Source organism: Fundulus heteroclitus, chromosome 2 (genome assembly GCF_011125445.2).
Source record: "Fundulus heteroclitus isolate FHET01 chromosome 2, MU-UCD_Fhet_4.1, whole genome shotgun sequence".
Classification (NCBI taxonomy): domain Eukaryota; kingdom Metazoa; phylum Chordata; class Actinopteri; order Cyprinodontiformes; family Fundulidae; genus Fundulus; species Fundulus heteroclitus.
Window position 1 is genome coordinate 15221807 of NC_046362.1, and position 70464 is coordinate 15292270.

The 70464-nt window shown below is 39.3% G+C and overlaps 6 protein-coding genes across 13 annotated transcripts in view; 3 read left to right on the forward strand and 3 right to left on the reverse strand.

The window, feature by feature from the left end:
* Nucleotides 1-10812, reverse strand: part of LOC105928211 (epidermal growth factor receptor kinase substrate 8-like protein 2) — a 42246-nt gene extending 31434 nt beyond the window's left edge. Inside the window, exon 1 of the mRNA XM_012865362.3 lies at nt 10565-10812. The gene's annotated coding sequence lies outside the window, so the exon portion shown is untranslated. The remainder of the gene's footprint in view (nt 1-10564) is intronic.
* Nucleotides 10813-12484: 1672 nt separating this feature from the next.
* Nucleotides 12485-15806, reverse strand: LOC105927912 (transmembrane protein 80). Of its 2 annotated transcripts, XM_012864904.3 has the most exons (6): nt 15769-15806; nt 15611-15627; nt 15414-15507; nt 15207-15299; nt 14169-14370; nt 12485-12650 (listed from the first exon to the last, which is right to left on the reverse strand). In XM_012864904.3, exons 1-6 carry the CDS (start codon nt 15785-15787, stop codon nt 12638-12640), a joined length of 438 nt encoding a protein of 145 aa, XP_012720358.3. In that variant the 5' UTR covers nt 15788-15806; the 3' UTR covers nt 12485-12637. The 2 variants fall into 2 exon arrangements, with proteins under 2 accessions (XP_012720358.3, XP_036004796.1); XM_036148903.1 differs by lacking the exons at nt 15611-15627; nt 15769-15806 and having other exon boundaries at nt 15414-15603.
* Nucleotides 15807-20782: 4976 nt separating this feature from the next.
* myrf (myelin regulatory factor) lies at nt 20783-51602 on the forward strand. Of its 7 annotated transcripts, none has more exons than XM_036148911.1 (27): nt 20783-20998; nt 34758-34848; nt 34989-35243; nt 36710-36771; nt 37077-37299; nt 37394-37494; nt 37659-37773; nt 39568-39763; nt 40013-40089; nt 40185-40295; nt 40389-40494; nt 41624-41824; nt 43853-43961; nt 44129-44238; nt 44316-44476; nt 44571-44643; nt 46456-46538; nt 46638-46706; nt 46808-46891; nt 47074-47141; nt 47260-47334; nt 47419-47649; nt 47787-47880; nt 47963-48025; nt 49410-49515; nt 49913-49987; nt 50140-51602. In XM_036148911.1, the coding sequence occupies exons 1-27, from the start codon at nt 20953-20955 to the stop codon at nt 50218-50220; spliced, it is 3066 nt and encodes a 1021-aa protein (XP_036004804.1). In that variant the 5' UTR covers nt 20783-20952; the 3' UTR covers nt 50221-51602. The 7 variants fall into 7 exon arrangements, with proteins under 7 accessions (XP_036004804.1, XP_036004815.1, XP_036004822.1 ...); XM_036148922.1 differs by having other exon boundaries at nt 40389-40479; XM_036148929.1 differs by having other exon boundaries at nt 37394-37473.
* Nucleotides 51603-53490: 1888 nt separating this feature from the next.
* Nucleotides 53491-55704, forward strand: LOC105928200 (transmembrane protein 258). The gene is made up of 4 exons (XM_012865351.3): nt 53491-53599; nt 53891-54000; nt 55120-55248; nt 55332-55704. The coding sequence occupies exons 1-3, from the start codon at nt 53597-53599 to the stop codon at nt 55244-55246; spliced, it is 240 nt and encodes a 79-aa protein (XP_012720805.1). The 5' UTR covers nt 53491-53596; the 3' UTR covers nt 55247-55248; nt 55332-55704.
* A 1324-nt stretch (nt 55705-57028) lies between these two features.
* Nucleotides 57029-61798, reverse strand: tmem138 (transmembrane protein 138). Its single transcript, XM_021318031.2, has 5 exons — nt 61642-61798; nt 60774-61169; nt 59271-59442; nt 57803-57878; nt 57029-57724 (listed from the first exon to the last, which is right to left on the reverse strand). The coding sequence occupies exons 2-5, from the start codon at nt 60899-60901 to the stop codon at nt 57612-57614; spliced, it is 489 nt and encodes a 162-aa protein (XP_021173706.2). The 5' UTR covers nt 60902-61169; nt 61642-61798; the 3' UTR covers nt 57029-57611.
* A 1583-nt stretch (nt 61799-63381) lies between these two features.
* LOC105928149 (EF-hand calcium-binding domain-containing protein 4A) overlaps nt 63382-70464 on the forward strand; it is a 7916-nt gene continuing 833 nt past the window's right edge. The window contains exons 1-9 of the mRNA XM_036148967.1: nt 63382-63458; nt 64938-65188; nt 65273-65384; nt 66755-66902; nt 67415-67561; nt 67653-67743; nt 68265-68360; nt 68440-68627; nt 68917-68988. Coding sequence (XP_036004860.1) covers nt 64940-65188; nt 65273-65384; nt 66755-66902; nt 67415-67561; nt 67653-67743; nt 68265-68360; nt 68440-68627; nt 68917-68988 — 1103 coding nt within the window. The 5' untranslated portion in view covers nt 63382-63458; nt 64938-64939. The remainder of the gene's footprint in view (nt 63459-64937; nt 65189-65272; nt 65385-66754; nt 66903-67414; nt 67562-67652; nt 67744-68264; nt 68361-68439; nt 68628-68916; nt 68989-70464) is intronic.

Here is a 70464-nt window from a genome sequence, read left to right on the forward strand (position 1 = left end):
ATGTGTCATTTGAGTGCCTTGCAAACATTTTCACACCCTTGGCTTTTTGCCTATTTTGTTAGATCCCAACCTTTAGTTCGGATGCTTTTGAATCTTATTTTATGTGCTGGATAAATTTTTTTTTTTAAAAAACGAAAATTGATATCAAGCTAAAGCGGAAGTTCAATTGAAGAAACTCATCGCCTGCCTCCATCCAATCAGAGGCCGATCCGCCTCTGATGTGAGCCAATCAGCTACGATCCGCACCTCCATGAAGCCCAATCAGCATCCCGTGCTCATCTTAAAAACAACTTCAAATCCACGTCTCAGCCTGCTAACCAGCAAGTGCAAACAGCATCGTATGATGTCGGATTACGAATCAGATGTCCGATTCAACCCACCCCCAACCCCTTCTCCACCATCATAGCTGAGTTCATCTAGCTTCCAAGACGTTTCTCCATCCTCAACCCATCAGAGTGTTTCTCCCTTCAGTCTTCAGCACTCCCTATCCCCTGTTATTGGTCCGGCAGAAGACCACCATGTTGGGCCTGGTTCTGCCAGAGGTTTCTTCCCAAAGGGGAGTTTTTCCTCTCCACAGTCGCTTCAAGCTTGCTCATCATGGACAGTTCATGCAAACCTGTGTTTATCAAGTTGGACATCTATCTTAAACAGATCACCATATGGACTGAACAAACTTCTTCTATCTCCACTCCACCACCAGTTTCAGACCTGGGGGGGGAACATCCCTGTTCTCATACATCTACTTATGCATATTAAAGTATAATTCAGCATTATTGTTCCTGCTGAGGTCTGAGTGCCAAAGACTTAAATTATTGTGTCAATAAAATCCTTCTAATTGCCATTTCTTTCTCTGTGAGTTTTTTTTCAGATTGAAATATGCGTCTGTATCTATTCCCTTTGCTATGATTCTGATGCAACCAGTTACCTTCAAACGTCACATAAACAGTAGATTGAAGTCCACCTGAGTGCAATCTAAACATGTGTCTGAACTCAAGAGCTGCAAGGATCAAAGGATCCGGTTTAAGTGGGCCGGTTCTTTTGAAAGTACACCTCTTTTCTGTAAATATAGTTATATATTCTATATATTTATTTGTTCTATATAGTTTGCAGTTTGTGCAGCTCTTTGTATCAGCTGTGGTTGTTTTAAAGAGCTTTATATTTAAAGTTGGTATGGTACGTATGGTGCGTATTCAACGTTGTCAACAAGTCCTGTAAATTGATCAAAATACAGGTTATGAGGCAACAACACTTGAAAAAAATGCCAAGAGGGGAATAAATACTGTTGCAAGACACTGTAGGTCAGATCTGACTTTGAGGTGTACAGCCTGTTCCGAGCAAGGTGTGGTGTCCAGCAATGCTTGTAGTCGTGTGTGTGTGTGTGTGTGTGTGTGTGTGAGTGTGTGTGTGTGGGGGGGGGGGGGGTTGTTGGGGAACAGTAGGCTGATATGTAGTGCGTAATTAGATACAGCCGTCCGATAAGCATGCGTGCATAACTAAAGCACATTCATTTAGATGGATTTTTCACACCCAGACACTATTTGTTTAGCATCATTAGGGTGACTTTCAAGTTGACAAAGCAATGTGTAACAGAGCCCTGCTTCTAAAACTGGGAGGAGCAGGAAAGGACAAAGCAAAACCTTCTCACGCCCTTCCGCCTCAGGCCTCAGGCTTAGCTGTGAATGCCTGAACAGACGGGTTACGCAATAAACATCAAGTCCACAGGCATCTAAGCGAACAGAACAATATTCCCTACTACCTTTAACCAAATGAAGCCAATAGTAGTCAATGAAGCAAAAGTGGGTTCTAGAGGGGCAAATAATGCTTTTTATACATCTTGGAAGCCTAATAAATGTTTTAGCTGTTAATGAGAAAAGTCAGCCAACAGTTGACAGCGAATGTGACTTTTAAACATTACAGAGCCCCATTCTGCTGCACGGTACCAGCTATGTTTGTATTATTAACAGGCAACAACAGGTTCAAATCCTGTGTCACCAGCAGACTTTGAAAGATTTCTGGCAGCATCAGCTTTTGGAAACTGGCCTTGTGTTTGGCTCTGTGCCGTTTATCAACCACACTGCGTGGCAAGTCTTGCATTTACTATACTGAGCAGTTCATAATGTACTTTTTTGCACCACAGCAGGTTGAAGGTACAGTAATATTCAATAAATTTTAATATCATAACTATGGTAATCACATTATATACTGTACATTAATTACTCGCAGACTGATGTTTTAAAGCCCTTATTTCTGTTAATAATGATGGTGTTTTGCTTACAAATAATGAAAAAGAAGCATATAAGATTAAAATATTACATCAAACAATATAAAAATACATTTTAGTACAGAAATGTGATGTTAATGCAAAGTATGTTTAATACTTGCTTAAAGGTTGTTACTTTCAAAAGGTACTTTAATCAAATTGGCCTCATTGGAACCCACAATGTTGTTAGATCCCTTCTTATAAAAAAAAAACTCACCTGGATGCCTAGGTTTTATTAATCTTAGACCAATTTCTATTTTGTCTTTTGTTTGCAAGGTTTTTGAAAAAAAAAATTTTTTTTGTTCAACTTCAACCTTCAAAAAGCAATGGCATCTTTAAAAAACTGTCAGTCTGGCTTGGGGTCAAGATGTAGAACAGAGTCTGCTTTTTTATTAGTACATAATGTTATAGCTACGCCTGTTGATCAGAAGCCCTCTGTGGTTCTTGTTTTGTTGGACCTCACAGCAGCCTTTGACACAGTGGATCGCTCTGTTCTCTCGTCCCGATTGAACCACTGTGTCGTTATCAGTGGCACGGCGCTGAAGTGGTTCACCTCTAATCTGGAAGATAAACCTACCCCTGTCATGATTAATAGTTTTACCTCTTCTAGTGCTCCACTTCCCTGTTCAGTTCAGAATTTAAACTTTTACCATTTGTTTTAAGTCTCTAAATGCCCTCAGAGCTCCTTATTTAACTAAACTTTTCAGTGTATGTGTCCATGGCAGGCCCCTGAGCTCATCCAGTCAGCTTTTACTGCATTTTCCAAGGATAAGGTGTTAACGCTGGGGTGACCGGGCCTTTTTTAGTGGTGGTACCCACACTCTGGTACCAGCTTCCTTTGGACCTTCATGCCATCACCAAGCCAGGCCTTTTTAAAAAACACATTTGTTCAAAAAGGCTTTAATTGTTGTTTTTTTTAGCACACTCTTTTAACTGACTTGTTTTCTGTGATCTTTTTAAGTGTTATCATTTTATTGTTATGCGCTTTGGTCTCCCTATTATAATGTTTTAAAGCTCTTTATAAATTAATCAATCACATCAAGAATAAGTTATCATAGATCCAAGAAAGGGGCTCAAGCATTTACATTACTAAAAAGAAAGAAGTGAGGTTTCCTAACTTTTTGAGTTGAACGTTTTCCGTTTTGCTGGTTTGAAAAGGTTTTTTTGTCTGTTCCCGGCAACAAAAACAAAATTCCTTGCTGTACTGACCAAAGTTTACGGAATGGGTGTGCCCAAGTCTTTTTTTGAGAAAAAGTCACTAGATTTTTGGCCCCACCCAGTACGATAATAAAATGAAAGTGGAAAAAAAGGCTAATAAAACAAAAATCCTTCCTGTATTTAGCAAAGTTTAATGAATGGGCGTGCCTGTGTTTTTTTTTTTTTTTTTTTTTGTAGACAAAGACGGTGGGACTTTTGACCCTAACTTCAATCATATTAAAATGAAAAAAGTCTTATAAAACAGAAATATATGTACATAACATCTTCCGTTTAACACGATACATATTTGTCATTGAAAATCTAATCCTTCAAAAATGCAAAAGGTATCCATCTACATCAACTCCATTTGCTGGAGGGCCAAATTGGCACCATATTTGAACTGCCACGCTGAAGTATCCCTAGGGCCACAAATGGCCCCCTGAACACAAATTGGTCATCCAGACTGTGGGTGTTGGAAGAACAAAATACTCAGTTTGACAGTTAGACATGTGTTCACAGCAGTATTCTTAGTGGAGATCATGACTTAAAACTACCATGACAAAGAGTATTTACATTACGTGAGTGAAATCTGCGGCGGACTGCTCTTCCTGATCTTATCTCTCAGGTCATCGCCTCTCCATGCTATTGTCTGTGGTTCTGGCTTGCTGCCAGCACACAGGAGGTGCTTGAGGCCAGAAAAGGACAGGCTGGGCTTCATGTGTCGTCAACCTCACAGCGCAAGGCCATCTGTGCACCTGCACTTAGCCCGCTGTTAGGCTGCTTTCCACGGAGCAATGATATCTTTATCTTAATAGGTACACTGACTTTGGCACCTCTGGTAACAATGGCTACTAAAGCCTAAAAATGTATGTTTTTTTAATCTTATGGAGACTTGGGGACCCACGGATGGCACTCTTTGCTGTAGTTTTCCCCAGAGTGTGCCTATTGCTTACCTTCCCAATGATCTTCCTCATTTTGTGTGCTGATAATATAAAGTTGGTTCTAGTCCAGCTTTGTTCACCACAGTTCCAGCTGTTTTAAGCTGTAGATATGGGCATATTAAGCTGATTATCTATTTTCTTGTAACCCTTTCCCGATTCATAAACATCACTACCTATATGCCTTATTAAATGGCATTGTTCTCTTGTTTTTCCCATTTAAAGATTGGCTTAGAGAAATGGGCCTATGTGTCATTTATTTAGTCCATGTGGAAACAGGGAGACATGGATTACCGAAGTTTACAGAAAATCTGATCAACTGAAACAGTAAAGTATACAACTGAATTTTTCTTGTTATATTTATTTCATAAATTATGTGAACAGTACTGGTAATAGTCACAATTTCTAACTGTAAATAGTAGACAGAAAAATATGTCCAAATTCAACAAGTGGTGGCATTTAACATTTTAACTACACCGTTGGCCCTTATAAGTGTTACTTTTAGTATTTTTTTTTTTTACTTTATGTTGAAATTTGCTATAGCTATTCCTTATGTGATTATACTTAACCTTGCACATGCTTACAAAAAACAACAGACCAACAGCTAATACCCTCAGATTCAATCCTGCTGATTTTACCACGGTTCCTAAACATTTTACAAGTAAAAGTCTAAAATGATTTCCCCTTTTCTCAACTTTCCAGTGATCTTAGTTTTTTTACCTTCATTTTAAGATGCATAAATACTGATTTTAACTATGAATGTATTGGTAATGAAGCTCAGACAAAAAGAAGTGTCATAAATTGTTTACGCGTCTTCTTCCATGGTGGCAACAGGTGTGGAGGGCACCGGGCATACAAAATCATCCCAAAAACATAAACTGAAGAAGATACCTGATTATCTAGATAACTTATAAAACCACTTTACAATATCCTTATTTCTACTGTTTATCTACTTGTGGTGACATCAATTGGTTGAACTTGCCCTGTTACGTAATACGGTTATATACATGCTATAACCTCAGTTTTTCATAATGAAAAATTATCTTGGGTGTGCAAATTAGCTCAGCTCAAGGTATGATATTAGGCACCTGTTAGTGCTTTTTAAAGATAACTACAGGCTTAATAACCAGTCCTAAAACAGTTATCTGTACATAGCCTTTGGTATGGGGGGGGTTAACATAAAGCCAAGTGTCAGACTAATTAGCACGTTTAATTCCGATAAAAGGAATGCATCTGAAGCCTTTTTGTAACTAATAATTAACTTTAGTGGTCAGAGTGTTTATTAATTGATTTATTTTTATCAACTATCAATAATAACTCCTGCTTCCTGGGTGTACAACTATGAAGTGACACAGACATCTATTTCTTTCTTAGGCACTCCTCAAAATGAGAAAGACATGTGAACATGCCATTCAAGTAAAACGTACGTGTGCTGAATTTCAATGATCAGTCAACGTGTAAAGGAAAATAGGTACCTGTCTAGACTTGCCCATATCTACAGGCAGAACTGTAATAAATTAGCCTTAAACAACGGAAACAAGTTTTTACAAAGAGCTATATTGATCTTTTCAGCATATACAGTAAGAAGGACGGTACGGAAGATTAAAAAAATAGAGAACTGTATCATAAAATGATGTTACCGCAATGAAATCTGAATTTACTGAAAGGCGTAGCCAATAAGTATGGCTATATGTAAAAATAAGAGTAAGAAGACTTTGAAGTGTATAATTGCTCACACAAAGTCTAGACAAACATTTTTAAAAGAGTTTACAACTCAAGGTTGTGGCACAAACCTGCAGAGCGCTAAGCTTTCTGCTAAAACCACGGTAAAAGCTCTAAGACAATAAACTTTTCCTGATAATATGCTTTTCAGTTCTGAGAAATGCGCTTCGTAACACAGCGGAAGGTCCATGAACCTTTGCAATGAAAAACAACTCAGTACTTACAGCATGTGCTCTTAAGTGTCTTGTATTTTCTGTTAAAGGCTGTTCAGCCAGCTAACAACGGCGTTTAACATACAGCAGAACCAGAAAACACTGACAGCGATGAGTTGTGTAATAGCTATCAAAATCGGATTTTGCTCTTACATGAGCAGTTTGGACTTTGATCTACGGGACCCTAAAAAAAAAAAAGAGATAACACCTATCTGATCTGAGGCCATTTAACTGAATCAGCTATAAATGCAGGAGATATTTCCATTAAAAGAACCGTGGTTCATGCATTAGTGTTAGATGTGTGGCACACTTGGTAGCCGTATTTACAACCAGTAAAACCACATGACACCTCTTTCCTCTGACCCACAGAAATATATGATGTAATTAGGACCAAATGTGACACATGATTAAAAAACAGAGAGATAAAGAGATGAAATGTTGCAGCACCAAAAGGTACACATCTTAATGAAATACACATTATTGATGTTCTCTGATTGAAGAAAAAAAAAAACATCAGTAATATTAAGATTTTGTATTATCTAATGAGGTTCAAAGGGGACACAGTTCAATAATTAAATAAGTACATTTAATTTTTCATTAATTGGAGACATTGGAAACCAACAATGAGATATAATCAAAAATGTATAAAATATAATTAGATAAATAGGTTTTAGTAAAAAAAACTAAGCAGATCTTTTTTTAAAGGTTAATTATTGCCTGCCTGCGTGCAGAAGGACATGATTTTATTTTATCAGTCCCGGTCAATGGGCATGGAATAATAATGCTGTGGTCAAAAATTATTAGTCTGAAGAGGAGTTCCGGCGCACCTTAACCAGATGTTAATCTTTTTGATACACTGTCATGACAGCTTAATCTCTTTCATGTTTCCCTGCAGCACAGAAACAATGAAATAACTAAATAGTACTAAAATAATTACATACCTTTTTCTTTTTTTCTTTTTTTACTATTTTGCTGAAAGACGAACTTACGCCCCCTGTCCCTGTATTTTGCTCCATCTATCTTCCCTTTAACCCCACATCAACTTCCTTGTCCCTACTAAAGAAAAGCATCCCCAAAGCATGATGCTGTCAATACACCACACCGCATGGTGAAATGTGATAGTGGCAGTGGTAAGAAACAAGATAAAGATTAAAAACAACAATAATAATAACAATAATAATCACCATCGTCACATAATTTTAAAACATAATAATCTCTAATTTTTTGGTACAAAATGCAGCTGCCTGTCTCCTTACTGGCACATGTAAACGTGACCACATATCACCCGTTCTAGCCTCGCTGCACTGGCTTCCGGTTGTTTTTAGAATAGATTTTAAAATTTTATTGTTTGTTTTTAAAGCTCTTAATGGTCTAGCCCCCCAGTATTTGACGGAGCTTCTCAAAATCCATGTCCCGGCCAGAACACTGAGATCCTCTAATCAGTTGCTACTGGCCATGCCTAAAACCAGACTTAAAACCAAAGGTGGCCGTGCCTTTATGGCAGCGGCACCGAGACTCTGGAATAACTTGCCTTGGCATATTCGATCGGCAGGCTCCTTGGAGGTTTTTAAATCCTCTCTAAAAACACATTTCTTCTCCCTGGCTTTTAATCAAGTCTAGGTGGACATTTGGCAAAATTATATTTTGTTTTAACATTTATTTTATTATAATTGAAACATTTATCCTATTATATTTTATCTGCATTAAATTTTTCTTTTGCATTGTGTTTATGTATTTTAGCATTCAGTTTTTATCTTATACTCTGCAACTGTAATTTCTGTACAGCACTTTGGTCAACACCGGTTGTTTTAAATGTGCTTTATAAATAAAGTTTGAGTTGAGTTGAGTTGAGTTGATTTTTATCAATGAATTTTTACATCAAATTGTTTTCAATAAATCTTCCAAAGATTTTCAAAAATTATATATGTTGATAATTAAAAAAGGTTTTTAAAGTTTCACTATAACTATTACTAACATCAATAATAATTTTGTTTATTTGTTGCATTGTGGCACAATTTTCATCAGCTGCCTTTTTGGTTTAAAACAACATTGTTGAATTACATTTTGTTTATTTAAACTTGTTTATATTGATCACAGATTTAAAAAAAAAAGTTGCCCCCTAAAAAGATACAGTACATAGCTAATGACTAAATACATAGAACAATAAAAGTCAAATATATCTTGATTAATAACCAGTTATTTTAATCATCTCTCAAGCTTTTATGGGGTAAATTATATCTTTTATGTGTAAAATGACATCTATGTGCTTGGTGATCAATTGAACGGTGACCCCCTTTAAACAAAGGGAACAACAGAAAAACAGCTAAATAGTAAATTGCAATTTCTGAATCAGTGAGACTGTTGGTGGGGCTGATCTAAGTACATTTGCCATCAGACTAATCAGATACAACATAAATCACAGCTCCAGCGTTATTAGCTGCTCCTCGGTGCCTTCTGCAAACAGAGATTGTCTAAACAAAGGGTGAGACCAAAAGCCCCGGGGTATCTTTACATCAGTTGCTCTCAGACTGCGGTGAGAGTTAGCATGGCCAGCCAGACTAACTTTAGCCTCTCTTTGATACAGCTAAAGTTAGTCTGGAAGGTCTATAAGGTCTATAAAGCTTGGGGTTAACAGGCACAAAATAAACCAATAAGGGAAACTGTGGACGTGGCGTAAAAAAGGCACCAATAGACTTCCCCTGACAACATTTCACAATATAATTCAACATGGCGAGCTGTGGTCGAATGGAGACTACGATGAATGATTCTTCTTAAAACACAAGAAAGCCCACTAGCAAACGTATGCTCCATAGCGGCGGCCATCTTGTTTGTTTTGGCTGAGGGATTCTCAGGCGCTACACGTCACTCAACATATAAAGCCCGCCAACGCCTGTGATTGGTTGGTATCAGGAACGAGGGCATTTTGGCAGCAGTTCCAGACTTGAAAGCGAGGCTGGCCAGGCTAGGTGAGAGTACCACTGATGACACCTTAGTGCTGCCTTTAGTGCCACATTTTGGTGTCAACAATTCGTGTAAAGAAGCAAATCAACCACTGAATGATGGACTGTGTCTAAAGCCAATAAGCACAAAATGTAATCAAAAGCTACTCCAAAAGTGGCTGCAATGCAAGAAATGTTAAATTCCATAGACCCCCAAAATCCAAACTTGGGTCTGGAAATTATACTACTTTTACTGACCAGGAATATTAGCTATATAATGAAAGTGTATTTTTCTGCATTTCATGCATCCAAAGAACTGTAGTAACAAGTTAATTAAGAAAAGCAACCCCCGCGACCCCATGAGGGATTAAGCGGTTCAGAAAATGGATGGATGGATGGAAGATGGCCAGTACTACGAATGGGTAGTAACTGAATGAGATACAGTATGACAGAAGTACATATAAACAGCGTAATAATGCATCTGTGTTTCAAACATGTGGCAGCAACATTGCATTTTTAGGGCTGGTAAGAAATGACCAACTTTCCCAGCTGGAATTCCTGTTTAATTTTCCAACCTGGAAAAATATGCGTTATTGTTGTTGAGTCTGCACCTGCCGTTTGTGCTCCAACGGTTGATTGTACTAATGGCTGCTCCATTTCACTTAGCAGTCGATGTTTTGTTTTTTTTGTTTTTTAACGGCAACCATATTGGATTTTGAGGCCTGAGTTGGTGGGAAACATTTTTTCATCTTTGCAACGGGGAATTCCTGTTCTGTTTTTCAGCTTACACTAGAAGCAGGTGAGCTATACGATGGCCTTTATCCCAACATACAGAAGAAGGAAGATTGTTCTTTTTATTTTCTTATTTCCGCAACAAAATCAAATCCTGTCATGCTGTTAAGATGTCTCCCATTATGGTGGCTCTTTGAGGCAGGACTTTTTTTTAAAAAAATAGTCTGAGGACCACTGCCTTAGATTGTTGATGATGTGCACAGATCTTTGAATCTTAACACTGTTTACCCTAAACACTCATTTCTAAAAAAAAAAAAAAAAAGAATTCAACTGACAGATTCCGTATTTCAAAGACCCTAAAGGACTTAATATACCAGAGTGACGTGCTTTGCATAAAAACATTTTAAAATTAAAAGGCGAATTCATATGAGAAAACCAAGCATCAGCGCTGCAAGAGGTCGTTGTTGAAAACTCACTGAATGACGTTTACAAAACAACAACTTCAAAGTTTTACGTCGGGAATCAGAAGAGTAGCCTACGTTTGCCACCAGTTTAGAGACTCACAGAGCAGTTTTGCCGTCTGGATGTTTGAGCTGATCGCACGTGGGTTCAGACGTCAGCCGGCCATCCCTAAAGGTCTGTGCAGAACCGCTGAAAGAAAGATCACTCCGCGGGAAAACTGTCAAAGCCAACGAGCTTTCCTTTATATTTTAGAAAAGGAAACAAGTCCGACGCAGTAAACGAGCCTCCTGTGGTGAAATGTCACTTCTGAGAAAGCAGCAACTGAAGCAGGAGAGGCGGTGCAGGTGAGGGATGGTGACTGAGCAGGTAACTCAACCCAAAAAGGGGGCGTGGCCAGGCTCAGATCTCACTTTGTTGGTTGGTTTGTGGTTAATTTGTCTCCAAACTTTCCAGTCGCACTTTAAAGACATTTTAGCACGTTTCAGCCCCAAAGCTCGTTCTGAGTTTATGCCATCATGCTTCCTGGGCTGCTGTTGAATTGACGGTGGTTGTAAGAAAGCAATTTGATTGAGATCTTTCTTTTTTTTTTTTGTTGACACAAGAGGGAGTTTCCCTTTGTGTGGAAAACGGAAAAAAACACACATAGTCTGTTATGTAAAATATGTACATGTTATTACTTTAACTTACCAAGTAACATTTCATTTTAAGGTGCTTTTTCGCAGCTTCAACTTGAGAGCAACAAAGGCTATCTGTATTACACACACACACACACACACATTATATATATATATATATATATATATATATATATATATATATATATATATATATATATATATATATATATATAGGGTGCTGAGGCTTTGGAGCTATAGGTAACAGAAAAGATGGAAAACTACTGTTGCAAAAAGATGTATTGTTGTCTTCTGCTGTGCAGTAAGCACAAGCTGGTCTAAATTGTCTGGATTCCTTGTGGTGACTGCATGGATCGGTGCCCAGGTTTCAGTATCACTCACTAACAATGAGTTGTCTTTGGTCACTCCAAAAAAAAAATAAAAAATTATCCACACAATGCTGTTCTTGGGAAGAGCAAATTATGTGAGCAAGTAAAGTTGTAGTGTTGAAACTGAAAGCCAGAATAATAAGGGACCCATTGGGTTTCAGCAAGGCCGGGCTGCAGTCGGTGTTTATCTGTGCTCACCTATTGCTCAACCTCAAGCACTCTGACATGTGATTTGTTTAGAAAGTGGTTTCTTTGGGAACCGTGTCACTGGGTTTGATCATTAACCTACCTAGATGTGCTGAGAAATCACCTGTTTGAGAAACGTGGAGCCTTAATGGACAAACACTGAAGGTTGATTAGCACTGACATAACACCCAGGAAGCCCTTGTAAAGAGGACGCAGTGGTAAAACGTTTCGATTATTCTGTGATTTCATACTTTGGGACCAGTTTATGTAATATCACATTATTATTTTGGTATTAAGCTGACATTACTGTGTGCAAGCCCAGAGCAGCCCTGGAACATGGTTTTCACATTTAAATTCAAGCATAAAAAACAGGTAGTCTATTTTTTAAGAAGCTAAGTACTAAAAACACTGTTTCAATATTCGCATTCTAAGACTATTCTACCCTCTGCTGGACAAAATGGGTACACTGACACTCACGTTTGGCAATGCTTGGTTTCCTACAGATATTTTAATGTAACAACCAAAGATTACTGTGAATTCATGGCAGATATTTCTACAGGGTTCAGGGCGTACACATCGAACCTGCAAACCCAGACACTGGAAGGAAGGACAGAGGAAAGAGGGATGAATGGTCAGATGGATAAACGGGTTTTGACTTTTAACCCTTAAACAAAACATTTTCTTATTGATCCACATTTGGTAGAGATAATCTCAAGGAGCCACATAAATACACTTAAGATATGATATGGTAATAAGCATTATATTGTAGTTATTAGTACATTTTATTCATACTTAGCCTGTACGAATGGAAAAAAATAATACAAAAGAAGGAATAAAACTTTAATAAAGAAATTTAATATTAAAAACACCCAAACAATCAAAACAAAGAATAATAATAACTAACAAAAATCTTGTTTTCTATTTGTGAAAACGTAGTAAACTCCTGAGTTCGCTGTAGGACACACGACGATGAAGTGAAGTCTTCTTCATGAATAAACACTAAAAAAATAAGAAAAGAAAGAAGAAGACATTAAAACCAGTTATAGTGCTGAATCACCCATTAACTTACCTAAAATGCATTTCCTAAACAATCCACCTTGGAAACAACAGACCCATCCATTCGCACAGTGTTTTAACTTTCTTCCACTGTGACTGACGTTTGGATCCCTCGCTTCAATCCCAACATGAATTTAAATTTATTTCAGAAGGAAGAACTGACAATGTCCTGACACTCTATCAGGCCCGCGAGTCATTTTGGTTAAATGATCTCCATATTAATAATGCAGACGTGGTCTTAAAGGGGAGCCATTCCTGAACAATAGCCTGAGAAACAAAAGAAAGCTCGATGCTGTCAGGCATTTCAAAACAAACATATGAGATGCTAATTACGTCAGGATATCATGTCGATCAACATAAATGGAGCCCTGGTCTCGTTATCAGAGGAAGAAGTGTTGTGTCTAATGTTTGACACCAGATACTTTAATTCGCCTTACTGTCTATCCTTTCCAGGTAAAATACGACATTGTAGGGAGGAAAAAAACTTGTCATTTGACATCATTTCTGAAGGTTAGACACTGTTTTAAATTGCTGAGTGACTCATGTCACCTTTTAATCATTTCAAGCGCTTTAAACTGTAACAGCAACATTTAACACATCTCTTGTCGGAGTGTAGGATGACACTTTGTCAAAGGTTTAAAAGTAAATCTGTCTTACGATTCTTTAATTTTAAGTAATTTGTAGAATCAATCTCAGGATTTTCTCTAGTTACTGGACCATCCCCCTCACAGGGAATGGTCCGGAAACTGCAGAAATGATCCAATTGACAGCAGTGGCCCCTCACACCTGCATGCCACTGACAGGGAATGGTGGCAGGATAATCCACTCAGCTGGTTTGCATGGCGTCAGTTCACAACAATTGTAATCTCAAGGCCTTTACAACACAAATGATCCAGTTTCGAAGTCAATTACACTTATTCCAATTTGATCCCAGTTATAAATGCAGTCAAGTTCGATTCATTATGCACATGAGGAAAATGTTGTCTGCACGAGGAAACCCAATCGAATTCATTGAGGTGTTCATTTTGCAGCAATCCCTCATCACTGCGCATGCATGTGGTGACTGTGAAAAGGAAAACTCCTTTAATAGGAAAAAACCTCCGACAGAGCCAGACTCAGTGTGAACGGCCAAGGCTTTAACAACACAGAGAAAAAAGAAACAAAAACAGAAGCAGTACTGCCATGTTCTCTTGCCTTTCCTATTTTGAAGAGGGGATAAAAGAACTAGGCCTTTGCGTTACATCATATGTATGTGTATATCTTCTTTTTTTTTTACTGTCCACAAATATTAAGATGTTGCTCTGAAGGAATATGCTGCTACAACAGATGGATGCATGGGAGTTTCATTAATTCATCATGATCAGGATAGCGTTCCCTCCGTTTAGGAATCAATGCTGTAAAATAACAAAGAAAGTGATACCATTGGCTGCCAAGTAAAAATTGAATAACACCTGAACTGACCTGGCAAATCTGGCCAAGGTGCTTAAAGCCAGGACTCCGTCTGCACCATAGACAGCGACTAAGACGCTGCTGATAATTACATCTGCTCTCATTACATAAGTCTGCCACACCAGGAAGTAGACCGTCAGTAAGGTAGTTGCTGCCGTCACAAGGAGGTTCCCAAAAATATAGCTCTCACTCTCCATCAGATTGCCCTTCACACCTGCAGATATTGGCAGATAGTTAGTAATCGGCGTTATCGCTGCACCGCTTCTCAAGTGCTAAACACGTTAGATAAAAGTTGGGAGAGATACACCCAAAATGTATTCCTTTATGCTTTATGCCAGAGATAATCTTTGACTGCTCTTGATTAATAACTCCTCAGGACAAGGCCTTTTTAACTATTTTCTTCTGAGTGTGCCGCTTTTCTCTTATTTTCTGTTTAGATGGTATACCTGGCTGTACAAAAAAATAATAATCTTCAGTTAATAAACTAGTCTTTCTCTATGACATATTTCCATCTATAATCACTCTTCCTAAACTCTGATTTATCCATTGATTTTGGGAAGCATTTGTAGTATATAAATGAATTGTGGCCTCAGTATTTAATAGCTTAATAGCTAGCTAGCTAGCTAGCTAGCTAGATAGATAGATAGATAGATAGATAGATAGATAGATAGATAGATAGATAGATAGATAGATAGATAGATAGATAGATAGATAGAAAATAAAAAAATAAACCCTGGAAAAACAAATATTTTACAAACTGCTATTACTTTATCCACTCTCACCCTAAACTACAAAATACTGGAAGAAAATTCTCAGACTTAATAAAACAGCATAGACGCATACATCTCAATATGTAGTGTAAACAAAGTTGTGACGTCCCAGCTAAAGTATTTATTCATCGGCCTAATTACATTAATATGATTAGGAAAACAACACTATTAGTCTTACTTGTAACATACTAACAGATGCCGTGTAGTGGGGGTAGTGTGCAACGATTTCACAGTGAAATTCAACAAGTTTTCAAAGTGGTCCATGTGTGTGCTTTCTCACCACAGTAGAGATGCAGAAACTCCAGAGCAGCCAGGAGGAGCAGCAGACCCACATCACAGGCCAGAGCATCGGAAGGATAAGGCAGCTCCAAGCCTAACAGCGCACATAATAGTAACTGTCAGCTGTAGCACCCATGTATTTACTACCAACATTTCATGTCATTTTAATAAAACACGGGTAATGAGAGTATCACATGGCATCACGGACTCTTTTTGATGATTAGGCTGAGGGTGAAGAGGAAATAGAAGGCGAAGTAGACGCCCGTCAGGTTCAGCAGCAGCTGCAGGGTAACGGAGGAGAGCTGGGAGCAGAAGTTAAGTCTTCCGGCGGTCAGGTTGGGCACGGTGTTTTCATTCATTTCAATCCACGCGTCTCTTTAAATGGCGTTTTTAAAAAAAGGATACCAAACCCGCAGACCTTCCTGGAGCGATAGAGATTAAAGTAGAGTCAACAGAGTGCCTCAAGAACAGGAACAAGATTAACGTATTTCGATGTTTTATATTTATTCTGTAAAGGTTTCCAGATGAAAGCGGTCTATAACCATAGCAACGCGGCCACCTACCTGCTCTCGGGATCGCCATTTTGATTTTCTTTGAACCGTACACGGAAAACGCCTCCACCTGCTGGCTGGAAGAAGTACTACAGCACAGCGAGTAATGTGTGCATGGTGTTCCTAAGTGTCCTATTGGTTGTTCCTGAAACATGTAAATTAATGTTTTTGAGTACAAAAATGTTTTGTTTTTAATGTTCCTTAGTGCATACTGTTTTCACTTAATGGTTTTCTTTAATCGTTTTGAGTGTTGTGATTTTATTTATGTGTTTTGCCTCTCCTTGTTTAGATGTTTTAAAGGGCTTTTTAAATCAATTTATGTATTTTGTCTAAATAAACTGTACATCATCATCTATTTATGCAGTCATATTCAATAAATTAGAATATGCGTTTGGATGAAACTCTTTGGCAGGTTAAAATAGCCTTTTGAAAATAACATTTAAGCAGGTTTCAAACATGCTTTTCATGGTAGGTAGTAGAATAAAGGCAGAATAAAGTAAAAAACGAAAAATATATTCAATAAAACTGAGTTATAAGTGGGTAAAACATGAAGGCTTCACAGCATAGATGACCTAATGGGACTCAAACTGAACTTGACTTTAAAGCTGATGTAAAAAAAAGAAAAGAAAAGAATTTTTCAAGCTCAGACATACTCTGTGTGAGAGGTCAGACACTCTTGGGGTTGCCTTGAAGGATTGGGGGCTATTTATGCAGTCATATTCAATTAGAATATGCATTTGGATGAAACTCTTTGTCAGGTTAAAATAGCCTTTTGAAAATAACATTTAAGCAGGTTTCAAACATGCTTTTCATTAAGCCCACATTTTATGTATTAAATCTGCTGTTTTTTTATTGATCAGATGTAACATTCTAATCCTAAATATTGTGTTTATATTTGCTGTAAGAGCACAATAATCACATTTGACAGAAATAAAGGTTTGATAACATCTCTCTGTGTGTAATTAATGTATAACGTAGTGAATTGAGTCAATGAAATATGTGAACTTTTCAATAACATTTTAATTTATTGTCTGTATATCCAAAATGGACATTGTTGGTTATAAATGTGGCTTGAAAAGATTCAAAGCGTTGATGTTGAAAACATTCAAATCCATTTTACCTTACTGTATGATAATGATAATAATAATAATAATAACAACAACAACAACAACAATAATAATAACTTATCTACCTTTCTAAATGTATCAACAACACAAACTCATATTGACCCTGATTAGAAATAACCACCATTTCATCCAATATAAGAATTTATTCAAATACAATATTTAATGTTTCCTCAAGGCTAAAGGTGAAGTAACATTAAATCTGGCAGAGGCTAAGAATGAATGTTAAAACTGAGCTCGAATCAATTCATCATAACTGTACAACTTTTTCACATTTTATCATGATACAGCGACACAGTTCAATGCATTTTATTTTTGTAAAACCACCTTTTGCAACAGTTACAGCAGCACGTCTTTGGAGGTATGTCTTTATCAGATTTGTCAACTTTCCTTTCAACTCCAGCTTCCCTGTCCCCGCGAGGAATGGGATCCCCACAGCATCACGCTGCCACCATGACGGGTTCCCCTGTGGTGTGGCTTGGCTGGTGCAGCATTTTTCTCCACACAGCACTTTACATGATCACCATAAAGTTCCATCAGTTGTTCTAATCTGACACGAACCCTTTCTTTCTTGTGCTTGTTATGTGGCTTTCTTCTTATCAGATTTGTGGACTGCACGACTAGAAATTATCCAATTGACTGCAGTGGATTTCTGCACAGTGTTGAAATGAAATGAAATGTGTTCAGTTTGGTTTGTACATTATTACAATGTCTTATCATCAGACCATGACTTAGACATTATTGTCATTCAGCTACACATTTACAATGCCAATTTGAAACAAATTTCATTGCACAGCTGTGAGTAAAAGCAGAGGACGAAAAAGAAACATTATAAACATAACATAGATTTTTTTGGAATGTAGCAGCAAACCAAAAAAAAAAAAAAAAGAAGACATTTCATACCATGACCTTAACCATAAAAGGATCTGTGAAATGGAGAATCTTATGCCTTAATTAAACGAGCTTAAAACCCCAATACATCATGAGTAACGCACAACTCACTTCTGCTCATGCTTAGGGTTGCTCATCTCTATGAGATAAGAAATACAGAATAGCAAAATGAACTGCTTCACAATATCCAGCTGTTTCATTGTCCTCTGCAGCCTCTATCTGTTTCTCTTTCTCGCTTGTCCTCCGAAACAATCTGCATAGTGTGGCTGGAAGAACGACGGCGTTGTTTTGGTTGAATGGAGGAAAAGCAGAGGGGTGGAGGGGTGGACAGCGAGATGCTCCAGCTGTGGGGGGACAAGACAACACAACAGCATCTCACATGTGGGTGACGGAGGGGGTGGGTGTCCAGGCTGCGGGGGCTGCACACAGTGGCATTGTTATAGGGGGGTTGGAAGTATCTGATAACGTTGAGAGAAATGGATCATTCCCTCCAGTCCTCCCTTTGGGAAGCCTTGACACAGAACACCCCTGTTGCTATGTGGTTGTTTAAGTTAAAGAAACTTAGATAAATCCCCTCAAAAGTGGATGGACTGTGAAATATACATTTTAGTAGAAACTGAAGCGTCCACATTGATTTAACTAAACTAATTTGGAGATAAATGTATTATCTCTAGGATCAAATTGTTATCTGTAGGAGCAAGAATTAAGAATATTTTATTTGTCACTGCGGCGAAATTTCTCTTTGTCCACTCCAGTTCAAATTACACATAATGAAGGCAAAACCTGACAGACAAACAGGCAATGAACAAGGGTTAAATTTTTTTTCTTTTTTCTTTTTAGCATTCAGGAAAGTCACAGATAACAAATAATTAGTTATGTCCTACAACTCGTATGGTCCTGCAAAAATGACCATTTACAAGGGTGACTGAGGGATGAAAGGCATTAACTTCTCTTGGTTGTGTGTGTTTGTGTTTTCATTCATGGAAAATCATTATCAACTCATACAGGATTAACAGACAGTACTAAGATATTTTGTTGAATGTTTGCAGTAGTGATGCCTGCAGGCCGTTCAACAAATACTTGAGTGAGGCAGAACAGCTGAAAAACTAAATTAAACATATTAAACAAATCTTATAGCAACAATTACGAGGGCCCATAGATGTAACAGAGATACAAAATGCAATCTTAAAGCATGGATTATAATTTATCTTGATGCCCATCTCCTGTAACCTCTATATTTCATTCTCTTAGGGACTTCAGTTCTTGTTCACTTTTATTGTTTGATTCTCATTTAAAGGGTAGACACTTATAAGGTCAAACGCTTCAGCCTATGCCTTTTTGATCTTTGTAACATGTATAATTTAAAATTTAATTGAATTAATGTCACTGAACTTTGATGCACTGTTGACTGATGCTTGATTATATTTTTGTGTTCAAGACTAAATAAATTAATAAACTAAATAAAAAAATAATAATTTTCATAATTTTACATAGTTACGGTCATGATTATATAATTGAGATTATTTTTCTATTTGATAATTTCCTTTAATGTTTTTGTCTACCGTTCCTCACATTTGGATTTTAAACAGGTTTAAGGCACACCAAAACCTCTTCTTAGGCGCAGGTTGCTTCAAATGTTGTTAATTTTGCATTAACGCGTCTATTTATTTTACAATATATTAACTTATTTTCTTACTATATAGTTTTTTATTAGTATTCCTTTTTGTAAATGTACATATTATTATTATTATTATTATTATTATTATTATTATTATTGGAAAATCAACCAACTTAATTGATTTGCACCTCTTTCTGATGAGTCCCCTGATCGATTTGGCTTTGAAATTATTGTGCTTACAGGTAACTTTGCCTTTTTCTTTATTTGATTGTTAAAAACTATTATAATTATAAATAAATGTATTTACATATTTTTTATATGTTTCATATATCATATTCTTAATTTGTACGTATGTAAATTGTTTGTTTTTTTTGTTGTTTTTTTTCATAATATGCCATTTTATGCATCTGCTCATTTATGTTGCTACATAAATGAGCAGATGCGAATAAATGCTATAGTATCCAGATGCAAATAAATGCTATGGTATCCTTCCCCCCCAGGAAGGATACCATAGCATACATACATGCATGCAAACATGCAAACATGCATACATACATACATTTTTAGGATGTGCTACCCTAAGATCACCAGCATTCTCCATCTGGCCACCCATTCAAAGCTTTCTGGGTTCGCCCCTGTCTGTAACATTTTGCAAAAAAAAAAAAAAAAAAAAAAAAAAAAAAATCCGGCTCCAATTACAGTTTATGTTTGATTGAGGCTGCATTAAGCTTACAGTTTGGAAACCAAGACCCCAGGTCAACTTCTAATACTTCCTGTCATCATTAGTGTGGAAAATCACAGAAGCAGATTCTCCAAAGGTGTCAAAACGTGTAAACTCGAAAAAAGTTTTTTCAATTTTAAGCACAAAATAGGATCGACTCTTCCTCTTGAGTACTCTTGATCTTTTTTTTTTTTTTTTTCGTTCAGCAGCAGCAGCAGCAGCAGCAGGCTGTCCAACATCCCTCACCTGCCTCAGCTGCTCTCCTCCGACTCTGCCCTGCAGCACACATCCTCTGTGGGAGGGAGAGGCGCAGGAGGAACAGAACCAGCTTCGCCGACTCCCGGGATCTACTTTAAACTCATTTTCTCCCAACTTTTTTTGTTTATACATCTTCCAGAATCGAGTTTTATCACTTGTTTTTACCAAGAGACGCTTTTTAAGAAAGTGCGCCGGGGTTATGAAGTTTCTGAGAGTTGAAGTGAAGTTGCCCTCTTAAGCCGACTTTTTCTTTTCTTTACCGTTCCCCTCATGCGGAGCGCTCTTTATTTCATTAGTCTTTATTTTATCCCGTCACATAGGCCTATCTGAACAGCCTCGGGGGGAGTTTTAAAACTGCAAAAACTGACCCTTTAGGTTGGTGCCAGGCTGTTTTTTTTTTTTTTTTTGTTTTTTTTTAAGCAGAAGGAACTTCAGCGCAGTTACGTGGTGCGTTTATGCAAAGCAGAGAAGCGGAGCAACATCGGGATTCCGTGATGTATATGTGAAAGTCCCCCCCAAATCCGAATCGGTGTCGTTCGGACAAGGGGAGACTTTGATGGAGGTTTTATGTGGGACTCGCTAGGATGGACGTGGTAGACGAAACAGAGGCTCTACAACGATTTTTCGAAGGTAAGATGTTTCTAATCATCATGCTGGGCCTTATGTATGAAGGCCAGTGTCTTAAATCCTGACTAAGTGATGTTATTGCATGAAGGAAAATACATTTTACGACAGCTTACTTATAAAGCTGCTCAGGGGCTTAATACATACAAATAAAGTCTTTACCCGCAGTTGTTGCCCATGAGGTTGTAATCATTTTTGTTTTTAGACAAATTTCTCATTTTATAAAAATAAACTTTACCTGTTGACAATACATCATATAGTCACAATCATTTCAGGAGGGAAACAATCCATTTTTAGACACTCACTTGAAAAAAAATAAAATAAAATCTAAGCTTTATCACCTGCTTTACAGAATTTATCATCTAAAAGAGTCACTTCAAGCCTCCTTTTGCTCCTTTTGTAGAAACCACTTTCCCTTTAGACTTAAAATAAACATTTTGGCTGACTTATGTCAGAGTTTGAACTTTATTACATTTCCCAAATAGTGCATTATAATTCACATCAAGTAGCACAATGCAATGCTGTCTACATAAAGAGTGCTGAGTATAATTCCTCAGTCTTTTCTCATTTCTTTGTATTGTCCTTTAAGCGTACAATATGTTCTGGCTCGGCCAGTGGTTCGTGCAGTCAACTCTTTCAAGTGTGAGTTTTACATTAATGGAGAAAAACAAGAAGAGTCTTAACAAGAGTGTTTGGGACAAACCAGCTATTCGTGATCAGATACTTTCTGACATTTGTTTTCAGCAGCCATCAATTTGCACTTATTTACAGTTTTAAAGGTTCCTTATTCGCTGCTGAAAACAAAACTGCAGGAATTCAGTAAGATTAACTGGTGTTTGGAGCAAAAGTGTTGCTGATGGGTAACAGATTGAGGGAAAAAGTAGAACTCCTGAAGGAAGGGGGTGGGGGGATTGGGGAAGGTGGGGCTGAAAGGTTGTAGGAATTTAAGATAAGGGGTGCCTTTTGCAAGTGCTCTGTGGCACCAGAGACGCCCCAGGATTTTTTAGGGACCTGAGCACAGTTCGATTTGGGCCTCCAATTTTAATTCTGACTATTAATGAGATAAATTACAGTAATTACAATATGCAGAAAAAAGTTATTTCTCTGATTTACCTGTTTGGTCAGGAAGTCAATCAATGTTAGTTCAGTAAAGTCAGGAAAAAGATGCCAGTTTTCATTCAGTTTGCAGCTACAATGCAAATGAAAGATCACTCTAGTAAAATTTCAATGTAGATGTTAATTTCTTTACTATAGCATGTTAAAAAAAACATTGAACACTGCTTTTAAACATTGTTATAAACCTATAGGGAAATGCATCAATCAGCAAAACAGGTAGAATAATGTAAAAACTGAAAAACATATTCAATAAAACTGAGTTATAAGTGGGTAAAATAATGAAGGCTTCACAGCATAGATGACATTAATGGGACTCAAACTGAACTTGACTTTAAAGCTGAAGTAAAAAAGAAAAAAAAAGAAAATAAGTTTTCAAGCTCAGACATACTCTGTGTGAGAGGTCAGGCACTCTTGGGGTTGCCTTGAAGGATTGGGGGCCCTGAGCAGCATCGTTCGTTTAATGCCCTGGGATGTGCCTTTGAGGCACAGAGCAAATATCTTTATTTCAAGTGAAATAAAGAGATATTTAAACTCCGTTATTTTTGCTCCAAATTGATAGTCATGTTTCCAGCATAATTAAACCATTATGACATTCTTCTGTCTACACCCCTGGTCCAAACTTCCTATCAAACATTTATGAGGTAGTGGCAATCCATAACACACACATTTCAGCTGTCAGGTGTGCGTAAACACGCTCACACCACTAGAATGTCCTCTGTGAGGAGATTCTCTAAATTTCTCTGTGAGGAAAAACTCGTTATTATTGTATGCACTAAACACTGACTTAAATATACACAGCCATCCATGACTGTCAAACCGTTCCTCCGTGTTCTGACAAGAATTTAGTGTGTTTACATTCTTGCTTTGGGAGTTAGAGAGATGTTCTTTCTTTGGCTTTATTTCAGCCAACCTTCGCTTGGACTAAAATGTCAACTTGTCCAGGAGAGGTACACATTAGGTTCTTGTTTTCCTCATTTGATTCAACTCACCCCGAGGCTGCACACTCCCGAGCTCAGGGTTTCGTCGGATCAACTTTTAATTGGGGACAAAAAGTTTTCCTAGCTGTTCAGTCAAAAAAAAGTGACCGTTCATCACTCCCCCCGGAGAGAAAAACACTCAGACATGATATGATGGATTCGCGGACTGGTAAAGTGTGTTTTAAGGGGTTTAGTGAAATATGTATATGTTCACATTAATGTACATTCCCGGCATAGTCCTGGTGGCTGTTAAAACACGATGAGGTGAGACTGGTATTACTCTTTGGCCTCTTGCTCTGGCTCTCTCCAACTCCATTAGAGTGACAGTGAGCAGACAGGGTGAGGAGGTGAGATAGTGCAGACTCAGGGCGGAGAGAGGAGCCGACCGCAGACCCCCTCGAAACTTGACCTTCTCCTCTCTGACTCATTTCGATAGCAACCAGTCCCTCGCACAAAGATGGCGTGCGCGCTCAAAGACACTGGAGCCACGGCCGCGTGCAAGGAATCATAACTTCGCTGAAGACTTCATTAAACGAGAGAATATATCGCTTGTGACATATCTTTAAGTCTTAATGAGATTTTTGACTCTGGTGCTGAGAAGAATTTTGACTTCAAACGTGCAAAACTGGTTTTATGAGGCTGTATTTACCAATGGCGGAGATGAAAATAAAATGTTGTGAATAAAAATACACAAAAGAAGATTCGTATGTACATCTGTGGGTTTTTCGCGTATCCAAAATGGGGTCGTGGGGATAACAGTTACAGAAGGGACAGAAAGACATCTTTCTTCCTAGCAACAATCTCCAGCTAATTCAGGTTGATCCCCATGTCTTCCCAGACCAGAAGTGACGTATCTCCTGAACGAGTTCTGAGTCTGTCCCATAGTTTCCTCTCGTTAGGACGCAACCAAATTAGGGAGACACTCTGGAGGAAACCTTACCGGATCACAAAACCTCCTAAACTGAGTCCTTTCAATCCAGAGGAGCAGCAGCTCTACCCTGAGCTTCCCCTCATTTTACATCTAAGGTCAGTCGTCCTCCTAAGGAAGTTCATTTCAGCTGCTCATGTTTTGTTGTTGTTATGATTCACTTCTCCTGTAGACAGTCTAGTGAATGAAAGGCAAGGCAAATTTATTTATATAGCACATTTCAGTACAAAGACAATGCAAAGTGCTTTACATGATTAAAATATAGGAAAATAAAACAAAGTAAAAGCTGGAATAGTTTGGAATAAAATGGAAAGTTGGAATAAAATGTAGAAACAAAATAAAACATGGGAGAATAGAAACTTAAAGCAAATATTAAACACAGTTGGACTACAAAGTTGAACTAATTATGTTTAAAACAGTTTAACTAGAACAGTCAAAGGCAATCCAAAACAAATGTGTTTTTAATCTCAACTTAAAAAAACTTGGTCTTCTGGCTACTTTCCGCAACCGATGCATCAGCAAGAGAGCACGGGCTAACTTTAACATTTATGAATTTCTTACCTCAGAAGACATCTCGCTTTTGAACAAAAGGCCTGTGCAGTCGCAACCGCAGCTACTTTTCCTCTTCTCTCACGCGCGTGCACAACACTGGTGTCATTTCAAGTTAATGCCAAAGGTGGCAGACGTCTGCAAAAACCCTGCAACGTACGCTTTGTTCCTTTAAGCTGCATGAATTCCTGAGGCAGAGACCAGGCCCCAATCTTGAGGGAGCAATTGACCCTTTTCTGGTTGAGAACCATAAGCCCCGTTTACACTACCCTTTTTAAACCGTGCCGAGAACGGTCTGAGCTCGGGTACTGAGATAACTATCGAGTGTAAATGGAACGCAAACTAAACCGCACCGTGCCAGACACAACCGAACCACGCTAAATCTAGTACTAGTTCGATAGATGGGCTCGGCCTGGTTTTTCAGTGGCTCGGGTTTCTGATAACAAAGAGCGCATGAGCAGACCGCGTCATCTCCTTACAGTCAGCTGACTAAACAGTTCTGTAAGCACAACAAAAATAACGGAGACTTTAATAAAACCGAAAAATATATAATAAAACGTGATGAAACTGATAAAAGCAACGGTTGATACGCCTCCGTAATCATGAAATTTCAGACATTCATAATAATACTAGCTTCCCTACGGTGCCACACGGTTTCCAGTGATTCTGCCTAGCAGCGTGATGAACCTCAACGTCTGTCGTTGTTTCCTGCGTCTGTAAACCCTTATTAGACGTTCGTTTGTCTTATCCACTTCCCAAAAACGGACTCTGTCAAGTAAATTCACCAAGGTTGCCTTCTTCGTCTGACTCTCCGCAAACAACGAAACATCCCAATTATAACCAAGCATAACTTCCTGAATGTTACGGGCGCCGCCATTTTTATTTGCTTGACTCCCTCCTTCAATCCATGTCAATAGGAGGCGGGTAACCGTGCTAGAGTGACGTGTAAATGGTCGTAAGAACCAAGCTCGGCACGGTTATCTGATCCAATCTCTGTTCGAAGTCGGCATGGATCGGTTTAACAGGCTAAATATAAATGGGGCTATAGCCTCAGACTTAAAAGAGCAAACTATCAAGTGCAAACTCCTCTGCTAAACGCTAAATGACATGTCTAAAAGGCGCTAGCAGAACCTCATCGCCTACGAAAAGTAAAGATGAGACCCTGATGTTCTAAACCAGACGCCATCCTCTCCATTACTGCACCTTGAGATTGTCCATGAACCCCCACTAACAGGATCTTTGATAAAGAGCTGCATTTTGCTGAGAAGGCAAATGCTGCTTTTACTGTGGTTATAAGAGGACTGGATAGTGTTAAAAAACATCAGTAGCATCCCCTCACAAAATGTCTTGGGGAATGTGGTTGTAAGCTTTTTCCAGATTATACAGACAGAACAATCAAACTCCTAAATCAACCACAGCAAGTCTACAAGGGTAAAGATCTGGTCCACAGTTCGACAGCCATAACAAAAGCCACACAGCTCCGCTTGAAAACAAGGCTCCAAAATCTTTTGGATTTGAGACACTTTGGAATTAGCATTCCAGGGGAGGCTGTGAGGTGTGATCCCTCGGAGCGAGAGGTCCATACAGTTCTGACCAAGACCCACTGCCCAGCTTTAGAGGAGCAGATTTTAATCTGCTCAGAGTGTCTACTGGATGCCATTACAGTCACTTTACAATATGAAAAAATGTGGAACGTCATTATGATTAACCACCACAAACGCATGAAAACACCATGGCAATCCACACGTTATGGATCGTACAGTCCAAGTTGACAGCAGTGCATCTTTTTGGTGCATAATTGCCATGTGAATAACTAGATGAAAATTCCTGCTGCTCTACTCCCACGGTAGCTTTGAATAATGGGTGTAAATGCTGCGACCCATCATGGAAGTCCTTCGGAAAGGGTTGACGAGGTTTAGCTAGGATGTCTGATTTATGGGTTCAGCAGAAAGTTACTGTTAGAAGGTTGCATTGTTCCTGAGCAGTCAGGCTTGCAATTTTAACCAAGGTACTGCAGGCCACCCCGCTCCTTGGGTCCACGGTAAACTTGACTTCCGCTGATGAATTGACTTTTTGTTTTCATTTTAATGTGCAATACTGTAAAGCCCTACCATAAAAGTTTAAAGGCTTATTTTCTTTATGTTGTAACTTATTACCTGTAATAACTGCAGGGATTCAGTAACTCTTACCTCACTGTACTTTGTACATTGTTGAGAAAGAAGGAACAACCCTGATTAGCACCAGAACATCTTTTCTTCCTAATTTTCCTAAATATTGCGCTACTGTGCCTGATTATGTCTCGTTTAGTTCCTCCTCCTTTTTTTCTCAGCACTGAGAAGTGCAGGCGTTGGAGCTCGCCCTCACATTTTGCAGAGTTTCTCTCGGCGTCCAGGTCCCAGCCTAAATTCTGCTGTAATCTCCCTGAGCCAGGTCCACCGGTGCAGCCAGTGCTTGTATGCGACAAGGGCTGTGTGTGGTAGCCTGGTACAGCCTTTTCCCATGACTGGGAACTAATCCTCATTAAAACACTTTTTTTTTCTCTCCACACATATACACGATGTCTTTAGCACGCAAAACACACACACACACACAACATTTTTTTACGCTGCTCTGCAACTCTCAAGTCTTCAGAACAAAGTCCCGACTGGGGAAACATGTGAAAGCTAGACAGGAATTGTTCTTCTCATCTTCTGTTTCAGGTGTTCTCATCACAAGAACGTCACCATGCTTTGGCTTCGTCCAGGTACCCTGTTGCCGCTCTGTCTGCTCTGCTTCCGTAGACATGATCTCTTAGTCTCGATGAGTCGCTCTATACTAGACTTGCTTGTAAACGCGATATGCTTCGATCTTATGAAGGCAGCCACGTCACGTGAAGATATGGAAAACACCAGTATTGCTGATGATTTGGCACGTTTTAGGTCATTTTTGCTTCAGTATGTGTGTGCTTAACCGAATGCTGTAGACGCAATCTGCATGTTTTTAGAATGAGCTGCATTTTCCAGACCAGCTGGAATGGTTGTTTGAGGTCTTATTTGTTGATATTGATGTTAGTAGTTTCTAGCAGTTTAATCTTAAAATGTAAAATCTAAAAATGCCTAAATATGTATCAATAGAATTATTTAAGCGTTATTAGCTTTAAAAAACATTGATATAATCCTAAATTTCCTCCTCTTTTGTTAATGGCTTAATACGTGCTGTGTGAATGTCAGATTTCAATACTTTCCATCTATTTTATGAAGGTTTGAACAAGATTATTGGAGCATGGACTTTGTTCCATATTAGTTCCCTTACATTGACAATGATAATCATGTATTCCTGGTGTTCAGATCTTATCAACTGTTACAAAATCTGCCAATTTTGTCTTCAAGAAGAGGAGAGAGATGTCGTTCAACTCCAACATTTAATTTTCTATTGTCTGTCTATTAGAGTGAAAACATTTAATTACAAACGGTTAGGTCTCTTTTGTTTATCCCAGAATACTATATGCTGTGTGTTTTAGGATTTTCAGGTAACTGTGTAGCAAATGAAACACTTGATCTGTGTGTTTAAGGAAAAAGAAAACCGCGGAGAACGTTATTAATCTTGGCTTTGGAGGAATTAAACACATACCATTAGTGTTGTGCAAGTTCAAACCAGATAAAAAGAGGTATTAACTGAAGTTCACCCAGGTTAAAACTAAATCAGTTCATGTTCATAGTTCATCAACTAAACGTTCAAGACACAAAAAAACATCTGGTTCTTGTTCATTTAACATTTCTGTATTCAATGAAGTCTTTAAATATACAGTAAATTGATTGTGAAAGTTATGTGTTAATTTGCCTATTGATTATTTCATCATGTAGCATTTGTATTCTTACCTTTACAAACCTACTTACATATATTTAAAACTGTCCTTTTCTCTTTGTTCATTGCACTTTAACTATACCAAAATTCCCAATAAGCTTCTGTCATTCTGTGGTTTAGCTGTTAAAAACTGAAATCAATCCAAAATCATTGTATAAAACCTTCCCATTAAGAAAATGTTTTTTCAAATGTGGCTGAATTTTATTCTACACAAAGCTCGTAACTTTTACGGGAATTGTCGTATTTATTTTATGCAATGACAGAAAAAAGTTGACATGTTTATTAAACGTTCATTAGTCTGCAGCATTCGTTTACCACTGAATAGAGCACCATTTAATAATATTAGGTTCTAGGTGGAACATGTAAATAAAAAACAGCACCGCTATGTTCAAGGTTCTCCAAAAACGCTTCTGCCACTCATGATTGCAACTTATATGAACGCAAAGGAACACATAAATTATGAAAACATGAAATCTATGCAATGCGCGAAATAGATAGATCGTCTTCACAAGCAAAACACACACGATCCACATCTTTTTTTTTTTCTAAAGTAGTCAAGAATGCTCCTGTTGATCACAAAACTGTGTTTTCCTGACTCATATTCGGCAAATCATCTTTAATCGGAACTCACACGCTCTGTCCTCTGGGTGACAACCAAGCCATTGAAAGGGTGGCATAACAAACACACACACTTGCGCAAAAACAAACAAGTGCGTGTTCACATGGGCACGCGTATGCTCACAAAACCCTTAATCTTTCCAAAAGGCATGTCTTTATCGAAGTCAGGCTGACAATCATTTCACTGTTCCCCACTGGACACAGCTGGACAGAGAAAAACATCGAGGACAGGGAAATCTACACATTCAGTCCACAGCCAGTTCAGATGATTCAGTGATTTGGAGGTTACACATGCTTTATTTATGTTTCCGTCCATGGATTTATGGTTCACTCTAAACCTAACAGAATCGCTGCAGTTCAGTATGAAGTTCAGTTAAAGACCAAACGCTATGAGGACGACTCTTTTAATCACAAGTATTGATAATCCTCATTATATAAACCCATAAAGAGGAATCACATTTATTTTACTTTTGTTTGCCATAACAGGAGCTTCCTGTTGTTTTCTGTATATAAAAAAACGGCATCAACACAATGTATCAATTGAATAGAATTCCCAAGTTGAGGTAATTTCTTAATCAAAATTGGACTTTATCTTAATACTTTTTAATCCCCTAATTCTTTGCCGTTTAGAAACAAATCAGTAATCCCTACATGAGTTGTTTTCCTATAGTGAGACTATTTCTTCAAGATTTGTGTGGTTTTACACATAAATGAGTAGATCTAAATTCACCCTTTTCAATGTATTGACTGACCATAAATAGACATGAAGATAATAACTTTTTTTTTTTACCAAAACCATGTGGTTTTGGTGCATTTATGTGTCTCATTACAGTTAGCCTAAAGTTATTCATGCACCTGACAGATTGGATTTAGTATAATCTTCGTTTGACTTTATTTTACCAACATGTTTCTTTTGACTGGAAGTAGTGTTGACGTTTTAGTGATGGCCAAGAGCCGTCCAAACCTCCATGACTTGGACCTCCTCACCAAAGAAAAATTTTGAAAAATAAATACTAGAAGAAACTTGTATAAAGCCGATCAACAGTTATAAGAAGGGTTTGATGAAATACCTAAAAAATATTTCTTACATTCATTACTGAGAATAAAAGATAGATATACAATTTTTCAACATACCACTTTTAATGAAAATGTAAGGGCCATGCTCTGATGGTTCAGGGGGAGTGAGCACCACCCGTATATGGAGGCCTTAGTCCTCGTTGCAGCTGAACCAGGTTCGATTCTGGCCTGGGGTCCTTTACCACATGTCTCCCCCCCCCCTTTCCTGTCAGCCTGCTTTGTAAAAGATGAGCAACTAATGCTGTAAAAAACCCAGAAAATCTATTTTTAGAATAAAACAAAAATGTAAATAAAGCTTTGAAATGAGTGGTTTTTAAAATTGATGCTCCTTTCACATTGTTTTATTATCTTTCTCAGTTCCTATCAGAGGAACAGTTCTTGGTTGAATGAAAATAGTTTTACATCTAAATCTGCCAGGGGTGTGAATAATTTTAGACTTAAAACTACATGTAATTTAATCCTGATGTTTTAGAGAAAATATTAATAGTATTAATAATAATACTAATCTAACGTTCAGTCTAACACTACTTGTTCCTGTCCAGCACAAAACAACAGATGGGTAAAAACTAAACAGTTAGATCTTTAACTTGATTTAGTGCCAGTAATTAGGATCTGTGAGCTGAACAGAATTATAGCAACACATTTAATTTAATGTCTTAGCATTTTCCAACATAATGTTCTTATATGTATTATTATTATTATTATTTTGGTTGTTGTTGTTGTTATTGTTATTGTTATTATTATTATTATTACGTTGAATGGGTAATATGTCACTATTTCAGTTGTTTAGCCTAATAGATACCTGTTTAATTTTTTGTCCATGCTTTAAACTTTTTAATGTATTTACACAACCAGGATGGCACTTTTGTTTTAATTAGCAAAATCTGATATAGAGCCCATTTTAGTAATTCTCAGGCGACACTATGTGTATCAGCATTTTATTTTAAATTCGCAAAGGTACACTGATTTAAGTACATAATTTATGTGGTGTATCTCATCAACTGATGTGTCGAGGCACAGACAGGACACAGAAAACATTACTGGATTCGAGCTTTGGATTGTTTTATCAGAACTATCAATTCCTCTGAACAGCAATGGTACGAAAAGGACCCCTGGGTCTCCCATATTTGAACGTTGGCTGCCAACCAGTGGCGTTGACACTTACAGGCGCCACTTATGTCTGTTTTTCTTAAGTCCATTTGATACTGTGGTTTATGCAGTTCAATCTGTGGCTAAGCCAAGCTGCTGCAGATGTTTTTTACATGGCATTATAATTACACAAAAAGTAATTGTTCAACTCAAAATGTACTGTTATTGGTCTTTGCATATTAGATCATTAGTAACTCTAAAAATCAAACAATAAACCAAAAGATGTTATAGGCGTTTACTTAAGTCTTTCTGATAGTTTTCTACAGTCAGCTTTACTACAACAGTAGAATAAAATCCTGAAATTATGGCTTTTAGTTTCAGTGCCACCCCAAGAGTTTAAGTGACCCCATCTGGCCCCACCCTATGAAAGGTTTCTGGAGGCGCCACTGGCTTAAAGTAAACTCTAACCGATATTTTGCAATTTTTAGCTAATATTTATTTGGTTTCTGCGATAGACTGGCGACCTGTCCAGGATGTACTCCGCCTCTCGCCCATTGACAGCTGGATATAGGCATCCAGCACCCCTCGTGAACCCCAGCAAGGATAAGCGTGTTAGAAAATGGATGGATTTATTTGTTTTTTACCATTTGGAGGAACTCATAGATTCTGTATAGAGCACTAAGCTTTAATCTCTGTGGTCAGGGAATTATTAAGTGTAGGGGAAAAAACAACATGTGGCGCTGCCACGGCAAAGGAAATTTACTGAGTTAGGACTATTTTTTTTTTTACTCTCTTCATCCCTATTCACCTTTCTGGTCATGGGTATGTATGAGATTTTCAGTGTATGAAAATCTTCATCAAAAACACCATGTTTTTTTAAAGATATAAGATTATTCTCACCACTGCTAAGCAATATAACATTAGATATCAAATATTACAGTTCCAAAATGTTGTGACATTTATTCATTATTAAATACACAGACTTGAGCAAAACTCTAGAACAACAACTCAATAAATGTGCGTCAAATATTATGTAATTTTGCCATTCCGGTCTTTAAAGTAACACCGTTATGACAAGGCGACATTACCTGGAGAACCTGTTGGGCTAACTGCTGAGGTAGCCTCCGTCATACCCCTCCTATATATGGCACCAGTGGCCTTTATTTAGCTGCACCCCAGCTGTAGTTTTAAAACATTGCTAAACACGTTTGTGTTTTTGGCGACCGGAAATATTCCAAACAGCTCAAATGGTCTTTCTTGTAAATGATGCAAACGTGTAGTAGCCTTCATTGAGCCAGCTGACCAGCAGTGCACAGGTGTGGGACGTATTGCAGTACATTGCTCTGTCCTGGGTAAACAGGGTATAAAAAGCAACACACATTCTTCACGTAGGCTCATGTTTTTGTAAAATCCACATTTGATGTTTATCTAGAAGACACCAATATGGCAAAATGAGACACAGTGTTGATTATACTTATATTTATGCATTTCACAATTAATCATGGTGATGGATTGAATGATGTTTTACATTACTAGTTATTCCAATCAAAGACTATACCTTATAAATTCTGGTATTGTGTTGACGCCACTCTTGTTTTAGAAACAGCAGACATCTTTTGGTCACAAAGAAGGTCCTCTGCACTACAAGTTTAAGTCAGATTTTCTTCTGTCATTGCTTAATATGTAACGTCTTTCCATCCTTGAACGTCAATCCTTTTCTCTGTCTTTCCATGCCCTCAGTCTTCCTAAACCCCCATCCATCTTCCCTCCTCTTTCCCCATATCTCCCTATTTTCTGTTATCAGTCCTGCCAGCTTAAATTTACTGCCTCTTTGGGTGGGGTGCACATCTGGATCTTATTTAAAAGGAACCATCCTGCCTTATCCTTTTTTTTTTTTTTTTTTTTTTTTACTACCACGCATCAAGAGACATTTACCAGCTGTTTATTTTCTGAGAAGCACGATAGGGGGATTTTTTGTCATAAAATGGCAGCATCGGGATTTATAACCCTAAACAGTAAATCTGATATAATTAGTCTGAGACAAGTGCTGTGGTTTGTGGGTTTTTTTTGGTTAAAAGCTCTGAGATATGACTGTTCTCGGGGAATGTTGTGCTCGGATGTGGCCAGTTGTTTTTTTTCCCCCCAGGATGATATAAAACATTAGTCACCTTTGGGGCAGACGGTAGAACTCTGTGATAAAACTAAATAGGAGCTGTGACACTGCCGTCACGGAGCAACATTTGTGTTGCGTTTTGTTGGCATCTAGAAATAGACGGAGAAAAATGGAAAAGGTAAAATGTTTTCTAATGCTAACACAAAAATTCCTCACATTCCCAAGTTCCCAACTGAGGTCCTTCTTAATCTATCAGAGGAGTGAGTGTGTGTGTGTGTGTGTGTGTGTGTGTGTGCATGTTTATGGGGGTGGTGCTGGGGTTTTTTAAGAGTAGTGAGTCCCACCCACCCTCTTATAGTAAGTCTTTCTCTTCCATTCGCAGTTCCCCCATTACACACGTTCTCTTTGCAGTGTTTGTTGTTTGGGAGAACATCTTAGAGAGTTTTAATCAATCTTTCCCTCTGCATTACAAGCTTTGACCTGATGGTGATGATCTCCATTCTAGATACAGTTTATGCAAAAGCAGGTGCTAGTTCTACTTCTATGTGTTTTTCTAGACTAAGTGGGGTCATGTGTTTGGGATTTGTGAGGCTTTGCCTATCAAAGGCTGAAAATGACCCTGTGGGGGGGGGGGGGGGGGGGGGGGGGTGAGGAGTTGGATGGGATTTTGGAAATACTTTTGCACATTTCAAAATTATTATTTAAAGGTATTGCATCGAGAGAGCACTAACTAGTACTTTAAACCCACGCGCAATAAACAACAGTCTGAACTGTTTGGAAGAAGCTTTGACCAAAACCTTTTTTAAACATCAAATTTTTTTTAAATGCATCAAACTTCACATCATGGCCAAAACAAGAAAGTGACACGCCACACAAAATGTTGCCCTTCCCCTCGCTAATTAGAGCGGCGTCAACAGAAGCTCCCCCACCCGACGGATGAAGGCATATACGTAAACTGGAAAAGGCAGGATGGTACTAACTTTACTGAAGATGTAAAGGTCTAGAGTTTAGGGTTGGTTGAATTATTACGGTGAATTTCAGCAACAACGTTAACATCGATTGTTTTTGTTCAGGTGGAAGAAATGCAGCTTCAGTACAAAGCAGAAAGCAGCTGTGAAACAGTGTTAGAGGGTTTGATTGATGAGTATTTCCTCACCCTTGGACTGTTTGTCACTTCTAAAAGCTTAATCTCTACGTTTCCAATGAGCCAATCACAGCTCTCCTTTTCACAATATCCTCATTAGGTGTTCAAGATAATGTCATAGTGTCTCATTAACCCATTAATACCCTAGAAATCAACATAGTTCTTAAGAAACACACATTCGTGAGATAAATCTTCCGGGGAATTGTTGCAACACTGTGGCACTGTGTGGAGCCGCTGATAGATTCCTGTTGCTAATCCCCAGATGCTCTCCATCTCCCCTCACCACGTTCCCAACCCTCCCTTCTCAACAGGTCATGATATTACCAGTTCTCTGGAGCCAGCCAACATCGACACCAGTATCCTGGAAGAGTACATCAGCAAGGAGGACGATAGCACTGACATGTCAGTAGGGACTCCAGATCAGCCCGGCAACGTCAAAACAACATGCACCAACCAAAGCAAACCATGTTGTTACAAAGGAATTTGTTTTCTTCTGATAAGGTTAATCTCTTCTTTCTTCTTTTTTTTTCCCCCTCTCCCAGCTGTTTCTCAGAGGTCCACAGCGCTCCAGGACCAAATTATTCATCTCCTCAGGCAGGAGTGTCCTCCTCTGGAGGATTGGTGTGTGGTGTGAGCCCCCCTATTCCTCTGCGCCAAGGAGCCCCTGGGCCCCCCAGCTGTCAGAACGCCTACCCCCAGGGTCCTTCTCTGGGGCTCCGACACAGTTACTCCTGCCTGGGCCAGCAGCAGCAGCAGGCTCACGTCAAGCCAGAGCACAGGGGCCATTACGCTCCAGGGTGAGCACAGTAGTTCAGCCGAAGCAGGTGTTTTCACAATTATCGGGATTTCTGGTTAAGATGCGTATACCGTGAAGGACTCATTTGTTTTTTGTGTTGTTTTTTTAAATGTTATTGAAAGATGTCGTATCGCTGTGAGTTTGAAGGAGGGTGAAGTTATCAGAGAGGTGGAAAGCTGCTAGCTGGGCACTTCAAACAACTTGACATGAACACTTTATTGTTATATATTCAGCACCTACATGTGTGGACAATCTAAAGTGTGGCGCTGATATTTCAGCCGAGTCACTTCTGTGCGACCCCGCAAACCTATGTTGCTGGAGCGTGCTACATTGCGTCACTCCACCTGATCAGGCCATGGAGTCGGGCAGCCTCCATCAACTTTACTCAGCAACACTGTCGTCGTTCGGCTGAGAAAACAGCAGCAGAAATTTCAAGGGTTTTTATGATGGCACAGATGATTTAAGATGGTTCTTTGCTGCATTTCCCAGTATATTTTCTCAGAGATTTTTTTTTTTAAACTGCTCTTGTCCACGTTGCTCACTGGGCATGACAGCAAGATAAACTTGGATCCTTGAATGTTTCAGTTATTGGTCTGGCTGTCAATACTTGTGATTTCAGTAAGGCTTTAATTACATTTATCTGCTGACTTCAATGCACATCTACCTTTCTGGTAGAGCGAGCTCTCTTGTCTCTACCATTGTTAATACTGGCAGTTTTTGTCCCTTTTTTACCTTACATCTCTGGGAAAAAGAAAACAATCGATTATGTATTAAACTCTTTTTAAATTCTGGTTAACTTAGGGGTGCACAGTGGTGCAGTTGGTCGCCGTGTTGCCTTCCAGCAAAAAAGGTTCTGGGTTGTAATCCCTGCCTGGAGTCTGGAGTCTTCCTGCATGGAGTTTGCATGTTCTCCTGTTACATTTTTTTTTTAAATAAAAGATGTAGGGGGAAAGGAGGCTGTGCACCCTCTGTGATTATTTTCCTTTCCATCACTGAATTAATACACTCAATTTAAATTTTCTCATATTATGTCACCACTGGAATAAAAAAAAAAATAAGAAAAGTGTATTTACAGGACTTTACTAGGGCTGCCAACAACTGGGAGCTTTATTGAGGTCTATAATATAAGGCACTTACTTACTTTAACATTACAACCAAAAACCCTCTCTAATACGGGTGCATTATATATTTGATCAGGGTAAATTTGTTCATTTAAAGTGTTTGACAAGATGATAGGGAGGACTGATATCAGAGACACAGAGTTTTGTTATACTCTCAAAAAGGACAGCCAGCACTTCCTAGGAAGAGCTCGAAAGAAGCAGAACAAAGATGAAGTTATTGATTCAGGGTATTTAAAAATGTTGATTTTTTTTTTTTTAAAGACTAACATCCTTTTTATGTTTAAAATTAATTTCCAGTTGTTTTTTGTTTTTTTGTTTTTTTCCTTCTTTCAATATTTGCTGTTAGGACTCTTCCTGAGTCCCCACCAGACTCCAGCTCTGAGGCTTATTCCCCTCAACAGGTAAATGGTGAGTAGGTAATTTAATTGGTTTAGAAAATATGAGTCCAAACGTAATGCATAATGTGGATTTCTTTTTTTTTTTTTTTTACTCAAACTAGACACAGAATCTGCTGCCAAATAAATATTTTCCAGATATTTTATTAATTCATGATGCACAATGATCTATTTTCAACGTATTCTATATCCAGTTAGATAGAGCAAATCAAATGCAAAAATATTTTTGCAGCTCCCGTCCCTCTGTTGGTCTATTATATAGTTTGCAGTAACATAAAGTTAGAATGTCAAGGTTGCATTCTCAAATCTTTGTTTTAGATCCTCACATGATCAGAACCATGACTCCAGAGAATATGTGCCACATGACGCCGACGCCACCCCTCCCACCACACGGCCACTATCCCGGCATGCATCGGGACATGTACCTAAAGCCGGAGTCCGTGATCTCGCAGTATCCCATGGGTCCGGCCACCAGTGGAAGCGGGGACATGCAGCAGACGCAGATGCTCCATCAGTTGCTGCAGCATCCTCAGGGGCAAGAGTGAGTCAGGAGAGAGAGAGAGCGGCTGTTCTCTAGTTTGCATTGAAATATGCGAGACAATAATTGCTGATACCCTTTGACGGTGTTGTTACAGCAGCATCCCCGTTCATCAAGCCAAGAAGAGGAAGCACTCCGACTCTCCCAACAGCACCTTGAATTCCCAAATCCTCACAGGTATCATCAAACAAGAACCAGGTAGGCAGGCATCTTTCTTCCCTCCCTCCCTCCCTCCCTCACCTCCTCTACCTCACGTTCACCTGCTCTTACTAACGCTTAACACAGATTTGCAGAACAGAACATGTCTTGCATCAAGCTTCAGCACTTTAAAGTCAGCTATTTTCAAACTCGTTTTGTCGCAGGTTTAATGCAGGACGCCGACAACGCCTACTTGGACCCAAACTATCAGTGCATCAAGTGGCAACCTCACCAGCAGAACAAATGGACGCCACTATACGATGTCAACTGCAAAGAGCTGTGCGTGGAACTCGTGTGTGCCACACTGTTGCATGCCCCTCAGGAGCAAAAGAGAGGAAATGCTATCCGCAGAGTCAAAAATGAACTATGTTTTAATTGGTTATACATATAATTCAACAAAGTTCACGACAGGAGTGGAAAAGGAATGGCTTTCCACAAAATTCCTCAGCGGTGAGGTGTATGGGGGAGTGAACAGAGAGAGCAGGGTTTCAGCTTAGAGAACGTGAGGAGAGGGTAAAGGGAAAATAATTTGTGTGCACCTACTTGTGCTTTTGCAGTGCCAAAATAGATAGGGAGGGAGGGTCAAATGAACTCCCAAGACCTTTGAGATATGTTATCAAAACCACCTTGTTGACCATCGCAGCTCTAAGCACACAATGCTTGAATAACAATAATAAAAATATTTATACTGGAGTGACTTTATTCTAATTACTCAGTTTTAAAGAATAATGTAATTTGTGTAGACCTCCAATTAGAATAATAATATCAATCATGTTATATTTAAACCTATAAAATTTGATTGCACCACATCATACAGCTTGTCCTTTTCCAGGACGTACTGCTCCAGGAAATAACTTGTGACCTCTAGATTCCAGGAAAGTAACCTGCTTGTTTCTAGAAAGTATCGTTTGTGTCCTTAGAAATTAACATTGAAGCTAAGAGAAAATAAACCTGGAAGTTCTAGGGGAATAAAAACATGTTCCTACAAAGTTGGTAAAGTTCTTGCAAAATATCTTTTATTTCAGAGAAAGTAACGTGCAAGTTTACAGAAAGTAACATGTAAATTCTGGAAGAAATTAGATAAAGAGAAAATCACCTGTAGGTTACTTTCTTTTGACTTGCAGGTTAAAGGAAAGTAACAAGTAAGTTCCAGAACAGTAATGAGTATGTTCTGTCAAAGTAACCTGTAAGTTTGAGAAAAGGAGCCTGAAATGTCAGGAAGAAGTAACCTATGAATTCATATAAAGTGACCTGTAACATCCAAGAAACTACACCTTAAGGTATTGAAGAATAAGTTGTAAATTAATGTATACTAACCTGTTAGATCTGGGCAAGTAACCAGTAAGTTCCTGCAAAGCAACTTGTAGGTTTAGAGAACTACCCTGGAAGTTTCAGAAAAGTAACTGTAAGTTCTAGTAACATATGTTATAAACTTTAAATATTCCAGGTATGTACACTATACATTCTGGGGGGAAAAATATTTCAAAGCTCTGGAAACATCACTTCATAATATAGTTTAGACCCTGAAAGTAAGTAGAGAGCAGAAAGTTCTGGAAAGTTGCCTTTAAAGTACACCATAAGCTACAGAAAACGAACTTAAGTTAGAGTTGTGCGTTTCAGAAAAGCACACGCTGTATATCTAAAGCTAGAAGTTTTTCTCTAGATACAGTCGTGGAAAAAAATATGAGACCACCCTTGTTTCTTAGTTTCAGTCATCAAAAACAATGTTTATGCAATCAATTGCTAACTCGTGCGTGCATCATGTGACTAAAACGGACAGAAAGGAATGCCTAGAAGCACTGTTTTTGGCAGTATAACTATTGGCGTTAGAACTCAAGTGAGTTTAATTATTATCAAGAACACCATGAAAAATGGCTAAATTGCAGCTGTTAAAAAACTCATAATGTTGTTGTTATATTTGTCCAAATAAATATACCTTTAGTTGTACTGGATATTGAAATTAACATAGACCACAGATAATGAGTTCTTTATCCAGCTCTGTGCTACATGCATGATACTTCAATATTTATGTTATGCATAATATGCATCCATACTTTTCTCCTTCGTGTTTAGTCCAATGCCAACCTACCGTGTTGACGCTGACAAAGGCTTCAACTTCTCCTTGGCTGATGATGCCTTTGTGTGCCAGAAGAAGAACCATTTCCAGGTCACTGTCTACATTGGGATGCTTGGAGATGCTAAATATATCAAAACGAATGAAGGCCTGCAGCCCCTGGACTGTTTTTACCTCAAACTCCATGGAGTGAAGGTGAAGGAAAAATGCTGGAATCTATTTTTCACGAATTTATATGTTTTTATGGTACCAACTTGGCTTGTTTAAAACCTTGGATGTTGGGCAACTTGATATTTATTACTGTCAAAGTTATGTAGATTGTACACATGGACGATTTTTATGAGAAAGAAATTAGGATACAGACAAATACTCTGACCTCTAATTTGGCACCCAGTGTAAAGGTATGTATTTATTGGGTATTCAATTCTTACCCTTTGCTTTTAGGTGGAAGCTATGAATCAGTCGATCAGTGTGGAACAGTCACAGTCTGACCGCAGCAAGAGGCCATTCAAGCCAGTGCTGTAAGTTGGTGCTCTTTAAATTACTTTGAAACGAGCTGAAGCTCAAACACGGCTATTTCAGTCGCGCCTTCATGGTTTCTGTCTCTACGTGCCAGTGTCACGTTGCCCGCTGAGCAAGTCACCAAGGTGACAGTAGGGCGGCTCCACTTCAGCGAGACCACAGCAAATAACATGAGGAAGAAGGGCAAACCAAACCCCGATCAGAGGTGGGAAAAAGTGTGCCGTGTAAACATGCGACACGTTTGGCCACGTTTGTGACCCTTAGGAGTCTGATATTTTCCACGGGCTGATGTTTGCAGGTATTTCATGCTGGTGGTGGCCCTGCACGCACAGTCCCACAGTCAGAGCTACACTGTGGCGGCACATGTGTCTGAGAGGATCATCGTCAGGGTAACGTCTGGCCATGTCTGTTTCCTTCTTACAGCAATCATATCCCGTGTGAATGTGGAAGCGTCCTGTTGATCTGCTGCTCGGCCCTTTCTAACCTCATCCTTACCATCCCCTTTAACCTGTGTGAATGTTGTCGCCTTTATGTTGTGAAAAGCCACATTCCCTAGAGTTTGAATGACGGATGAATACATAATGTCGCTGTCCTGTAAGAAGACCGCACATACCCAGACAGAGACGTTCTATTTTAGGAGGAAATTGTGTTGACATAGACCCAGATGCAATACATTAGTCAGACAATTTGACATTTCCCTGTTAGAAATCTAGACATGGTTGTGGATTTCCATTTTAGACTCATGTCTTCAAAGTATTTTTGCCTTTTTGTGTGAGAAAAGTGCATTTTAAAAATACTAATATGCTATTAAAGACTGGTAAATGAATATTTACAGATTTCCTGGGTCTGAGGTGTGATCATATTTAAAACCTGAAATCTAAAATTTTCTGATGAAGCTTTTTGCTGGACAGCGATGGTATTGTGTTTATCTTTCAAGTATTCATCAGAACTGCATGAGATTGAGAAATCTAATATGACAGTTTTTTTAGCAACAAAACTCCTTGTTTTGGATTTTCTATTTTCATTGTAATAACAAGGTTTCCATGATGCATTGATTGAATTTTTTTTAAAATACTGTAAATGTGTAGTTGTTATGACCAGCAATGGACAGTAGATAGAACAAAGATAATGAACACAAATACAGTCATTGTGAAAAGGAAGTATCCCATTTAAATACTTGGGTTTTATCAATGTTTTATGAATGTAAGATTTTTGAGTTGTACTGGTTTTGCCAGGTTTTCTTCTTAGACTCATCTCTGCTAAATAAGAAGCTAATTTATGAAAGTGTTTGTATTTGGGTTTGTTCATTTAAAGTTAGATTAAAATGTTTTCAGTACGGGGTAAAGGCCAGATTGTTTACACAATTAAACAGAAAATGAATGATGGGTGTACTTCTGTATGTTTTTTGCCATGACTGTAAGCATGATATTCCAATTATGTGTTTTACTTTGATTTCTACCATATAATAGCTTTTCAATATGTGAATCTGATTCCCAGTGTACCTCTTCCTTTGATTTTTTCTTTTTGTGACAGGCCTCCAACCCAGGCCAATTTGAAAGTGACAATGAGGTTTTGTGGCAGCGTGGGCAGCTGCCAGACTCCGTGTACCACCACGGCAGAGTTGGCATTAATACAGACCGCCCAGACGAGGCCCTCGTTGTGCACGGCAACCTGAAAGTCATGGGCTCCCTCGTCCATCCATCAGACATCAGGACAAAAGAAAATGTCCAGGAGGTCAGGATGGGAGTGCCTCTGTGCGTGTGTGAATGCATGTGAACGCTCGTCAACCCGGATATTATTATCCATGCACCCCTTACTTAGCTCAAGGGTGCAAAAATTAAAAATTATTAGATTAAAGGTTTAATTAGACAAGTACTGCGATTCTAGAATTTTTTTTTAGCAGTTTACAATATTCCAGTCCAGACTACAATCAATTTATTTCAGGTTTTCTTCCACAGAAGAACTGAGAATGCTCACTTTTTTGTGTTTTACATTCAACGATATCTTTCTCATACTGTATCCTGCTATCCACTGACCTTTTACCAGAAAAAAAAATCCTATTTCTTGCACACTCGTGGTCATGGAGGCCCACAGTCAATCAAAAATGTTGTTAAACTCAATGCTTAAAACATCCTAGCTATTTTTGTTTTTGATCTTCCTACAAAAAATGTTCAAACAGAGCTTCTGCCTTTATAAAAAGCAAAAAGTTTTATTAGCTTTGGAGTAACATGAGCTCACTGTGACTTATCCTGCTGTTTATTTGGTTGTCAAACGGGATGAAGTTTAAGTAGATGTGCTCCCAGCTGTTATTGCCATTTCCAGCAAAGTTCGTCAAAAGCCATCGGTGATCTTAATGAATGTTTTTGGGGTCAATGTTACAGTGTTTTGGCCCTCCTGGTGGTGATCACATGCGAGATCAGCTGATCGGGGTTGTGAAATGTTTACACTCCCCACTTGTGTTCATAAATAAAGACAGTGATGTCAGAACATCTATTTGCAGACATACTGAGGAGCATCAGGATGTATGTACTTAAAATGCTTCCCTGGAATGCAATTTTCCATGAAACACAATCAGAGGAGTATCAAACATTTATGCCACAAGACCTTAAAAGTGAAGCAATGATGTGGCTCTGAGTCGGCTCTCAGGCTGGTAAAAAAAAAAATTTATTTTAAAGAACCAGTGAGAAATGTATTTAGCACTGTATGTGCTTTAGTGGGAAAACATGATTAGCGCTCTTCGTATCTTGGTTGTCCCTCTGCTAGTTTTTTTTTTTTTTCTGTACAGCATAACCTAATTACTGCCGCACAATGTCGCTTCAAAAACTGAAAAAAAAAAAATCCTCTTCTGCTGTGCACAACACCGGTGTAATTTCAACTTGTCGTCAGAGGGGGCAGACTTGTGCAGAAACTCTGGAACAGGTCCATTTTTATTGGTAAATGTTAAATGGCCTGTACTTACATAGTGCTGTATCAAGTCCAAGGACCCCAAAAGCGCTTTACACTACACTCAGTCATTCACACATTCACACGCTGACGCTGGTGAGCTACACTGTAGCCACAGCTGGAGCAGGCTGACAAAAGCAGGGCACCCACTGGGCCCCTTGACCAGCACCAGCAGGCACAGTGGGTGAAGTGTCATACCCAAGGACAACTGAGACAGAGTGAGTGGGGGTTTGAACCAGCAACCTAACGGGTACAGGAGGAACTCTTAGCTCCTGCGCATTATATTGCATTATCCCCCTACTTAGCTCATAAGGCAGATTTTTTACCTATCTAAAATAGCACAAAGGCAAAATAACAAATGCTAAAACTGGGGAATCTTGATTCCCACCAACATGTCAGCCCTTTATAGATCTGATACCAGGGTAATGTTCCTGAAAAGCTTTGCCAGTGCTCTTTTTATTTGCTGCCTTCGGCAGATAACACACCATGGGGTGAGTGTGTGTGTGTGTGTGGGGGGGGGGGGGGGGGGGGGGGGTAGTAAGCATGCTGCTAACCTTTTACCTATGAAGTTGTGAAATACTCTAGTTTTCTTTTGCATTACACAATTTTCCTAGTATTGTTATAGCCGTTATCTCCACCTTGTTAGATATACTGAGAAGTTCACCATTAAGGACATCACATCTGTTTTCTATGTATTACGCAGTTACATAATACTTTAATCTTCATATCAAACACTTTTCATATAACTCTGTTATCCACAATATGCACGTTTTTCTATTCATACCATCTGCATCAATGCTGCTATCATTCTGCCATTAGGTTAACACCACAGACAATTTAAAAAGGATTTCTCAGATGCGGCTGGTCCAGTACCAATACAAGCCAGAGTTTGCTGCCACTGTGGGCATAGAGGACACAGCAGAGACAGGTAGTGGCTCTATGAATAAACTCTACTTCAATAAAAATCAAACTTCCTCGTACTGTGTGTAATATGTGCCTATGCACTGTTTATAGCTAAATCCTCACATGTCTGCATGTTGTCACATCTTTCCGTCGCTCTTTCTACCTCTACAACTTTTACTATATCCCATGCAGGCGTCATTGCCCAGGAGGTTCAGCAGATCTTGCCTGAAGCTGTGAAGGAAGGAGGTGATATAGTGTGTGCTAATGGAGAAACCATCCCCAACTTGTTGGTTGTCAATAAGGTACGGATTGTGCAGAAATAGACGTGTCGATATGTGCTATCGATTCCTGGCCTTGATAGCGTCCTCTGTTCTTGAAGGAGCGTATCTTCATGGAGAACGTTGGCGCTGTAAAGGAGCTCTGCAAGCTGACAGACAACCTGGAGACTCGCATAGATGAACTGGAGCGCTGGAGCCGCAAACTAGCCAAGCTGCGGCGCCTCGATAGCATGAAGAGCACAGTGAGCGGGAGCACGGTGAGGTGAGAGAAAGAAGCCGTTGATTCTGAGCCACAGATCTATTTAAATTTGCAAAGTACTCTGCAAAAAACAATCTTGTTTCTTGTGTCTTTATAGCCAGTCGGGAAGTTATTTTAGCAGAACAGGAAGCGGTCCGCTGAAGAAAAAGACCGTCAAACCGGGAAGCAAGGTGTGCGATTAAGTTGTAATTTTTGGTTTGTTTTATAATAATGCACTGCATTGCAGAACAATGAGTAACCCTTCAACCTTTTTCAATTTTATCACAAAACAACCACAATATTTAACAAATTTTATTACAGTTTCATGTGACTGATCAACACAAAGTAATGCGTGATTCTAAAGTGTTTAGAAAATGGTAGAAATTATCTGAAAACTGTGCAATGTATTGTCATTTAGCCCCTCTGAATCAGCATTTCGCTGAACAACCTTTTGCCTTTTAGAGCTGCAGGTCTTTTGGGGTCTGTCTCTACCATCTTTGCAAACCTAGAGACTGGATTATTTTGCCCATTCTTTTTCCAAATAAATTAGGGATCAGTTAGATTAGATTGAGATTGTCTGAGAACATAATAAATCTGCTATAGAGTATCGATTGTATTTAGGCCTGCACTTCACTCTGTTGGCCCAACCTGTCAGTGTAGGTGTACGGATAATTTAGTAAGTTAGCAGTAGTGCTGCCTAGTTTATAGCAGATTTATTGTAATACAAAACATTACATATTATTCGTTAGTATAAACATTTGCAATTTACACCGGGCATTCAAGTGCTCTATGTTGCTAATTTATTCAGAGATTCTTTCTGCTGCATTCAGGAGAAAATGTTTTACAAAGGCAATCAAATCTTCTGGTAAAGTCATTAATTGTAAAGTAGTTAAAAATTGTTTCTTTGCCAAAACACCAGATGCAGTCAGATGCAACTTTTGAAGTAAAACCAGGTTACTGAGATAAAAAACAATTTTTTTTTTTTTTTATCAGTCACTGGGTAGATAACTCTCCTGGGTCAGTGTTTACTGTAGCTGAGAGGAAGCGACTGGATCATCTCAGGAGGGCCAGGTCAGTCCTGGGATTCCCCTGGATCCAGTGCAGGTGGTGGGAGACAAAAGGACTACATGGGCATAAGTAATTGGAGTAAAGGGCTGATTGGAATAAAAATGTGTCATGTAAACATGGCAACCGGAACATTGTGATCAGATTAAGCTCAATCGGAATGAAATTGTAATCCAAATGAGACGGGTGGTTCACAATCCAATCAGCATGCATGTAAACGCTTGTCAGGATCAAGTTATTCTGAATGTAGCAAAGCTGACCTGAGTGAGCATGTGTGCCCGGCGTCAACGTTACACGTTTCCATCTTGAGTGTCGGGAGGCAAACCTGTCTGTACTCCCGATACAACCGCTCTATTAGAAACATTAAAAGAGCTCAAAATTATTACTTATTCAGTAATGTCTAAACTGTAATTAGAACCTGGTGCAAGTCCAGCCGGATCGCTTGGAAGATATCTAACTCACAAACTACAGCTTTGTTTGCTAATTTTTGTTGTTCAGCAAAGACGTAAATACTTCTTATTCTGTCGTTTTTTTCATTTTAGGGAAATTTCATCATATCTGCACATGTCAGAGTGGTTGTATTCTGTATTCAGGTGCACATTAACACATCTCATGATCGGATTAATTAACGGTATAATCCATACATTTTTGTGTTTTTTATCTGGATACATTTCAATCCAATCGTGAAGTATTGTGCATGTAAACATAGCTATTGATGGACAATGTCTCCCACCCCATGCATGGGGCTGTGGCATAACTGGAGAGCTCTTTCAGTGGCAGACTACTGCATCCCAGATGCTAAAAGGAACGTTTCCACAGGTCTTTCCTCCCAGCTGGGTTTGGGCTGTAATGGGATAAAACCCTTAGATACTTTTGGAAGGCACTGTAAGTTGATAAACTAAAGTTTGTTCATATTGTGTTTAATCTGCCTGTTGCAGAGCTCCCCTCTAGACCAGGGCTGCATCAGTCAGAGGTTCGTGCAGGGGACCATCCTGGCTCTTCTCATTGTCATGGCCTTCAGGTTCGAACACACGTTTTGGGACTCTGTAATTGGACCACATTAAAAACGGCTACGCATAAAGCAGGATTGAATATGTCCTGGCTGTTTATTTGTGTGCAGTGTCATTTCGATGTCAGTTCTTTACGTGCTCACGCTACACCACAGAGGAGCCGTCACAGAGAAAGACGGGTATGTGCTTCTCAGGTGCAGACAAGTTTACCACAAAGCTATCGACCATTTTTTATCCTCAAAATCAATAATTTTGTAAACTCTGTCCCTGTTTCCTGTAGCTATGTTTCTTCCTGTGTTCTCTACATCTCTTGGATGCCTATCTTCACTGCCACTGTAACTGTTTGTCCACCTGTCTGCACATGGTACACTGCCAGCTCCTATCTTTCCTGACTGTTGAGATTCCTTGTGTCCTTTAAGTCTTAAATTCATTAGTTGATTATATTCTGTGTGAAATGGGATTACACACTACATTGAAGCATATTCAAATTCACTGAGACGCATTAAAGTGTGTTTTTGAAAGCTGTTATTCATCTGATCGGTGCAGGTCGAGAGCTGCAGTGGAATCATCCCGCAAGAATCCCTTCAGTCCAGTTTCTACCACACCTGCACCAGGTAGTCCTGGCTTACAATACCTGCAGGATTCTGCTTGATCATCAGTTTGAGTGCGAAATTGTGAAAATAAATTCATTTAACTTGATCATATTGTTGTTGTTTTTGTGTGTTCTTGCAGCTTGCTGTTCAACCACAGCTGTGAACAACCAATCAGCAACCGCTCTGACGTTGAGTAGCAACCAATCCACACCTGGTGAGAAAAATTTGAACATATCACGTTCTCCTACTACGCAGATATATCCGCTCTCTGTACGGATAAATGATCTGTCTTCTCAAGGTTTAAGTGTCCCAGTTCCCACTCCTGGCACCATCGTTAAGAAGGCCAAGTCCAGGCAAATGGACAAAGATGGCCACAGCAGGAACCGTCTCAGCCACACCTCAGCACCCATGTACTTTTCCAAATCCAAGAGACCTGTGTCCCCAGATGCGGAAGGAGTGGGAACCACCAACCGGCTGCCTCCAGGTCAACAGCCAGCGCCACGGAGACAACGCAGCCTGCTTGCAAAAGGTAGCTGCATGAATCCAGCCCAGCCGTGGCACAATAACATGCAGTGTGCAAATGTTGTCCAGCCATTTGCTTCATGACAGCAAACCAAGTATAAGTCTGGTTTTGTGCGCTTGGTACATTTTGTTTTTCCATCGCAGGAGCAGAGACAGTTCCATCTCTAACGAGTGTACATATTGTGGAGACGGACCATGAAATCGCCGGACGGAGATGTGAGCCAGCGGAGAGCTGCAGGTTTGAAATGAGAAGCACAATAACAGTTATTGATGGGAATTTCAATATTTCATGTTAATGCATGTTTTGTATCCATCTGTAGCTACACACTATCACTTCGTGGACAACAAAATGCTTCCATATCACAAATCACTCTGCACATGATGTAAGTATGAACATAATTACACCGCAACACAAATCATGTGATTGTACTGAATCCTACTTGCAGAGTTTCCAGAAGGTCTTGAAAAGTCATAAATAGTATGGATCTCCATATTTTGGTGTTTTTTTTATATATTTTAAATACTATTTCATCCCTTTGTTGAGTTGCTCAGAAAGACACAGACAAATTGTTATACTTGTACAGGCTTCATGGACAGGCATTGCTCGTGTGTTTACAAGTATATCCTTGTTAATTTGAACTCATTTGTAAGAAGAAAAAGATGCTAAGGTGTTATTTTTTTACATGCTAACTTACTTGGCAATTTTATTTTATTATGGTGTTTTTCAACTCATGTGTTTTTAAACCCTGACTTTAGAAATATCTGCCATAACTTTACATTGAACATTATTGCTAAAATTATTGATAGAAATCAGAAAATTAAAGTATGGAAACAAAGGATTTAAAAATGGAGAGTAACACTATGGGGTTTACATTACACTAAACAATTTTTCTGGAGAAAAAAAAATGTTGAGTGGTGGCCATGTTGCCCCATCGCACTTTGATACTATTGCAGTTTTCTTCTGTGAAGCCTAAAAAGTTGGGTTCAACATGGAAGCACATTGTTCTGGCCGTGCAACAGGCACCTGCCTTAGAGATGTTTGGTACCTTCTCTTACAACCAGGAAGGTGATTTTAAGGTCATTTTCTATAACCTGCTCATAGGTTACTGTAAGGAAACATGGTAACGTGACTTTAATAAGAATTATCTGCCAGCAGCAGCTCTCTAAAAAGTAACTTTGGTTTCAAACTTCTTAAGAATCTGATCTTCCAGAGATCAGAAACATAAGCATGGAAAAAATCTTTTGTTGATTTTGTTAAACTGAGATTTTTTTTGTTTGTTTGTTCTTCTCTCTTTGACTAGAATTTGGGATTGCACGCAACAATAATGTTATTATTTGAAAGCCTGTAATTTCCAAGAAATCTATGTTAATTTCAAAAGAAAGAACTGTGTAATTTGGAGAGAGAAGTACTTTGAGAAGTAAAATTGAGGTTTTGTTTTTTGCTAATCTTAAAATCTAAACATTGGTTTTCAGTGGACAGTTGCTTTCAAAGGTGTAAAATCAGTTTGTTTTATCCTGGTACTTTTACAGTCCTGCCTCTGTAAAGAAAATTGATCCCAAAAACAAGAAGTTAAAGGAACCGTATATTTTACTGGCTTTCAAAAAGTTAAACTAGGGAATCTGGATTTGCTTGTTGTAAGCAGTTATTATCACAACCATTGCTCCTATGGTCGACTGTTAAGTTTCAAATCCCATTATTAAGCTCTAAATATACTGTAGGAAACTGTAGTTTTACTGTATTAATACAATAAAGCATTTGTTTTTCAGGTCAAGAAAGAGTGTGTGGGTGAAACAATGTGGAGCCACCAAAGGACGTTTATGTCCCAACCACACAGAGACAGAGCTGTACAGTAGACAGAGTACATCAACGAAGGTATACCTGTCAAAAAGTGATCGGTATCTCTCACATAAACTTTTTTTTAAAAAAAGTAGAATACTGTGAAAAAAGTTTGAATGGAAGCCATAATGTCCCATAACATTAACCTGTTGAATTTTGTTAAATCCTCTTAAATTGGTCTTGTATGATATTCACATTTTCTCAGATGGATGTTGGAGGGGTTATTATCTGTAAGCCATAATCATGATCGTTACCAGAAATAAAGTCTTGAAATAGTTTACTCGGTGTGTAATGAATCTATATAATCTTTGGGTTTCACTTTCTGAAATGAGTGACAAAACATTTTACTTTTTCACAATTTTCAAATGTCTGTATATTTATGACTACATATACTACTTATTTGCATTTTTGATTGTTTCTGCTTGTTTTTAAGGGGACTCATCACCTCTGGTCAATGCCCGTTTCGTCTTTCCAGGACGTCACCTATCACTTCCGTGTCTCTCACTCTGTGAGTAAACCTGACCTGGAAAATAAGCCCACTCAGATACTAAACATGACATCTGGCTGCCTCCTTGTCCTATATCCATTGAGACAGTATTTTTGTTAAACTAGGAATGTATTCATTTTAATCTGCTTGTTCTTTGTTGTTGTTGTTGACAGGGAGAAGTGAGTTGTGCCACAGAAGAAAAAATCCCATTGCACTCTGACTACCATTTTCTCATTCAAAGCAGCTGTGTGTGAGGAGGAAGATGATATGTGCATGTGTCTTCACACTTGGTCGTGTATTTCCTATTTGTCGTTCTAGCTGCAGACTGTTGTGATGTGAGAGGATGTGATTTTGTTTTATTACTGTATATTATTTTAAAGGTATCCATGAAGAACAAACTGTACCACTGTCCCAACTGCAATCCAAGTAGATTTTTTTTAATGAGAGACCCTTAATTCCTGTGAACACTGGGTTCCAGCCCTTCCAGAGTTGTTGGCACCCTTTGTTCAAATGTGTAAAAAGCCAGAAAATATATGTATTCAGCTTTGACTGCATTAGGATATTATCACACTGAAAAGGAAATGAGTTGCATTCATTCAGATTGGGAGAAACGTTTCATGTCGGATGATAAATCCTTGACATTATGTGAACCACACAGAGAGATTGGCAGATAGTGCAGCCTTCTCCCTGTGTTAAAATGAGGAATGTTGAGCATTTTGTAAAGTTATGTTTTGGTATCAGTTTGACAAAAAATTAAATATTAAATCTCTTTAGCACCTCAGCAATAAATCATCTCGTGACCCCATAGAGGTGTCTGTCCCGATGCTCTCTTTGGGAACCATCGGTCTTAGACCCCTAAGTTCTGTCCTATGATCTCTTCTGCTCGCCCTGCACAAAATTCAGTGTTAAATATTCAATAGGATTTAGGTGTGGGGACCAAGAATGCCATGGAGGGACTTTGACCTTTTGTCCAGTGAACCATTTCTGTGTTGCTCACATGTTTTGGAACATCAAACTGCTGAAAGTACCAATGATGATCCATTTCATTTTTCACAGACAGCCACGGATTTTACTAAAACGCATATTTTTTATTTTTTTTATTTTTTGTTACATGATCTTGGTTTTTGGAGACTTGGTGACCCCAAGATGCTTTGGAAGATTGTATATTCCCCATAACATTATTTTTACTATAAATGCTGGGAATACAAATATGTGTCCTCATCCAGCCTCACCAGTTACAATTTATTTTTTTTTAAACCATTTGATTATTCCTCTAATAATGCATGATCAACCCATCTCTCCCTGAGGGAGAGAAGTTCTCTTGTCTTTCTCATTTTAAAGAGTGGCTGAGAGGATTGTGCCTCTGTGTGACGTTATGTCTATCTGCCATGAAATCAGAAAGTAGTTCATTTTTCTAAAGATTGAAGCTCCTAAAATTCTGATTAACTGACACAATAGAGTTTAATTTAAAATAATACTTTAGTTTAATTAGTTTTATCCACTGATTTTGGTGTTGGTGTTTTTATTTAAAACTATGATTTGTTATCATAATGGACGTTTTCTTTCAACTCTGAAAACACGGTCTCATGTGTTTATCCATATTCGTCACTGAAGATTGTGATTCTGCAAAAATAAATTACTTGTGTATGTGTATATATATATAGAGAGAGAGAGAGAGAGAGAGAGAGAGAGAGAGAGAGAGAGAGGCTTTTTACACAAATTTAACCAGGGCTGCCAATAGTTATGGAGGCTGCTGTATGACACCCTAAAATGTTGTAGATCATTGCAGTTAATACTGGTAACTGTCATGCACCAAGCAGTATCCAAAAATGTATTACATTTGATCCACATGTCTTCCAGCTACAGTATAAGTCGAAAAAAATAGCATCTACTGTATGCCATCTGTACTGAATATACCTCAGTGGTGCACACTGGTAAATCCTTGGTCTCTATACAGTGGAGCTTTGTGTTGAGCCTGCTACTGGACTCCACTGTTCACTGTCTTCAAGGAAAAAAAATAATTAAACACTGTATGGAGTTTTAACACTGAATGATGCATTATTAAAATGTTTATGCATTTGACAACACAGAAGTCACTCCTTATGCAAAGCTGTGGTAGAAATATGAGATGAGACCCCTGAGTCAAATATTTTACTGAATCATGGGAAGATGTATGTGTAGAATAAAACTGGAAAAGTGAACAAATAACTGTCATTCACTGACAATATTTCCACACTGGAATAGCTTACACTGTACTTACTTTAACTGGACAATGCTGGTAAGGCATGAATTGGTATATTTTGTTACATTTCAGGTGCATTTCCAATCATTTCTCTAAAATAATACATCGTGGCTTAGAGGGTATATCTATTCTGATGTATTTTTGCTTTTGGATCATAGAACCGAGTGACTCTCAGAGGGCAATGATAAATTTTGAAATTTTGCACTGGTTTTACTCTACTGTTTATTTCTTTGGATCATTATTAAACATATTCCTCATGTCTAAAGCAAACTAAGACTATGCAGCGATAACCCTTGTATTACAACTGTATTATATGTTTTCTTGCTTTTAATTGTATTTTTTTTTTACTTATAATAATTTTTGGCTTAATTTCTGACATTATGTGTTGATTAAAAATTGCCATTTATTGTGTGTTTTAAATGTATCTATTGTCAGGAAGAGCAACGACAAAGATTAACTCAAAAATAACAACAATGAACAGGAAGAACAGCCATCAGAAAAAGATTATAGAATTTATAAGCCAGACTGTTTAATGCTTTCAGTGTAGTCCTGTGGGTTTATAGTGTCCTATTATTGCTATTTAAAAAGCACCAGTTAGCATAATGAAACCACTGTAGCACTTTTATCACTGTATATATATATATATATGAACTGCTTTTGCTTCATCCAATGCATGAGCCTGGTGTCAGATACCCAAAGTAGAACTGCATTTCATATTATTCTATTGCATAATTTTGTACCTCCTTTTTATCTGATGTGCTTTGGGTTTTTTTTCTGTTTTTTTTTTTTATTTTTTATTTTTTTTTATCAATAATATATTAACTTTACGGCTGAAATAAAGAAAAAGTAAGAAAACATGGACACGCATTTGTAATTTTAGAACTATTTAAAAAAGAATAGCATACTTGATTGGCTTGAATAATACCACTACTTTATAAACTGTTTCATTGTTAAAGTTTTTTTTGTCCGAAAAATATGCAGTAATAAAATAATTGCAGGCAGTAAATAAATTGATTATTGCATTGTGTGAACGTTGTTTGCCTTTTTCTTGACCAAATAGATAACTGCTCATTCTGTCCACTAGATGGCAGTCAATCATTCATCATTACTAAAAGACAAACCCTTGTCTTTCAGGTGGAACACATTATATTATACCAGACTACGTAATATTTACTTCACAGCGAATCAGTGGTACAAACTATAAAGTGCAACAAACAAAAATAGCAAAGAACAATGTTTACAGCACAGATTTCAACAGACTAGTTTTCGTGAAAGGATAAACGTCTTGACGTCACCAGCGCGTGAAGAAAAAAAACCCGGAAGAAGTAACCAGTACGTGGCCTTATTTATCTGGAACGGTAGCTGTGGGAATCTCGCTTCTCTACAAAATGGTAACGAATTACTCAGATTAATTCTGTTTATATAATATTGCAGATTTATGTGCAATATTATTGCGTATTGATAGGTTCGTCTTTACACGACACGCTGGTTTCTAGTCTACAGATGCTTTGTCTGTGAGAAGGAGTAGCTAGCAAGCATGTAAACGTTGCTGGACGAGTCGTTGTGCTGCCTTGAGTTTATTAGCATCACTATTTAACCCCCCTCACAGCTTTTTTTGTGTATGTTGTGCCACCCGGGTACGTGTTCTAAGTGTGTGGGTCATCTGTTTGCTGTGGCTGCAGGAACTGGAGGCCATGACCAGATACACCAGCCCGGTGAACCCAGCGGTGTTCCCCCACCTCACTGTGGTGCTGCTGGCGATCGGCATGTTCTTCACAGCCTGGTTCTTCGTGTATCCTTCCACTGGTTCTGCGACAGCACCTCACACTGTTAGCAGCAATACACTTACTCGAGTTAAAAAAATAAAATAAAAATAGTCTGAAATTGTTTTCACCAATCGTAAGTCATTGTATTGTTTTGAACTGAAAGAGGTAAATAATATAGTTATGGTTAAATTAAGCTCTTTGTTTTCTAATGACACTCTTAGGTCAGGGGATGGACCATATAAGGCAACTTACCTTTTCTGCTAAATTTATTAGCTTGCAGCTAGTAACTCTTCTAATGATGCATGATACATGGGCATTAACATTGGTACCCATTTAACATACCTGGATGGACCAGATAACAATAACCAGTGTTTGGTCATCTTTTTGCTCTTTGCATATGTGTTTTAAAGGTGCTAGAGGAGGGGGTTGGTCATACCATATTTATTTCTAAAATAAAACATAGTGGCTGACCGAAGTGCTGTACAATAAAAAAAAAAAAAAAAAACAGTCAAACAAATGTGCAAAAGAAATCAAAAACACAACAAATACAAGGCAAAAGTGCAATATTAAGACGCAGATATTACCTCACTCTGCGTTGAAAGCCAATGAGAAATAATGCGTTGATCGAGTTTAAAAAAATAAATAAATAGAAAGAGATGGGGCCTGCCTGACCATCAGCTGCTTGTAGTGTTTGTCCCAGCATGTGATGGGGATGCAGAACAGGATAGTGGCGCGTAAAACACAAAGCAGAGACGCAGTAACGGTTTCAAAAAGGTAAGGGAGCATATCCATTATTGACCATATCAACAATGTTGATATCAGCCCATATTTTCATATCGGTGCATCCCTAGTTAAAAGTAATAATTTCCTTAAAAAGATCTTTGAATAATCTTTATGGATAACATCGAGATCATATGTCTCAGAAAACAGGAGAGTTTAGGTCATATAATCTACAGCCAAGTGTTCCAAAGCAAATTAAGCTGAGAGAAGATTATGTGTGTGTGTGTGTGTGTGTGTGTGTGTGTGTGTGTGTGTGTGTGTGTGTGTGTGTGTGTGTGTGTGTGTGTGTGTGTGTGTGTATATAGATAGATAGATAGATAGATTAGTGTGTATGTCTGTCTGAGTTTACCTGAACTTTTCATCAGTTATGAAGTAACATCGACAAAGTACACACGGGACGTCTACAAGGAGCTGCTGATCTCCCTGGTGGCTTCACTTTTCATGGGCTTTGGTGTGCTTTTCTTACTGCTGTGGGTTGGCATCTATGTATAAAGGTACGTTCAACGTCCTCGATAGATCTTATGTTGCAAAAGCACAACTTTTAACTGCATTTCTCTCTGTTTTCCTGCCGTTTTAGGTGGCTGGGCTAAAAGAACGTTACACATTCCGATGGCCGTATGGGACAGAGGACATCCGACACGACACCAGATTCTAATTTAATGGCACTGACAATATGTTTTTGAATCACACGGACTCTGGATTTCATTTCACAAGTAAAGGGGATTTATAGAAACTATGGTGTCATTCTTTAAACCTGATCAGTGATTATTCCACTTTTTTTGTGTGTGTGTGTACTGTCGCAAAAGTATTCACACCCGTTGAACTACTCCACTTTGTCACAAACCACAGATGGCAGTGCATTTCATTGGGATTTTATGTGAGAGACAAACAAGAGTGGAAGAGATAATCAAATTGTTTTGCAAATAAAAGTCTGGGAAGTGTGGTCGGTATTTGGGTTCAGTCTCATTTACTCTTAATACCCCTAAATAAGATCCAGCGAGACTTAAATATAAAGTAGTCCACTTGTGTGTGAATTAATCTGTTAATCCATCTGTTCGCTGAAGGCCTCAGTGGTTTGAGCATTTGTGAACAAACAGCATCATGAAGACCAAATAACAAACCAGACAGGTTAGAAGTAAAGTTGGGTTAGGTTACAAAGCAATCAGCCAAGTTTTGGGCATGCAACGACGCACTGTTAAAACTTAGCATCTGAGAATGGCAGATATAAACCTACCAGGACGTGGCTGTCCATCCAAACGAAGAATATCACAAAATCAGAGTTCAGGTATGAAAATCTTTTGATAGGATCACTTTCAGTCATTCACTGCAAAATCAATCATTTGTGGAGGAGTAGCAAGAGGAAAGCCATTTGACGTTTAACGTTTCCCACAAGACATACAGGGGATACAGCAAACATGAAAGACAGCGCTCTTTTCAGATCAAAATGTAAAGTTTCGGCATGGAAAACAGTGGTTCTGGGGTTGCTGCCCCGCAGGAACACATAGTGGTGAGAGGATGCTTCAGCTGGGGCAAAGAAGCCGGTCCAAGTTGATCGGTGGAGCTTAATACAGAGCAATCCTGGAAGAAAATCTGTTAAAGGCTAGGATAGAGATTCACCTTTCAGCAGGACAATGACCCCATAAACATTCATGAGCTACAATGGAGTGGTTTTCATCACAGCAAATTCTCGTTGAATCCGATATTTACCCAACATGGATGTTTTTAGACTGTTGGCGGAAGCTGGAGCAACCAGAGAACATGGAAACCGTGCAGAAAGGCCCTGGTCTGACTTCCAGCATGGAGGCTTTAATCTCAGCGTTGGTGAAGAAGATCCTACCTTTAGATGTACAATTATTGCACTGACGAGCCTCTTAAGACATTCGTCTTGATCACAGAATTTAATCACGGCCAATCTTTTCACATTTTCATTTGTAAAACAAAAAACTTCACAATTGTACACGAGTTTGTCAGGTGAAACCCCCATAAAAACAGGAGGTTTGTGATTATAACTGGACATAGGTATAAGACATCTGCAAGGCAGGGGTAACAATTTTGTAACACTGCCATTACCTGTCCTGAGCAGCCTTGCAGCTTTAACCAAACTAAGAATAGCTAGTTATTTTGTTCCACTAGAGGCTATTTGTGGTGCGTTTCACTAGCGGCCCTTTAAAACCTCAATCCCTGATTAATCTTTGGGTTAAAAATAGGGCAACCTGCTTCACCTTGCGTCTAGGATAATACTGACTTGTCTACTAATGAAGGATTACACCGTAATTAGATGAGGATTATTTAATGATAAAAAAAAAAACAGTGAAGACAATTCAAATAAACAGAATTCACATAAGAAATTGGCTTGTTTAACTCATTCTCAACATGTAAACAGCACATACTAACGCGCTAATAAGGCAAAAACATCTGATTGCTTTTAAGGGGATAAAAATAAAATAAATCACCAACTGGACTAGCGCTACAGCTTCCGATTTGACTTGATGGGTACAAAACAGGGAATTACGTGAAGGCAGGCCAAACTTTTACCACGCTTTCATCAGCAGTAAGTGTGTGGCAGATCGTTTTTTTTTACAAAGGCCACAAAGATTAACAGGCTCAATCCTGATTAATACTACACTACATGTGCCCTCCTTGGCTCGCCTGCCAGTGTAAACCATTTAAGCGCCTGTCTGCCTCAGTATGAGGAGCCAGGTAACGCGCGCAGAGTCATTCACTAACGGTTTGAGAGCTCGGCCTCTGTTCCCTTACAGTCCAACGCGTCCCCATGTAGGGAATCCTGCCCTGTCTGGTCAGGAGGCGGTTCCCACGGGGAGCCCTCAGTGTTCCCCGTCAGCACTGTGTGCCGTTGTCACTGACGAGCTCTGGTAAACTGATCCCGCAGCCACATGGAGTCCTCGTACAGCCTCGGGTCCCCCATGTGCTCCGCTGTGCGCTTGTATAGGTAGTAGTACAACACAGCCGCTGGAAACAGACGCGAGGCGTAAGTAAGAGCCCACGGTAAACCGTGGCAGAGAGGTTTTCTTCTCCCGGGTTGATTACCTGTTCTCTGGAACACGAACAGAGCCAGGAGGCCATCCGTCCACACGAAGCGGTTTGACTCGAGCCAACGCAGGTTCTAGGGGCAAAGAGACAAAACATCTGGAATGCACAGCCATCGCACAGGGCCAGGAAAATGTATTTGCCCCCTCAGAGGTGGTTTTTCAACGGCGAATTCATTTGATGAGGTCAAAAAAGCGATATAAAGCAACCTTAAAATTGCAAATTGGAAAAGGAATTGCATCCTAACCCCTACAACTGGCTGCGCGACTACGGCTGCCACCTTGAGTCTTTTAAATAGCTGCGGGGGCATTTTTTACCCAAAAGAGTATTTTTTTTTCTAGGTAATGTGAGACGGGACTTCTTGTTGTTTTTTTGGTCAACAGAGGTTTTAGCTTTGAACCTCTTCCTTAGATGCCATTTTTATTTGTGAATAATAAGCACTGATCTTATCTGGACAAGTCGAGGATGCACCATAACAAGGCCGGTCACCCCTTGGTAACTCGCTGTCTACCGGGGTCGCATATTGGAGGTTAGGGGTTGCTTTTTCTAGACCCTTCAGCCTACTTCCATGTGATCAGACAGGTTTCGTTCCAGTGATTCCTCGATTGGACAAGTCTGTATGGGCTTAGCATGGGAAACTGGACTCATCTTTCTGACTTAGGGCTGGACGATATAGGGAAAAAAAGCATATCGATAAAATAAAAATCATATTGATAATTATCAAACAAATTGAAAACATATATTGAAAACAACCATTTTTTCCAACCACATTTTTACCAAAAAAAGAAAAAAAGCCATGCTCTCTGAACTCTTTGAAGGGGGCGGGGCTTGGTGACGGAGCGTTCCTGGCTCTGTGTTGTGATTGGCTGGGAGGATGTAACAACTGTAATATTAACCTACATGGCTAGAATGTAAACGGAAGGAAAACTTTTATTTTATTGAAGTTTGTATTGACCCCTTTTTCTATCACTGATATACGTCTATTGATCCATATATATATATATCGTTATTGAATTATCGTCCAGCCCTATTCCGACTAAATGTGGATAATTTGATTCCATCCATCCGGTTTATCCCTCATGGTGTCACGAGGGGTTGCTGGTGCTTATCTCCAGCATTTAAATGGGCGAGTGGCGGGGTACGCCCTGGACAAGTCGCCAGTCTGTCGCAGGATAATTTGATTCAATAAACTTTATTAATCTCAATGGGAAATTAAATAATCGTTGGTTCAGTTGGTTCCTCTCCTTAATGAATGAAATTGGCATGCTAAAACTGCTCTTTGGGCTTACTCTGGTTTTTGCTGTCTGATAATGAAGTTCACCTGGTTTGAAACGTGGGAGGGGGAAAGAAAAGCCAAAACAGAAGGGATCTGTGAGAGGGCAAACACTTTTTCCACAACACCGTACACTGTCAGCGTGTTACACCCAACGCCGACAGACATCGTCTTCATTTCTGAGTTTCAGCGTACCAGCACCCAGCAGTGGAAGCAGATGCTGAGGGTCAGGTAGAGTGCGGAGAAAACGAGCAGAGCCCTGAATCTGCCCAGCAGCACCGACACGAGGCCGACCTGGAACACGTAGGTGTTGAACATCATCAGGAGGATGATGATGACGTTGAACAAGATGCCGATGTCCTGGATGCTGCAAACACAATGTTTTTTTTTTTTTTAATGGTTCATCAGAGACGATAACCTCTTTAAAAAGGCGAGAAGAAGAAACAGGTCACCTGATTTAAACAAGGAGTGCTATTCTCTAATAATAACCTTCTGAAAGATTACCAATGCATCTATAGCCAAAAAAACATTACTTCTAGAGGATGTAAAACATGGAGCATTTCAGAGTTTTCTTTCATTTCAGCTGCTAGGACCAGGTACCTTGTCAACTAAAGTAAAACCGTTAATTAGTCCCAATTTATGAAAGCTATAGCTAAAAACAATAAGCAAAGCTTTAATTTGATCTATTCAAGAAACGGCCAGGTTAAAGTGGTACATTTTTTATTTTCTCCACCTTTTCTTGTGTCTCTTATGTATAAAACAGGAGTGAGCTGTTATGAAACTCTCACGGCGAGGTAACCCTGTGTGACAACCGCAGTAACGTTACTCAATTATGTAATCTACGGTGTTCATTTCTTACTGTTTTGTTGACAAGTAAACAACATCAGCGGGGGGGAAGGTCACAAAATTAAGCAGTGCTTTTTGTACAGAATAATCCATTGTTTTGCTCTCCTGCTCTTTATATAGAAAGTCAACAATAAGCTGATGTTAGTCGGGCTACGTGTCTGGGTAGAGCCTTCTGGTTTAATAAGAGTGATGGGGGGAGGGGGGGGGGCTACTTTAATCTTAACGCCACGGCTGACTGTGCTTTTCAAGTATTTCTGAACAGCAGAGTGTGTTTTTCCTGTGGGCAATCCCTTCAACCACTGAACCTGCAGCAACAGGTGGGGGAGGGTCGTAATTCTGCACGATTCTTTGTTCCAGTACTAACCTTGGTACACAATCGTTTCAAAATCACATTGTAGAGGTAATCAATATCGTCTTACTCTTTAGCTTTAAAGGATTTCAGTTTCAACTATATTTACCGGAGATGCAACAATCAGATTGCCACATTCCCTTGATTGGCTAATTTGTATTTGCATTACAAATCCTGATTTATAGAATGATTTTTTTTTATTATTTACTAATTGATTGATTTTTTGCTGTTTGGGTTTATCAAAAGGTGTCAAACTGACAGCTTATAAGAAGCTTTTGCTCTTTGAGGGTCAAAGTATGTACTTTCGTGCACAAATGAGGATTATGTGAATCCGTCATTTCTAATTCAAAATTGGAGCCGTTAGCTCAGACCTCATGCCAAAAGTAAGTGTTGGCCCGAGTAAGCCTGATCGGTGCATTTCTGCTATCTACCAGTGGTTAACTGTAATTAGATGACTTATAATAACAATAATAATGTGTATCTCGGCATATTCTTTGACTTACATGAAAAGCACAAGCTGGATGACAGGAGCTCCCCTCAGAAGTTCACTGAAGGAGTTAACGAAGAGGTCATAGGCCAACAGGACCAGCTGGATCAGCAGCACCAGGGAGTAGTTCCCAGTCTGGAGCATCTTTCACCTGATCTTCACTGTCCACCTTTCCCTCTGGCTGATGTTCTTCACGCTCTCGGGGACGAGATCTCGTCTGTCAGCGCGAACCTTTTGCGTGCTTCAATAAAACAGTCCATTGGGGGGTTACACACAGTCAAAAAGAGTTCATTTGGATGCCGGTCAGGAGGACACAAGTCCGTCCAAACTATCAGCGGAATCCTGGTCCTTGAGCATGTTTGATCCCGTGTGACGACGTCCTTCGCGTGGAGAAGCCCCCTGAATGCATCACCTGCGAGGAAACAAACAGAGGTTGTAAACAGGGAGAAGCAAAACGTCCCGCGGAGGATGACATCCTGGGTCGGTGGAAATCTCCGCCGCTGCCGCCACGACGAGTTGATGTAAGAGCTCCCCTGCCTCAGACGGCTAAATTAGAAGTAAACCCATCCATGTAAGGTCAGCGCGCTGTTACACAGGCAGCCATGTGGAGAGGTCGCCGCTGGGATTATAGCTCTGACTGAGCGAACTAAATTTACGCGGGCGCCACGACAATCTCTTGTTTTGTTGCTGTTCTCTTCCGTCTGCTTTCATTCCCCCCTCCGTAATTACGAGGGTCTGGCGCTGTTTTGTTCTGGTGGCGGATAATCTCGGAGACGGATAAATGTGTGGTCTCGTACATAATCTACACACCTTTTACTCCTACAGCAACTGTTACACAAGCAGTGCTTTTTTGTTTTTGTTTTTAATGGCCACAGGCTACTCACCGGAAGTAACAGCAGCTTTGCATTTCACGTCTCTCTACTTTTTTTCCTCCCCAAAACGCCGAAATCTCAACGCATCCCCAGCCCTTTTCAGCAGTAAGGCAGGCATTTCCGCAAATCCATGGTAACGCTTCCTTTCTACCGTAATGACAGGAAAGGGAGTGCACGTTAATTTACAGCGCCACAGAAAAGTAAAGCAATGGAAACCTAAATAAAAGACAATAATTGAATTAAAGATCTAAACATCACATTTATTATTATTATTATTATTATTATTATTATTATTATTATTATTATTATTATTATTATTATTATTATTATTATTATTATATTAATATTACTACTTACAATAATGTTTTTAGTCCTTATACTTAAAGGAGCCAAACATTTCAACACGTCTCCCACTTTTACAAATTAAATGCTTATGCTGGTGAAGATTCTCAGTCATCCAGGTCATGATCATTCCAAAAAAAAAAAAAGTAAAAAACAAAGCAAACAAGTCCAGTTGCTTTGTTTTTTACCTTTTTTTTGGAAATTAAATGCTTCCTCACCTTGTTTAGTTCTGGTCCTGGGAACGCTGATGTGACCTGGTGGGTCTACATGGTTCATCTCTAACCAGGAGGTATGGAATGGAGGCCTATTTAGTCCCATGACCATAAATGCCTTTATCAATTATCGGACTGCGGTGATGTTGGGAAACAGATGTATCAATTTGTGTGCTTCTGGGCTCAGCCAGGAGAAGCAGCTTTGCGGAACATATGAGATAGATGTTGAATAAAACTGGCCAGAGAATGGAGCCATGAGGGATCCCTCATTTTATTGTTGTTTGTTTGCCCACATTTATCACCGCCCAAAAAAACAAAGTCTCAGTCTGCCTGATGCAGTCTGGCACAGTACCAGTTCCATGGAGTACCAATCAGTATGGTAAATTTTTGAACACACTAAAATCCCGTAATACCAACGCTTTCCTTTTAGTTGCATTTGTGAAACACGACTGAAAAGTTCAGCTTGCAAATAAAGATTAATTTATGTTTCATCAAAATGAGTTAATGTATAGATAAACTGGTTTATCGAGGATCTTTGACAAAAAGGTTATCTTAAATATAGGCCCGTAATTGCTTATTATAGTACCCAAATGTACACAGTGAGCCACAACTGATAGCTATTTATTGATTAATCAAGATGTAAACAACAAAAAAATTTTACTTGAAATTATACCCAGTAAAATGCTACTCCATGGAAAATAATAAAAAAAATCCTATCCTGGTGTTCTGTGTGCAGGAATGGGCCAAAATCTGAGCAAAGTATTGTGAGAGCTTGTGTAAGAAGTCCCAAAACGTCAGACCCAATTTATAGAGGTTATTCCACTAAACACATGTATGTGCAATGTATGTAAAAGTCTACATTTCAAAGAAAGTGTATAAAACGGTCTAAAAAAAAAGCTATCATTATGTGCTCCTTAGCAAAAATAAGTGATTGTAATCATAAATTATTGTATAAAGAGGTTTTGCATAAAACATACACGTCAAACTATATACATTAATATGCATACTCACATACGTTTATAAATGATTGGACAAAAATTATGCTTGTCTTTTACTCCTCCCACGGTCACAAAACTAGCAACCGATCCCAGCTTCCAGGCTACAGCAAACATTACGGTAAGGATATAAAACACGCGCTCGCCCCCTAGCGGTTGAGATGATTACCTGAGAGAATAACAGAGGTGAGTGGTCAAATAGTGGCGGACTGTAGTAAAGCGGCTGCTGCAGGTGAGTAATCAGACTTTCTTCGACTCCGCGCAACTTCTCAACAACTCGGTAACAGGTGTCACTTAGAAATACTAATTCTGATCTCTCTTTTTTTCCCGCTAGATCGCAGTAAACTGCAGTCTTTGTAGGGGGTTTCTGTCTTAATGAATCTTTAATGTCTCATTGTGGCGGGTTTAGTTTCCTCAGGTTAAAAACGTTGCTCTAATCGTGAATTTAATGCATTTCATTTAACTCATGTTTGGACACTTTTAATAAGTTGTAAAACGATTTCATGCTATTTCAAACCCATTTGCACTTCGGTCGATCTCTTTTTCCACGAGTGTTCCAGTCATTTTGGGAACATATGTTCAAAGTGGACCCACATAGTTACGCATAACAATTTCTGCCACTCTGTTACTGACTTTGATCACTCCCTTATATATATATATATATATATATATATATATATATATACCTAGATGTGAGAGCTTGGTTTGTAGCCATTGCTAAATGGTGTCTATTGGAGTTAATATGAACTTTGGTGTGGCTGGCTTGTCCTGACACTAAATCTCTAAAACCCACTGTTGACACAAGTCTCTTATCTGGTGTACTATATCCTTTAGTTTTGAAGACTTCCCAAGCCACCACCAAGATAATTTACAACCACTATCAGCGTTTTGGTTTTATGTTTTCACTGATAGCAGAGAAGCATGATACAGACGGTGAAAAAGGTCGAGGCATGTTCTCCAATACCGAGCTTGACTTCAGTTCAGTTTGTTCGTTCATCCATCCAATACAAGAAAGTCCATAAAATAAAAATATGGTGGCTGTTTAAAAATACATAAAAATATTCTGTTAGCTTTATAATAATTTAGGGATTATGTAAATTTATGTCTTATTGGGGCGAAAATCTATCTAAATTCATGTAATGGAAAATTACATGTGGATATATCAAGGCTATTTCCCAACCCACAGTGTTTTAGAGTCAAATCTGCTTGTAATTGTGGCAGCTTTGACAATGCAAACAACTGCAAATGTTTAATTTGCATCTCCTCTCCCCTTGCTCTCTGCCCTCCCCTTCAAGAACGCACAATTCTCCTCATGTGACACCATCCTGTTTTTTAATCTAACACACATCCTGCTGTGCTTTCAGGGAGGACAGCCGGCCCGGGACTCTGTGAAGGCCATATATGATCCTCCTGACACACCTTGGATTGATAATTTGACCATAAATATGAAGGAGTAATTCCCACAACAAAAAGCGCCGTGATAAAGGATGTGTGAAAGTGTTATGAAATGTTGCGTGGGGAGGACTTGACAGCCTGTGGTGGTAGCTTTGCACGCGGTCACGGTTTGCTCTGCACCTTGTGTTTAACAAAGGAGTAGCCTCACAGGTGCTTTCCTACTATTTAAGGCAGCATTTCACACTGTCATACCAAAACGACATTGGTTCCAGTTCCTCGGAAAAGTTAAAGTCCTCTTTTGTGGTCCAGATATTGATCAGACATGACGACGGGGCTCATTTATCCATCTTTCTTGTCTTTACAGGAATGTCTATGTGGCTGAACGATGGAGAAGTGCTGGTGGGACAGGGCAGCGGCGAGGCGGTCCCCATAAGCCCCAGACTACGGAGCCTACCCTCTAGCAGCCCCAGGCCGGGTCAAAGACGTAGTCCTCTGGCTTCGCCGCGGGCCAGAGAGCCGCCGAGTCCACAGGCAGAGACCCTGGGCAAGGCCAAAGAGCTGTTTGTCCTGTGTGACAAAGAGGGGAAAGGGTTCATCACCAAACGAGACATGCAGGTAGGGCAGCCAGTTTGGCAGTGCGGCAACATGTAAGGCCAACTTTAAAGCGTTGAGCTTTATGTCTTCGGATTCTCTCGTCAGAGGTTGGAGGGCGAGCTGCCACTCTCGCCGGAACAGCTGGAGACTGTGTTTGAAAGTCTGGACCGCGAGAACAACGGATTCCTCACTCCTGTTGAGTTCAAAACCGGACTCGGTGAGCGTGCAGGGATTGGGAAACGAAGCAGAGCTTGTTTGTCCGATACAGTGCCTGGCAAAAAAAATTAAAAAATATCGATACCCTTTTTTGACTTTTTCACACGTGACAGACAAACATAAAGTAGTGCGTCATTGTGAAGGGGAAGAAAAAATATACATAAAAATAAGTGTGGGGTTGGGTTATTTGTGTTCAGCCTCCCTGGGTCAGTATTTTTGCAGAGCCACCTTTCACTGCAATACCAGCAGCGGTCTTTTCTACTGCTGCTTTATTTATAAAGCACTTTGAAACGACAACAGCAGCTGCGTAAAAGTGCTGTACAAACAATATTCAATAAACATTTAGAACTGTAAAAGATCACAATATCTGGTTGCGTCTCGAGCAGCGTTGAAGGCTCCTGACTTAAAATCAGGCCCTTTTCGTTTCGCAAAATGGCTCAAGCTCAGTCAGACTGGGACGTTGATTTTTCAGGTCTTTTTGGTGCAGATTCCCAGTTAGTTTCAGGTCTGGACGTCGACGGGCTCATTCCATCACATGAATATGCTACAATCTAATCCACTGTAGCTCTGCGTTTTGTCCCATCTTGCTGGAAGGTGAACCTCTGCCCTGCTAGTCGAGTGTTCTGCTGCTTCGAACAGCCTTTATTCAAAGTTTGTCCTCTACTTAGCTCAGTCCATATTTCCATCAACTCTGACCTTTTTTTCTTTTTTTTTTTTTGTCCCGCCTGAAGAAAAGCATCCCCACAGCATGATGAGCCTTCCCACCGCCATGCTTCACAAGGCGAATGGTTTGTTCAGAGTGATTTGCTGCGTTATTTATTATTTATTTATTTTTGCCAAGAATAGCATTTTGCAAGTAGGCCAAAAAGGTACATTTCCGTCTCCTCAAACCAGACTGCCTTGTTCCACATGTTTGGAAGCAGGTGCTGTAATTATATACGCAGTGCATATATAAGCACAACGCTTATAGTTGCGGTGTCCACAAATCCTCCCGCACAAGTGGTGGATCTCTGCAGCTCCTCCAGAGTTAGCAAGGGGGGCCTTCAGACTGCTTCTCTGATTAATCCTTGGTTGGACTGTCAATTTAGCTTGAAGGCCATGTCTTGGTAATTTTTTTTTTTGTTGCAGATAACAGTAAAAGGATACAGATGCATTTCAAACTTTTCAGATTTTCATTTGTTAACAAAAAAAAAAACATGCATCATTTTCCTTCCACTTGGCAACCGTACAGTACATTACGTTGGTCTATCGCATAAAATACCCTGGTGTTTGTGATTGTAACACAACAGAGGGGGGAACGTTTTAAGGGGTGTGGATACGTATGCAAAGCACTCGTCATTACACGCGCCGTCTGGTTTCTCCTTGGCTCAGGTGAACTGATGGGCCTGGATGAAACGAGTGAGCTCAGCCCAGACGGAGCGAAGGCAGAGAGGGAAGAAGTGGACTGGTCCCAGGACCCCACCGCAGCCAGATTTGTGAACATACTAATGGAGCTCGGCGCTGACAAGATTTTCAAAGAGTAAGGCATTTTACTTGCAGAGTGTTGATGACATTGTCCCCCAGTTAGAAAAGGTCACGACTACTAGATGCACCGGCTCTGAGAAGAGAGGGAGTGGGGTTTGGCTTTGAGCAGCAGCACTTTTAGCTAATGATTATGAATATGATGTGAACCGTGTGCTGTGGAGTTTGTCCATGGTTCTTAATTTCTAAAGCATCAGGAAAATGTTTAAGATTTTCATTATATTTGTAGGATTGTTGTAAAAATAAACAGAGGCATTTTTATGACTGAAATTGCAATTTTTTTTCCATCTGTACATTATAAAGCAATTTAAACTTTCAATCTGTTTAAATTGCTGCTGTACTTGCTGTCATTAGTCTGTAGATGGATCGAGTTAAGCTATATTGCTAGTGATTATGAAGGAAACCCCAAACTTTGAGCTCCTAACATAGGACATTTTATTTCTTAGATTTGTCATTTACCGATTTTGTTTCATAGACGTGTTGAGTGCATGGTTTTGTATTTTTAAACAGCCACCAGGAGCTTTTCTCCCTGTGGTGTGAGCTCCAGAGAGACAGCCCAGAGCTGCTCAATGCCCTGGAGGCTCTCTTGGTCCACGCCGTGTCCCACCTGCAGGACGCCATCAGAGAGAGAGACGCCCTGGAACAAGCTCTTTGCAGGTGGGCTGCTTCCACCCTGCTGCTTAAATGCTCCTCGCTTTTATATGAAAGACGTTTGGAGTGAGCTACTTTTTTTAACTTGTGCTTTCAGAAGGGAGAGCGAACATGACAAGATGGTCCGATCCATATATGAAGAGATGGAAAGCCAGATCAGGGAGGAAAAAGAGAAATGGGTTGCTCAGGTACAAGTATACAGTGCCCTGCACAAGTAGTGGCATTCCTGGTAAAGATGTGCTCAAAAGTCTTAAAATATGATTGTTACAGAGATTTGGTGACCCAAAAGGTAGTTCTCAAATTCAATTTTTGGGTCGGCTTACTTTTGTTACTATCCCCCTCGTGCACATCTGCATTACTGGAAGTGCTTGTTATCTTTCCTATTTTGAAGAGTGGCTAAGCCAAAATGAGCTCTTTCTCTTCTTATTTATATCCCAGGAAAATGGGAATTATTGGTAATTAATTTTATTAATCCTCTTACTGAATCATTTTACTCAAATTAAACTTCTTTTGTTTCAGTTTTCTGTCAGGGATTGTGCCGTTACCATTAAAAAAAAAGCATAATCTTTAAGGCTTTTTGCACATTTTCCACTAGAAGTAGAAATGAATATGGAGGATCGTATTTGTTGGAAGGTTCAACCATTGTCCTATTCAGCAAAATGGCATAATTGTATTCGCGTTTATTATTTCCTTCCATTTTGACATGAAGGACAGCATTAAGGAAAAGCAGAGAGGGCAACGGCTTGAGGAGGAGCTGAGGATGCGGGAGCAGGAGTTGGAGAACACGATAAACAAACAGAAAGAGGTGGGCATCCCGGTGGTGGTGGTGACCAGTATCTCTGTGAAGTGTTTGCGTTCACGCAGCTCGACCTTTTCGCCTTCAGCTCGAGACCAGAATCCGAACGCTGAGTTGCGAGCAAACCAACATGAGGGAGCAGAACCGGCAGCTGCGGAGCCTCAACAGCCAGCTGCAGGAGCAGGTGGAGAGCAGCAGAGAGCGGCTGCAGTCTGCCCTGCATCAGCTCAGCCTGCTGCAGGCCAGCGACACCCAGGAGCAGGTGGCTCGACAGAGGTCAGCAGCAGAGCGTATTAAATCTGAAGAGAAACGCTTAAGGTTCAAGTGTAAAGGCTTGCTCGTGTGTCTGAAATTCTGTCAACAAATGTAAATGTTTATTTAACAATATTTAGTGCAGAGGAATTTAGCGTTTTACGACTTTTGGCCTTGTTTTTTGGCAGTCAGCCAGTTTTCAGGCGACCTGTTTTTTATTTTCAGGAGAGCTGATAACTTCTAGTTTATTTGTTAATAATTTGCAGACTGGTTATTCATAAGCTCTTTTTTTTTTTTATTTGTGTAACTGTAGAAACATAACGAGGGTATCAAGAAACATCAAAAAGGAAAAGGAAAGTCTCTTGAGACAACTTGAGATATTAAGGTAAGTTCAGTAAAGGTTTTATCCAAACAGGTTTAAAATCTGTGTGTGTGGGGGGGGGGGGGTGATCGACTGTGTTTGACCAGGAACTGGGTAAAAGTAAAATGGTTTAATATGGTTGCTCCAAAATACACTACTAAAAAAATTAGAATGCTTTTTAGAGTATTATATAAAGTCCGTTAAACTCCTGGAATATTGATCAGGTTAAATCAGCAGCAGATCTGGTATTAATGAAATTAACAGGGGCGCTCTATGGCAAACAATGGAATTGGAATGACTTCGCAGGTGGAGACCACAGATAATTTTCCCTACTTTTTTTTTTTTTTTTTAGACCGTTTTTCAATGGTTTTGCATTTGACCAGAGTCAGTGTCACTATCGTAGCATGAGATGATACCTGGACCTTACAAAGGTTTTACAGGCAGTCTAATAGGACGCGTCATCAACACATGCCATCACAGTATCAAGAGCATGGAGGAGATTCCAGGAGACTGTTAAGCCCCAGTTCCACTAGCTGGTGTTGGCCGCCCATCTCATGGCTTCGCTCACTTTCGAGTGTTTCAGGAGCAGTTTTTGTTTTTTGTTTTTTTCAGCCTGGGTTTTCGCCGCTCATTTGAAGACCAGGTTCAAACCCTGTTTTAGTGAATGCCCCTCTTTTCAGTGGGGTGAGGAGAAATCAGAAGGTTTTCTGCAAGGCAGTCCAGAATAACTGAAGAGCGACGATATTCATATTGGGGACCACTATGAACAGAGTGGGTCAAACCGAAATATAATTTTATTATTTTCAAACACGCCTGAACCACGCTTGAAGGGTTAAAAAAAAGGAAAAAGGAGATTTCAGCTTTATATACCCAGACGTGCTGCATCAGGATTTATTGAGTTTTTCTCTCATTTCACACTGAAAGCTGTTGTTTTGTCTCTAAAGTGTCCATCCATCCATCCACCTCATGCAGTACAAGGCAGCGGCTGTCTGCCATTCCCTGCTGTCCGCCCATCTTTCTTTATAAAGTACCCGGGGGGAGCGATGGGGTGCTTTTGCAGAGTTGTCCCGCAGAAAGGAGCTCCAACTTGGTCAAGCATAAAGCTCCCTTTATTGGCAGAGCAGCCTCTGCCTGTATAAGTACGCAAAGCCAAAAAAATACCACTGCAGCGAAAAATCTTTAACGCCATCAAAATTTGCTTCTTGATTCCACCATGGATGAGGCAAAAGATATTAACTACATGTTCCCCGCTCCATATGCTCGGATAGAGAACTTTTCAAGTAGCCAGCTTATTTAACAAATATCCTTTGCGGCCTAACGTCTTGGTAAAATGTCAAAGACTGCCAGCAGGACAGCTGTCAGTTCAGCAGCCTTCCTCATGATTGAGTAGACCACAAAGCTTATATTGTTTTTATTGCTGTTCTTCAAAATCCTATTCTACTGACAAACAGAATCTTGGGGTTTCATCGGCCGTAAGCCATCATATTTAAAGCTGATAGA

Excerpts from the sequence above, each read along its gene's own strand:
- LOC105928200 (XM_012865351.3), top strand. Across the intron at positions 54,001-55,119 it reads TTCACAGCCTGGTTCTTCGT|TTATGAAGTAACATCGACAA; the intron begins GTATCCTTCCAC and ends ACTTTTCATCAG.
- LOC105927912 (XM_036148903.1), bottom strand. The coding sequence starts at position 15,564 with ATGAATGAAAACACCGTGCCCAACCTGACCGCCGGAAGACTTAACTTC. Across the intron at positions 15,300-15,413 it reads CAGCCTAATCATCAAAAAGA|GCTTGGAGCTGCCTTATCCT; the intron begins GTCCGTGATGCC and ends GTGCGCTGTTAG. Across the intron at positions 14,371-15,206 it reads GTTTCTGCATCTCTACTGTG|GTGTGAAGGGCAATCTGATG; the intron begins GTGAGAAAGCAC and ends CAATATCTGCAG.
- myrf (XM_036148911.1), top strand. The coding sequence starts at position 20,953 with ATGGACGTGGTAGACGAAACAGAGGCTCTACAACGATTTTTCGAAG. Across the intron at positions 34,849-34,988 it reads GAGGACGATAGCACTGACAT|CTGTTTCTCAGAGGTCCACA; the intron begins GTCAGTAGGGAC and ends CCCCTCTCCCAG. Across the intron at positions 43,962-44,128 it reads AGAGGACACAGCAGAGACAG|GCGTCATTGCCCAGGAGGTT; the intron begins GTAGTGGCTCTA and ends TATCCCATGCAG.
- tmem138 (XM_021318031.2), bottom strand. The coding sequence starts at position 60,901 with ATGCTCCAGACTGGGAACTACTCCCTGGTGCTGCTGATCCAGCTGGTC. Across the intron at positions 57,879-59,270 it reads GCTTCCACTGCTGGGTGCTG|AACCTGCGTTGGCTCGAGTC; the intron begins GTACGCTGAAAC and ends CTTTGCCCCTAG. Across the intron at positions 57,725-57,802 it reads GTTCGTGTTCCAGAGAACAG|CGGCTGTGTTGTACTACTAC; the intron begins GTAATCAACCCG and ends GTCTGTTTCCAG.